Source organism: Mesocricetus auratus, unplaced genomic scaffold (assembly GCF_017639785.1).
Source record: "Mesocricetus auratus isolate SY011 unplaced genomic scaffold, BCM_Maur_2.0 Super-Scaffold_100019, whole genome shotgun sequence".
Lineage (NCBI taxonomy): Eukaryota > Metazoa > Chordata > Mammalia > Rodentia > Cricetidae > Mesocricetus > Mesocricetus auratus.
The window spans coordinates 15,282,303-15,354,391 of record NW_024429200.1 but is presented as its reverse complement, the minus strand read 5'-3'; positions in this window follow the sequence as shown (position 1 = coordinate 15,354,391).

Here is a 72,089-nt window from a genome sequence, read left to right as displayed (position 1 = left end):
AATACCAGCAGAGACAGCTGACCTGAACAAAGGGGAGCTCTTGGACCCCAGAATGATAGCTGGGAGGCCAGCATGGGACTAATCCAGACCCCATGAGTATGAGAGTCAGTGAGGAGACCTGGGTAACCTGTGTGGCCCTTGGCAGTATTTGTCCCTGGCATACAAATGGACTTCATGTGTCCATAACACAAAGAAGGATGCTCTCTCTGCCTGGACTCTTGGGGGGAGGGAAACAGAAACTTCATTTAGTGGCTGGTTAAGTAGTGAGCTGAACTCAAGAAAGCCAGTATCAGAGAGGGAGGACTGATGATCAAAGGGATTAAGACTGGGCTGGTTTAACCCCCAGAAACAGCTGACCAGACAAAGGTTAACTCTTGAATCCCAGGCATCAGCCTGGGAATCCAGCATGGGACTGATCAAGACCCCCTGAATCTGGGTGTCAGTGAGGAGGCCTAGGTAATCTATTGAGCCTTGGACAGCATATCAGTACCCATCCCAAGTATACACACGGACTCTGGACTCCCATAGAACAATGTGAGGTGCACTCTCACCCTGAACTCTTGGGGAAGGGTCTAGGCCCTGCCCTATATGAAATGACAGACTATGGACACCCCCATGGAGGGCCTCACCCTGGGGGAATGAGGGGATAACGAGGGGGGGTGTTGGGGGGAGGGCACGGGAGGAGGGGAGGGAAAGGGAGAGGGACCTCGAACTGACTTGTGAAGCAACCTTGTTTCTTATCTAAATTTAAAATGGAAAATAAAAAATAATAATAATAAAAAAATTGTACAAGTGACCTCATGGTAGGATGGAACATTCTTTGTTTATGTGCCCATTAATGGTATAGCTGAGTCTTTAGGTGGATCAATTTCCAGTTTTCTGAAGAACCACCATATTTATTTCCAAAGTGTCTGTGAAAGTTTGCACCCCTACCAACAATGCAGGAGGGTTTCCCTTGCTCCTTATTCTCTCCAACATAAGTGGTCAGTTATGTTTTGGATTGTAGCCATTCTGACAGTTGTAAGATGAGATTTCAACCTATTTTTGGTTTGAAATTCCTCATGTTGAACACTCCTTTAACTGTTCTGTAGCTATTTGACATTCTTCTGTTGAGAACTCTTTATTTAGATCTGTACTCTATTTTTAATTGTATTATTTTGTTTGTTTATAACTAGTTTCTTGACTTCTTTATATATTTTTGATATTAGTTCTCTGTCAGATGTGGAGTTGGTGAAAATCTTTTCCCATTCTGTACACTGACATTTTGTCCAATTATGGTGTGTTTGGCTTACAGAAGCCTTTCATTTTCATGAGGTACTATTTATTAACTGTTGAACTTAGTGTCTGTGCTATCAGTGTTACTTTTGCACGATAAAATATTACTCAGATGTTTAAAAAATACATCATGGAATTTTCAGGCAAATGCATGGAACTTTAAAAGATGACACTGAATGAGATAATGCAGACCCAAGAATACAAACATAGTATGTACTCACTCATAAGTGGATATTATCTGTAGAGTAAAGGATAATACTAGTGCAATCCACAGACCTGAAGAGGCTACGTAACAAGGGGGGTCTGAGGGGCGGGGGAGACTCATGGATATTTCTGGGAAGGGGAAATCGAATGGATTTTGTGAGTTATCTGCTGGTCAGTGGGATATGGCACAAGCGGGATCTTGTGGAGGAAGGAAGGATGCAAGCAGAGAACATTGAAAGAAACAGCTGGCACTTAAGGCCATTTAAGGGGTAATGTAGAAACCTAGTGCAATTAAAACCGCACTGATTTTGAACTATCCATCTTATGTAACAAGGTAAGGTGTCCAGTGGCAGGATTCAGATGGCCAACCCAGCCACAAAACCTTCACTTTAAAATGTATCCTGCCTGATTGATATATTTGGGAAACAGTGTAGCAGAACTTGTTGGAGTGGCCAACCAATGAGTGGTCCAATTTGAGGCCAATGCCAGAGAGGGAGCCCATGCATGACACTGTCTGAATGGCCAGGAAGATGGATAGTACAAAGATCTAGAATATAGCCAAACACAACTGAGAAAAAAATGTCAATGAAATGATTCCTAATGATATTCTTGTATACTCATAGACAGGAGTCTGGCATAATAATCATCAGAGAGAATCCATCTTATAGTACTTGCACAGTTCACTTTTATGTTATGTGTTCTACTACCCAACCCCATAAACATTTTTACCCTTCTTCTGGAACTGTTTCTATTTCTATAAACTCATTCACACATATGCACACATCTACAAAAGTTAGAACTTTCATAAAATCTTGCTATACCACTCCTGAGAATGTTTCCAAAGCACTCTGCATCCTACCATAAGGATGTTTGCAAATTCACTGCTGCTCAATTGACAATTTCAGGACATGGAATCATTCTAGACATCCCTCAACTGATGAACGCATAATGTGGTATATATACTCAATAGAATTTTGCTTCAGTGAAAAGAGAAATAAAATTTGCAGTAAAATGAATAGAACTTAAGAATACACTTTAAATAACATAATTCAGATACAGAAAGGGCCAATACCACTTATTTTCTCTCGTATGATACATTTCTAAAATGCACAAAGGACAAAACAATGACTGTTTTGATGCTGCTAAATAGAAACGTCAGGTTAGATTCATAGAAACTTATTATTTGTTTGACACGATAGGTCGCAAATCCTCTTTGATTAGCTATAGATAGGATGAATATTTTCAACTTGTCATAATTCTTTTTAAATAAATTTTCATTTAATTTAAACCATCTTATTTTATATACTAATCCCAGTTCGCTCAGCCTCACATCCTCAAATGTCTCCCTCACTCCCATTCCCAATGGAGAGTGAGGCCCATTGGGGAATCATCAAAGTCTGTCACATCATTTGGGGCAGGACCTAGGCCTTGCTCTGTGTATCATAGTGAATGGGTTCCCAAAGTTCATTTGTGTACTAGGGATAAATACTATTTTCACCGCCAGAGCCCCCATAACCTGGTCAGGCCTCCCAACTGATACCCACGTTCGGTGGTCCTAACTACTACTGTATTCAATGGGGGAATTATTCAATTTTAAATATATATTGTCTACTTTATCTGTCTACTTTATCTGTGATTATAACTAAGTTTGTATACCAAGTAAGGTTCAATAAGTTGGAATACTCTGTTGGTGTGTCAGTTTATCTACTTTCTTCTACACAAATAGATACATTTCAGATTTTGGTAGAATTAATACCATAAGTAAAAAACTCATCCTTTACAGTATTTTCATTATATATTTGAAATCATAAAGACAATTATATTTACTTTAATATCCCAGTATCACTGTAAAGATATTGATATATAATAATGCATTTTCGATGCATATTGTTGAAGAAACATTAAATAGAATAAAGAGCAGAACATGATAGTATGGATACAATTATGTCCTTTCCAGTAAATATTGGGGGTGGAGAAACATCAGTGAGCTTGAAAATATTCACAATTTTTTATTTGTTTATTTATTATGTTATACTTCAGGGATTTCTTTATTATTTTTGGAGACTGTGCTATTAATAAAGGGAGATACTGTTGCAAAATATTTATTCTAGGAAAACATAAAATGAAACCATAAAATCCTTTAAACTGAGAAATACTATGTCAAGATAAATAAGAAAAGTTAAGTTCTAGATAACCTCTGCGGGTTTGGTAAGATATGTCTTACTAGGGCTCCTATAGTGTATGTCTGGCGTCTGTCTAGCAGAGTTCTTCAGAAAGGTGGTAGACACTTTAAAAGGTGGAAACTACCTGGAAGAAGTAAGACAGTTGGCACCCTTATCTTTTTCTGCCCACCATGCGGGGGGCAGCCTCTATTACATACTCTAGCTGCTATGATTTTTCTTTCCTAAGTACATAAATTTAGACAACTGTGGACTGAACACACTGAAATCATGAACCAAAAACTAAACCTTTTATCCTTTAACTTGTCTCTTTTAAGCATTTTGTCACATAAGAAATATAACTGAAATACAGGACACAAATAAAGTCTAATATATAAAATGATTTTTTGGAATTCCACTTGCAAATGGCAAAGGAATGGCATGCTTGTTCTTGGGAATAGTGTACTATTGATCTGTGAGGTACTCTCATATATTAAAACCCAGTCTTATAATCCTAGGCTTAGAGATTGCATAATCTATCTTCTCAGGGATTATATTGTAGACAGCAAATGCCTCTATCATGATCTTAGTCTAAAATCATTGGCATGAAAAATATTTTGTAAGTTTTCATTACTACTTATTGAAAGGGGCATGCTATAGCTTAAAAAGATTAGCTAACCAAAAAAAAAAAAAGCTGGGCAGTGGTGGTGCACGCCTTTAATCCCAGCACTCGTGAGGCAGAGGCAGGCGGATCTCTGTGAGTTCAAGGCCAGGCTGGACCGATAGCCTCCAAAACAATACAGAGAAACCCTGTCTCGTAAAAACCAAAAAAAAAAAAAAAGATTAGCTAATAGAGAGTCAAGGAGAAAATGAAATGTAATATCTCAGAAATGATGTGTTTTTAACTTTTGCAGTGAACACATATTTTTAATATTAATGATCAATTAAAAGCCTTGTTATTATTCTGTTGCAGTTTTTCTATTCTGAAACATAAAATTGAAACACATTATTCTGAAAATCAAGAAAGTACCATATTTTATTCTATAGTGTATGAATATATGAACAAAATATAGAAATACCTTTGATGTTACATGGTATGGAAGATAAAGTTCAACTTCCCAAAATATGTACACCAGAGCTTGTGATCAAATGCTTTTGCTTTCTCAGTGATAACTGAAGATAATTAGTGAGCAGAGATATGAGCCACCCATCTCTTTGGGCTGACGTTGACATCCCCAGGAATAGGCTAAAGTCTCCCCAGGGTGTTCAGACTCACAGTTTGAGAAACATTGTCCCAGTTAGACAGAAGATAAGATAATTACAAGAACAATTTTCAATCTCTAGGTGATTTGGAAAACAGGAGTAGACTGCAAGTTATATTATCATCTTAAGTGACAAAATATAATTACTGCCTGGGAGGACTTTGTTCTGGGAGCCTGCAGGCTTTACAATATGATAGTGCAATGAATCACCCAGCTTGCTTTCCATCTCTGCCCCTGTCTCTTGGTCTACCCTTTGTGAGCAGACTGAAGCTGAGAAATCATGTTTCTTACTATAATTTCTGGCAGGAGTCATAGTAATGAAGTCTCACATCAACACACCCAAGTGGTAAATATCTTAAAAATTTGTGTTCTACACTTGCAGGAATATTTTGTATATTGTTGATAAATATCCTCTTAAAAAAGGTACTTCCTCAGAACTATAATCTGCTCATAAAACTATCTTACCACAGTACTCCTTAGATATTCAATAATTAATTTATAATTAATAATGCTAAATATTTTGACACAGAACTTCAAATTTAGTTTTGATTACTTAAGCTGAAATCTGCCGAATCAGTTTAGCCTATCATATATTCTACAATTCGTGTCATGTAAATTCATCATGGGTATTGGTAAATGTATGAAATCATGTTTTGTAAGGAACTACAGAATACTTCTAAAAAGGAGGAGCAACCAGTGGTATTTTGGACCATATCATATACCTGAAACTATGGTAGCCAGTATAGTTCAAGGACACACATTTACTTCAGGGTGGACTGAGAACCATTGCTTCAGGCTATGTATCTGCTCATATTATTCAATGACAACTCTGTGGCATGTGAAATCAAACTGCATTCTGTTGGCAGCTTTCTCTCTTAGGAACTCCTTGAAACTTCAGGAACACTAGATCTTTAATATGGCTGGCCCAGTGAATACAAACTAACACACCACATTATTTAGATAGCTTGTAGTAGTTTAATATCAGTACAAATTACAAACTCCTAGGTTAGAGCAATACCAGTACAAATTACAAACTCCTAGGTTAGAGCAATCTAACTTGCTTTCCTGAATTTATATATGGGGTCCCAGGAGTCTCAGTTCTGCTAGTCCAAAGACCATACATTAAAAGCAAAGATCTAAATTGCCACACTGTGCCCAGAACACTTTTGTTTAAATTTTTAAGAAGTATTTTGGATACTTTGTTCCTTTTGTAAAAAAAGAGAGCTTTTTCTCATAGTATTTATCCTGATTATGTTCTTTTCTACCCTCAACTCTTCTTAGCCACTCGCTACTTCCCCTACCATCTGGATTCACCACCTCTCTGTCTCTCATTAGAAAAAAAACAGGCTTCTAAGTTGTCTCTGTTAGGGTTTCTATTGCTATAACATGATGACATGACCATGGCAACTCTTATAAAGGAAAACACTTAATTATGTGGTATATAGTTCTAGAGTTTTAGTTAATTATCTTCATTGCAGGAAGCAAAACAGCAGGCAGGGAGACATGGTGCTGAAGAAGGATCTGAGACTTATTACATCTTGACCCACAGGAAGTGGTATGAGAACCTTCTCAGGAGAACTCAAAGTCAGCCCCCACAGTGATACATTCTTCCAACAAGGTCACACCTACCTCAACAAGGCCACATCTCCCAATAGTGCCACTTCCTATGGGCTTATGGGGACCAATTTTATTCAAAATAAAATAGGATACAGCAGAACAAAAACTAACATATTGTTATAGGTCAAAACAAACAAGCAGAATGAAATAGACTAAGAAAAGTCACAAGAAACAGAACAGAACAGAGACATGCTTATTTGCATACTGAAGAATCCTATATAAGCAATCTATATGGTAAATAGAGTGAGTGTAATAAAAATAAGATTAAAAAATTTTTTAAAAAGCTCCAACCGTATAGTATAAACACTCAGCTCTAAGTGGGTAGTCTCCATGAAATTCATTCCCTATGGCTCAGGGAACTTGAAGAGAAAGCACAAAAGAAGATCCAGAGGATGGAAGGCGCCAAGGAAACAGGGTTCTGTAAATCAATAGGATTGATAGATATATAAATTCATAAAAATTGAAGCAGCAAGTAGAGGCTACATGGGTTTGCACCAGATAGGGTCCTAGAGCTGAAAGAAGAAGTGGACACGTGGCTCTCACCCTAAAGGAGAAGGTGTCTGTAATTAATAACCTCATGAAAGTGAAAACTTAGTTTCCTCCAAGGGAGTCTCTTTGGGGAAGCAGTACTCTTACAGGTAGGGTGTATTCCCTATAGTAAATGGCCAGTAGAAAACAAGCTCAATGGCATCTTTGGAGGTTCCTTGATTAAAATTTTACAAGGGATAAATAGTTCATCCAATAGTGGTGTGAGGCTGCTATATAAGTGGATAGGGGTTGGAAAATCTCCTGTCTCTTATGCAACTTTTCAAAGGGATCTATATTTATCAGCAACTATTCCATTTCCCATGTTCTGAGAGGGTGTTTACTTCTTGAGATGTAGCATTTTGTAGTATTCAAACTTGCTTCTTTAAGGCATGCATTGGAAAAATAAGTAATTTTTCCTCACCAATTGGAAGTTTTATTGCTGATAGCATAATTAGATTAAATTATTAATGACATTTAATTTTATTTGATGAATGCTTATGTGGCATATGACTTAGTGAATGAAGATCCAAAGACCAAAGAAAATCCTCATTTTTGTGGACAATTATGTACCTGTCTAACCATAGGAAAAAGCTATTATGATTTTGTGATAATGAATTGAATATTAGGTTAGTATAACCTCCACTATTGTGTGAGTATGTCATTTCTCCCCTTGATCCTGTTTTCAACAACTAGTCTCCATTTGATGGCACTACGTTGGAAGGCTCTGAAAACTCTAATGGGTGATATCTAGCCTGAGGAAGTAGATCCTTCAAGAAGAGTCTATTTCCTGACCTTTCCATTTTTCCTTTTATTTCCTGTGCACCAAGAAATTTTAAAAATGTCTGTGCCACATGCTGCAGATGCCATGTCCAAGAACATTTCTAAAGAGTTGTTCATTGAAGTCCCTGAACGTAAGCCCAAACAAAACCTTCCAAGCATAAGTTCTCATGTGAGTTTCTTTTCTGTCAGATACAACAGAAATAACTAACATGGAATGTGATTATTGACGTGACTTCTGGAATACTTGGTTCTTATCCATTTGAAAGCAGAATTTAGAATACAGGAGAGATGAAAGTTAGAAACAGTATAGAATACTGGAGTATATATTGATTGCTTGTTCTAGTGCAAACTCAGAAGACCATTTTGTCTATATAAATACAATATATAAGGACAGGGCACATGAGGTTTCAGGTAAAATTAAGTTCTCTACTCTGAGTTACCATAGAGGCCATTCAAGTGACATAATATCTACATAGAATCTATGTCCTCTTACATGTAGTGAACATAAAAATAAGTGGGCTAATTAGGCAGAAAAACACTGCAGGACTTTATAGTATACAGACTGTAACTTGATTATTATTGGCTGATTTAAGTCAGATTTGAAATGTGAATCAGGAGAAATTATCAGGACAAAAAGGGTTTGAAAATTTGAAAAGTGCACATAGTAAGATCAAGTTAAGAACTGCTGACAAGGGCAAAATGGTATGATTTTTGTAGAGATCCTATCATTCCATAGTTACCAAGAACTTTGTAGTAAGATCAGAGGAAAGATACTTCGAAGACATCTCAGACAAGGTCAGATTTCACTCAACCCAGTGTTAAGGGTGTAAAATTGTAATCTCCTCTGGTACCTTTGAAGAATGCTACAGCTGCTAAGATTTTTGGAATCATTTAGAGATCTCTATGATGAGCTAATCATAAACCTTTAGGAGGTGGGTCTCATACTTAGATTTGAATATGAAAAGAATTACCTAAACTCATGAGTTGAGTTGAATACTTACTTCACCATTTGGTAGATTGCTCATTCTTTGGAAGATAGTGTCTAGATGGAGGAGGTAGGTCCCTGGAGGGGACTTTATTAGTGTCTTAGAGTCTTATCCCAGGAAACTTGTCTCTTTTCTTCATTTCCACCACAAATGTTAGAAAAATCTCTGCTATACATTTCTGTCATCATCCTGTTCTGCTCTGGTACGCTTAGCCAAGAAGGCATGCACTAAAAACCCTGAAACAATGTGAAACAATGGGTGGGAGTTTGGGAGGTTGGTGGGGGCTCCGAGGAAGAGGGGAGGGACAAGGAGTTGGGATTGTTATGTGAAGCAACCTTGTTTCTAATTTAAATAAAAACACTAAAAAATTCAGTGTGTTTATGTGATATGTGGTGAGAAATACTTTTCTACTATATATAACATCACAATCCTTATTAACCTAATTATTTATAACTTCTACATTGTTCTTGATTCTTACTTTGTTCTAATCTCTAATGTTAAGTAGCATTAAAATGCTATTGCTTGAATAAGTCCTTGAGAAACCTGAAGTCTATTAGATTATTAAGTATAAAAATGTAGCTAAAGCCTTCAGTTGCCTAGAATATAATGACACAAGGTAATACATAAGCACAATGGGATTTTATTGAATTGCAAAGAAAAATGAAATAATTAAATTAGTAAGGAACAGATTGAATTGGAAGATATTATATTGATTGTCATAATCCAGACTTGTAAGAACAAATAACATATGTTTTGTCTAAAGCATAGATCCTAGCTTTGAATTTCTCTGTTTAATTTGTGATGAGAAACAACAGAGATGAGCATTTTTTTCATAATATCTTTGTTCTCTTCCATTTTCATCTGTGTGTGTGTGTGTGTGTGTGTGTATTTCTGTGTGTCTGTGTATGGTAGTCCTGTATTTGGGCATGTTTTGTGTAAGTATGGCTACACTGGCATCTGTGTATATATTCGTAAGTCCACACACATTTAGAGGTGCAAGGTTAATGCTGCAAGTCAGTCATAGTTCATCTTACCCTGATGTTAGTTCTGCATCTGAAATCTTGCCCTCACTCTTGTGTTACAAACCTTTTAGCCAATAAGTTACACCTGAATCATTTTGAAAAGCATCTTCAGTGATTTTCATTTCTAGTTGTCTTAGTTAAAGGTTCTATTGTTGCAATGAAATACCATGACCCAAAAGCAAGTTGGAGAGGAAAAGGTTTATTTGGTTTATATTTACATATTATTATTATTGAAGGAATACAGGACAGGAACTCAAACAAGACAGGGAGCTGATGAAGAGACCATGGAGGGGTGCTGCATCTGTCTTGCTCAACCTACTTTCTTACAGAACCCAGGACCATTAGTTTAGGGATATGGTAGCACCTAAAATGGGTTGGATCTTCTCCCATTGATCACTAATTGAGAAAATGCCTTATAGACCTTATTAGAATAATATATTATGGAGGCATTTTCTTAACAAGGCTTCCCTCTTCTCAGATGAATTTAGCTTATGACAAGTGGACATAAAACCACCCAGCACACTAGTCCAATATCCTGTGTCTTGGATTGTGTGTCACATGTGTGGGATCACATTTCTGTTAACACTCTTTTCTTTACCCCAAGTTAGAACTTTCTAGTAAGAAAAATTGCATGAGGCTGTGTATCCAGAAGTGAAGTGGAGATTTCTATTGTCTAGAGGTAGACACTTCAGGCAGATGAACAGGCAAGAAAGATTTTCCCTCATCTGCAAACAAAGTTCCTGAGATGTGGCCTCTTCACTGTCACAAGTGGGTGTTTCAGTGCAGACTGAGTATCCTTGGGGAAAGTTTCCCAGAGATTCTTAAGAATCCCTGAAGTGCCACTTTTAAACTGAGGTAAAATAAATTGCTGTAAATTATGTACTGGAATGAATTCTGACAGGTAACAACTTAAGATAAAGAACAAGTCCAGCATTTTATAATGACTACCCAGTATTTCATTTTACTCAGTCTCCAGCTGACTCAGTTTTAGTTTTCAATCTTTAAATGATTGTTACCAATATTTGCTTATTTGTAAATAAATAAATAAGAGACTAGCATCACTGTGGTAAAATATTCTGGGGAATATTTCCTCAGGGTCAGCACACAGATGCTATGATTTAGAGGCTACAATCAACCTGTAAACAAACTTGACAATATGTAAGGGTCTCCTACATGGTAATGGCTTTAATGTATGAAGGAATACTAAAGAGCAGACAAGGATTAGCACTGTGTGACAGGACCATGAGGAAAGCTAGGAGAGACAATTAATTAAGGGGAAGATTCAATCGCAGTGAGGATTCCAGTGTATTAGAGATGCCAATTCTGTTGAGTGCTGTAGGCTGATCTTTCTGTACTCTGTGAATATCTGTTGCTCTGCTTCATTGATAAATAAAGCTGATTTGGTCAATATACAAGGAGAATAATGTTGGTTGGGAAAGAGAGATGGAGACAAAGAATGGGGAGAGTCAAGAGACTTCACCCAGCCATGGAAGAAGCAAGAATATAAAATATGAGGTAATAAACTACAAACAATGTTGCAAAGCATAGGTAAGAAATATGGGTAATTCAAATGTAAGAACTAGATAATAATAATATGCCTGAGCCATCAGCCAAACATTTATAATTAACATAAGCCTCTGAATGATTGTTTTAAAAGTGGCTGAAGAATTAGGTGGGACAAAAAAAAAACCCTCCATTTACAGTGGAATGATCACCAAGAGAGCAGCAGCTGTGGAGCTGGGTATGACTGAGCTCACTAAACAAGCTGTGCATTGCAGATGGAAAGATGGAGAAATGGAGTTGCCTAAGCACTCAGGAAACGAGAAGATTCAAAGTGAGTTGCAGACATTGGACATAGGTTTTCACATTGTTGTAGTTTAGCTTTTTTAATCCTATTGTTACTATCCTCTGTTTTATCCATTTTGGAATATGGAAGTATATGACTGACTTTGAATTTTAGAAATACCACAGCTAAGTAACTCTTGATTTTTAAAGATGAATTGGACTTACTAATTGTTAAAAATTTCAAAGACTGCAGAACATTTAAAGTCGTGCTGTGCTTTCTATTGTGATGTTAACATGAGACCTTGAAGACAAATAAAGTTTCTGGTTTAACAGTGTATGTCAAGATAAGAAGAGGTGAAGTTACGATGTGTAGTCTTGGTTATCAAGTTAACATACTTAAGAAGAGGGAATTTCAGGTGAGAAATTGCATTTATTTAGTTGGTCTGTGGGTACATTTTCTAGATTGCTAATTGATGTAGGAGGGTCCTGCCCACACGCTCTGTAATAGGCTATGCATTTGAAAAAATCAAGGAGATAAATTAGGGGAGTTTGGACTAAATGAAGTAATTGTATTGTAATCTCAAAACTGAAAGAAATAATTAAAAGAAAGAAGGAAAAGTAGCTGAATGTACAGTAGGAAAGAAGCCAGTAAATAGTGTTCCTCCATGGCCTCTGCTTCAGCTTCTTGCCTCAAGATTTCTTCTTTGAGTTCCTGTCCTATCTTCCCAAATAAACTCTAGTTCTCTACCCTGGTTTGTACCTTTTTACAGAAAGGTAAAAGCAAACTAGAACATATAACATGATCATATAACAGACGACCTTTGAGTCTGACTTCCCCTTTTGAGAATGACACACTTGTTCTCCTTCCTTGCTGATTTATAAGTAATTTGATTTTTCTCACATCTGGCTGAATTCTATTTTACAGAAGCATATCATTTATTTAACCATCTCTATGTGTACCAATAATGTATTTTATATTTGGACAATTATAAATGAAGATACTGAAATAGTTTTTATATAGCTTTGGTGGTATAAAACTTCACATGTCTGCTTGAATCAAATTCTGGTGTTGGGATTCTTGATCAGGCAGTAAAAATATGCTTCATTTTGAAAAAAACTAACTTGTTTTAGGAAAATATTGTATTATAATATACTACCAAAAACAATGTGCAGGAGTACTGGTTGTTTAATATATTCACTATTATATGTTGGAGCTAGAATTTATTACTATTTTACTATTTTTAGTGGCTTTGTTACTTTACATAAGAAATGTACTTTTAAGGAAATAAGATTACAATGGTTGTTCACCTTTGCTTCCTTTTAGAAGGCCCTAGGTTTTGCTATTATATCTGGTAATTGTATCTGCTTAATCCTTGTGAGTGTGGGTGGACTTATAATCATCTAGGAGTCAAAATTCTCTGTGTTTTTATTTCTAAAGAAGGTTAACTGAGGATGGAAAATCAACTAGGCACACAAGGATACACACACACACATAATATATATATATATATATATGGAGAGAACAAGCCGAGTACATGCATTTGTGTATCTCTGGTTTTTGGTTGCAGACAATGTGTAACTAGCTGATGTACAACCCTGCCATGTTCTATCCCTGTATTGATGGACAATATTCTTAAACTGTGGATAAGAATAAAGCTTCCCTTCATCAAGTTCCTTTGTCAAATAGCAACGAAAAACATAAAACAATGTCTCTGATCTATTTTGAATTATTTATCAATGTATATCACGGAAGATTTCTATAATAGGTTTTAAGTACAAATGGGGATTCTTCCATTGATGTCAAAAGACTGAGATTAGCTGTTTTTTGGTGAGTGTTCTTGAGATGTTTATTTCTTTTCATAGGAAGAGGCAGTTCATGTACTAAGTTGAATGGATGAACACAGACTTTTCAGAGCATTTTCTTACTATCTTGCTAATGTTGCTGAGTCTTTAATGTATCTCCTCTCAGGTTTTATCCTTATTAGTTTTGCCTCCTTGTTTCTACTTTTACATGGAAGTTTTAGGTGAGCTTATTGGTTTTACTACTAAGTCTAGAGGATGGCCTTTGCTTTCCCTGATTCTCCTTGCTTTACTTTTGTTTTTATTGGTGTCTGTTTGTGATCATGCTATGCTCTTCCTCCTGGATTGAGTCCACATTGTCTTTCTTTTCTACTAGTTTGACATGAAATCTTAGAATATTGGTTTCAGACATTTCCCTTTTCTAATATTAACATATGGTTTTGTAATTTTACTCCTAAGCTTTCCAGATGTTTCCCCAAATTCTGATACTTAAATAGAATAAAATATGTACTAATTTTCCATGTTGTTTTGTGTCGTTATTTAGACATTTTATTTAATTTGAAACTTTTGAGAATTTTCCAGATATCCTTCTGTTACTAATTTCTAGTTAAAGTCCACAGTAGCCTTTGAGCATACAATGTGTTTTTAGAGTATTTTATTAAAGTTTGTTTCATGGCTCAGGATATAGTTTATGTTAGTAATCATTTGGTATGTACGTGAATGAAATGCTCCAGGGTTGTCATAAGAGTTTTTGCTACATGTCAGTAAAAGGAAGCTGTTCACTGAGGATGATTAGATCTTACCCATCGCTACTTATGTCCTGTTGTTGTCTTCTATTGATTAGTGAGAGAATTGTGCTGGACTCTGGCATTGGGACAGGTGCAGTTGGAACTTTTATATGAGTTTTGCTGGGGAAAATTAGAAATTATGATAGATTTTGAGCACTACAGACATACTGAAGTTTGCATATTTTAAAATGAAAACTGACTGCTGGAAAATAGATTGAAAAGTAGTCAGAGATGAATCAAAGAATGAATTATTTCAGTTATCCAGGTAAAGAATTTATTTTGTAAATCAGGGTGCAGCAGCAGAAGTGAGAAAAATTTCTTAGATTTGTGTTTTTTTTGGAAATAGAAACTGGTTCAAAATGAAATCGGATATAAGATTTGAGAGAAAGGAAATTAAGAAGAGATAAAAGGTTTAGTATTTGAATAAAGGATAGACTAGTTATAATAGATATGGGGACATTTGGGGAAAATAGATTTAAGGACTTACAAGGAGCTCAACTATGTGAATGGTAAGTGTGAAAAACCAACCAAAGTATTATTAAAGTGCTTGAGTCCAAAAGTGATGGGGGAAAGCAGAGACTGAGATATATATTTGAAGACTGTCGAAATATGGGGGAATTCTGTGACTGAATGCAGTTAAAAAGCAAAGAGAATCATGACAAGCTCTGACTTCTTTCTGCATTATGTGATCACAGAGTGATTCAAGGTAAAGAAAAAGACAGGATGATGGAAGGAAATTCCAGGGACTCACAGTATCTTGGAAAGGTAAAGCAGAATACTTTATATAGAAAATGATATACTTCCTCCCATGTCCCTTGTAATATTTACTCAGTAAGCATTTGGAAAAGTATTCATTTAGTATTTAATAAATGATGTCACTGGTAGCTTCAACAAGACTAGAATTTTATGTTCACTGAATTGTGGGGACAAGAATGTAGTTTCAAGTGAGTTGATATAGGAACTAAATAAAACTGCGGACATAATTAATATGGTTATAATATAGAAGAGATGTGTTTTGTGGGGAGTTGCTAAATTATTTTTAATTGGGTCAAATATTGTATATCAGCAGAGTGAGGAAAACATATCATAGATGCAAAGATGAATGATTTTTAGGAGATAAACAAGAATTGTCAGAGTCATCCCAGAGGAAGCACTCAGTGAGTACACGTCTCTGTCTGCTGGAAAAGAGGGCCTTTGGCAAGTTCATAGTCAGCAAAAGAAGAGAAGGTAGATGAAAGAGGGTATGTATGTATAGTGATGGGAATTATATTGCTTGGATTTCTCTCAGTTATGATATATAATTTTTTTTCACTAAGTGGGCACAGTGGCACCTGTATTAAAAGAGAAGTAGATGAATGAAATATTTATTTAGAAGAGGAGAAAAATGACTATCTTAGGATGTTTTTTTATGTAAGTATGAAGCATTCCAGTTAATTTAAAGTTGAGGTTTTAAATATCCATGAGTGGCATTTTACTATCAATGACAACAAGGCAGAGGAGGTAGAGAATTTAATTTCATCAATGTTAACTAGTAATGCATTTAGAATCATCAATAATGCTGAGAAAATAAGCAAGAGGCAATCACAAAAGCTAAACATGAATCTTAGCCTACACAAGAAGGGTTATCATATCAGTGTTGCATGTCTGTGGTAATTTTGTGCAATCAATGTATTATGGATTATAGTTTTGGTGGAAAGAAAAGTGGGTTGGGGGGACTCAGCTTGGACTGAAAAGAAAGGAGGGATAATTCGAGCCTGGTGGTGCTGAAACGGTAAGTGTAGCTTTCTGTGAGTGATAGCATTTACAGCACAGTTACAGAAGTGATTATTATGAGAGAACACAGTGAAGGCTTATCTGAAACATTGAGAGGACACTATGGAGAATCATCAGTGTCAATTTGGCAGTTATATAGCCATTCTAGTGTCACAAAGGTACCTAGAGAAATTATTTGAACCAACAGACTAACTGGATTAGACAACTGGAATAAGAAAAATATTCATGGAAGTTCTCCAAGATTGGGTCTATCAACAGCCTGCAAGGAAGAGGGGAGCAAATCACAGCACACTTCCCCTCTCGGAGGATTTATACAAGTTAATAGTTGTTGAAAGAGAGACTTTGCATATTAGTGTAGCCTCTGATGAGCTGCTATGCTTTGCTTATAGATTTTTAAATTTAAAAAAAAATGAGATTATATTATAATTGCATCATTTCCACCTTCCCTTTGATCTCTCCAAATAATGTACAAATCATGCCATATACTACCCCTTTCTCCCTTTCAAATTTATGGCATCTGTTTAAGTTAAATATTTTACACACACACACACACACACACACACACACACTCCTAACTATATCCTGTTCAGTCTGCATGTTATTTATCTGTATGTTTTCATACGGACCATTTGGTAATAGATAACTAATTGGCATGCTCTTCCTTCGGGAAGGCTATTTTCACCACTCTCAGCATTCCATACTTGCCTGTTGCATTTGTAGAGTTTAAACCTGTGGTTCTTTCCTCATCCACTTAGCATGTCTCTTATTGCTTGTTCACATATGTTCAATTGATTATGCTTGTGAGAAATGTGCATGAATCATCTGACATTACTCAGAGACAGAACCTCAAAGCAAGGTACTTGGTCTTCAGCTCTGACAATCTTCCTGTCCCATACCCTTACATAGCCTCTCATTCATAATCCACAATGCATGTCAATGATGCTCCCTGGGCCAGATACACACACAAGACATGAGAGTTGGAAGAGGAATTCAAATGAAGGGGATCAGCAGGAGGAGGAGGAGTGGCAAGAGTTGTCAATGATATGTTTAGAATACTGTACATATATTAAAGAAATCACCATAAGAAACTCAGTACAGTAGTATGTAGATAATACATGCTAATAGAAATATCCAATTATAATAAAAGCAAAATAAAGCCTAGCAAGACAATCCAGTATGTCTCACTGTCTACATGTTAGTGGAAATAATAGAGGGGATCATATACATACATACATGCATACATACATGCATGCATGCATACATACATACATACATACATACATACATATCCTCTAGTAAGCTGGAGTAGAACAAAGTAGGATAGCAATGGGAGCACATAAAGAGTAGAGAAGAGTACAGTAACTTCAAGGTTCTCAAGAAGAAATGCTCTCACTATTAAGGATGCTTAAAGGAAGAGTATTAAGGGATATAGACCCGTGTGGAAAATTCAGTCTGTTAAAGTAAGGAGGATCTGGGAACCTAAATGTCTTGTGGTGAGCTCTCCATAAAGAAGTCTTTACCATTAGCCCAGTGATTATGATTCTGCTCAATTTGATATTTTGGAGAAAAGGAACAAGGGTAGAGATTTGGTTTCCAAATGATTAAGAACATTCCTGGATGGGCCTTGATACTAATACAGTGGAAGATCTTAAGAGACAAAATCTATTTTGAGTGCTTTCCCAAGGAAAACGAAATAATGTGCCTGGCAGGGGATACAAAATTTAGATACTTGTATAATCCATGAACACCTACGTTATACTCATTATGTATAAGTTATCCATCTTTTGATTCATATTTTATGTATTTTCTTCTCAAAGGTAGACAGTATCACAATTTATGTTTTATTCATATTTTCTAACTGTGAATAAATGTTTCACCAAAATTTGTAGATAATCTCGAAAAAAAAAACAAAAAAACAATGACATTTCTAATGGATTGTCAATGCTCTCTAAAATATCATATGGAAATATCGTAAATGTAAATCATAGTTGATACATGAGTGTGCAATTATATAGGTGGTTATTAAAAGATAAATAAATCATCTATTTCAGTGGGCTAAGTTAATAACAAACATTATGGCCGTGACGGAACCCAGACAAGTCTCTCATCTGATTAACTAAGAGAGATTTATTTAAAATGTATACTATCAAGTGAAAGCCAGTATCTGAGTTATCCTCACACAGTTGCATGTTGATGAAAAACACAGTTAGGGTCCAAGTTAGTGTATTCCGTACAGTTACCTTCATATTTTACAGTTTATTTCATCATCAGTCATCTACTTTTCCATTCATTAAATATTAAATGTAAAGCAGCTCATTTATGGCGCACTTTTCCTGCAAAGCAAGGCATGGAACTTTATTTACCACATTGTTAAATCAGCTTTATTTGCAGCATTGAAGCTCTAGACACCCACAGGAAAAGTCATCACAGTGCTCAACAGAAAGAGGGAAAACTCCAAAACTGATTTCAAGTTCTCCAAGCATGAAAGTCAAGAAAGATTTTTTTTGCACTTGCAAACATGGCATTCTCTTAATGTAAAATGACTATATCAAAGTCCCTAAATAATGAAGATACTGAAAGTAAGCAGGACAGGATAAACAATATATTGGATTGTTCTTCATTATCTATTATTATCATGTCCCATTTATAATATGAATTTCCAAAACACATAGACAAATGGAATGAGAGTTTGTGTAAATTTTGACATACTCAATACCTCAGGACAACATGCAGTATTTTAATTATCCATGTATTTTAATCATTTAGAGTTTTAATTTCTTTAGAGTAGCTTTTATATTAACTGGTCATGAGTTTTTTAGTAGTTTGGGTACTTTGAACATAGTCCTTTGTTTAACCAGATACAAAAAAATACACTTACATTAGGCTTGGATGCGTTGGGTTTGGTGTTCTAGTCTAACAATTGCCTTACATCTCAATTATTTCCTACACCGTATTGTCTTCCCTTTGCTAATCTAATCATCTCCTGGCATGCCCATTATCTTTTATAATGATTGTGAGTAGCAAAGGGGTTCATTGTATACAATCTTCACTATTTCTCTTGGACTTGGAACCAGCTCTCTCTGGTTGCTTCATTTTAATAGCTTAAAGGAGGCAATTAGAAAGTTTTAGTGCCACATCTAATATATGGTTGCTATGACAATTGAGAAAGCAAGCTAAAGGGTCTGGAAATGATCCCTTGTGCACAGTGGCAATTGTTTTCTTTGAGAGGAAAACAAAAATTACAAATATCTGCAACACAGGGAAGCAATATTTTAGGGAAAGATGTACCTGCAGCTTTAGCACCACCTGTCTCTCCCTACAAAATATAAAGAAAGAAAATACAGATTTCTTTCATTGAAATCATGCCATTACCACAAACTTCCACTTGTCACACCTGAGATCACACAAATTTCTAGGGCACAATAATTGTTTTATTTATAAAAGTACTTATTTGAATAACGTTTTATATTGTTATATTTATCATCACACTCTGTGACTCTAAATTGGGGAGTCTAGACTTCCTTTTCAGTTCCATCATATAGTACAAGTCTGTTTATAAAAATTAAATTATCTTCAATGAAATAAAATACAATCCCACTGCCAGAGAGTCTAGGAAACAGAACCGTCATCGAGCAACTGATGGAAACAGAGGCAGATACCCACAGACAAACACTGAACTGAACTCCTGGAATCCAGGGTCAGAAAGAGAGAACTGATGGGCAAAGGAGTTAAGAGTGGGCTGGTTTAACCCACAGAAACAGCTGACTTGAACAAGGGGTAGCTCTTGAACTCCATATTGATGGCTGTGTGGAAAGCATGGGACTGACCCAGATCCCCTGAATGTGGCTGTCACTGAGGAGGCATAGATAATCTATGGTGCCTTGGGTAGTATTTAAACCGTGGAGTACAAATAGACTTTGAGTGCCCATGCCACAGTTGGGAGGCTTTCTCAGCCATGACTCTTGGGGAAGGGCCTTGGCCCTGCCCTGGATGAAATGACAGTTACTGGAGATCCAACATGGAGTGCCTTATCCTCGTTGGGTTCAGAGTGGAGATTGAGTGGGGGACTGAATGACCTGGTGGGGATGGCGGGGGGAAGAGGGGAGGGAGAGGGAGCTGGGATTGACATGTGAAACAAGATTGTTTCTAACCTAAATAAAAAAAATAGTTAAAAATTTTTACGTTTGTGAAGAAAGGGCTGATTAATATATAAATACAATTGTATTGTGATTGCTATTTTAATCTCTCTCACTCTATCTTTTCTTTTCATTCCTTCTATTTTTTACTCTTTTATTGTTCAAAGAAGAACTACTTGTCTTCCACAGAGTGGCTTAGGAGAGCTCTTCCTTTAGTGGATGTTAAATCTCCAGGAACGTAAAATGCCAATTTATTAAGTAACCTGGATGGTTACTGCACCTTATAAACTCCCTGACAATTTCTACTGGAGAACAAAGGCTATAAGGAATACTAAAAGATACACTTTTCTGAGTTTTAATCATTTGTGAAAATGAGAAAAAAAATTTCTACTTGAGTACTCAAAACAGGAGAACAGAGTACTTGGTAACGGGATATCTTATTCCCTAAAACAATATTAGAACAATATGTCAAAGTTATTGTGATGATTACTTCACCTAGAACTCTTACTATAGAAATTCTTGCCCACACAGCATGGAGCCTATAGCTGGGACACTGGTTGGGTACCCAAGAACCTAAGTCCTATTTTTTTTCTAGTTTCAACAGTGAGTAGCAATCTTGGACATCTGGTGAATATTAGCCCCATAAAAAGTGTTTTTCTGAAAAAAACATGTACTTGATTTATGTGTAAAACTTAATTGAAAAATTATTCTCTTTACAAATTATGTTTTTATTTTTATCTATCATCCATCTATCTATTATCTATCTGTTTTACATCTGAATGATATTTTCCCCTCCTGATTCCTTCCCCCACCTCCCTTTCTCCCCAATTTACTCCTCTGTTTCTGTTCAGAAAGAGGTAGGCCTCCAATGGGTATCAAAGCATGGCATGTCAAGTTGCAGCAAGACTAAGCACCTCCCCTTGTATTAAGGCTAGGCAAGGCAATCCAGTATGAGGAATATGTTGCCAAGAGTCAGCCAAAGAGTTAGGATCATTATTAGGAGTTCTATAACTTGGCCATGCTACACACCTGTACCTTGTTTGTAGAGAGCTTAGGTTGGTCCCATACATGCTCTCTGACTGTTGTTTCAGTCTCCAGTAAATTGATTTGTATGTCTTCTTGTGGGGTCTTAAACCTTCCGGATCCTTCAGTCCTTTCTCTATTCAGCAGGATTCCCTTAGCTTGCTGTATGTTTGATTATGAGTCTCTGCATCTGTTTCCATCAGTTACTGGATGAAGCCTCTCAGATGAAAATTGGGGTAGTCATCAATTTGATCACATGAGATGTCCAGTTCTGACTGTGTATCCACTATTGCTATGAGTCTTAGCTGGAGTCATCCTTGTATATTCGTGGGAGTTTCCCTTGCATCACTTTTTCACGTGACCCAGAAATGATCCCCGCATTCCCCCATCTCTTTTAGTACTCTTCCCCTCAATCCACTCCCAACTCAGTACTTCATGTGTTTTATTTTCATGATTTCATGTACTTTTCCTCTTCCTGATATGATCTTCTCTAGCATCCTTCCTGAAGTATCTCTAAGACAATCTGTAGTCATCTCCTTCACTGGTGAAATTGATGGAGTATCATTAGCATCGTCTGTGTGCCATCTTTCTTTTTTATTTCAAGCTTGCTTCACATGTCAATTCCAGCTCTCTCTCCCTCACTTCCTCCCCTGCCCCTCACCAGCTTCCCCAGGCTCCCATCTGATACCATCTCCATTCTACAGGGAGGGTGAGACCCTCCATAGGGGATCCCCAGAGTCTGCCATTTTGTTCAGAGCAGGGCCCAGGTCCTTCCCCAAGAGATCAGGCTGAGACAGCATCCTTTACTGTGGGAAGGGCACCCAAAGTCCATCTGTATGACTGGGACAAACACGAATCCACCACCCAAGGCCTGACAGATTTTCCAGGCCTCCTCAATGACACTAACATTCAGGAGGTCTGGGTCAGTCCCATGCTTTTCTCCCAGCCATCAGTCTGGAGTCCAAGAGCTCCCTCTTGTTCAGGTCAGCTGTTTCTGTGGGTTTCACAAGCCTTGTCTTGACCCCATTGCTCATCATTTCTCCCTCTCTGTCACTGGGTTCCAGGAGATCAGTTCAATGTTTAGATGTGGGTGTCTGCCTTTGCTTCTATAAGTCACTGGATGAAGGCTCCAGGATGGCATATAAGGAAGTCATCAAAGTCACTTTCAGGGATGGACATTTAAGGCAGTCTCTCCAGTATTGCTTAGTTGGACAGTTGGTGTCATCCTTGTAGATCTCTGGAAATCTCACTAGTGCCAGGTCTCTCCCCAATCCTATAATGACTCCCTCTCTTCCAGTATCTTGTATCCAAATACAGTGAAGAACTGGGACAGATCCTCACTAACATACTATATTGTTCAAGAGACCTCAGCTCTCTGGGTAGCATGAGATTCTTGCTATATCTCACAAGCTCTGGATAGTGAGTTTTGACCCAGTTTTAGTCCACTAGCAAGTATACTATTTCCTATAACAAATGGATTTGAAGAAATGCTTAAACAAGTTAAAATAATGTACCCTGGAAAAATAATTTTATTCCAGTAATTTCTAAATTCTGTTCCATAATCTCTGAAAACATGTTAAGATTTTTCAACAGATTTTTAAGAAACATAAAACTACCATGTCTAAATATAATGAAAATTCATCCTACAATGGATTACATAAGATTCAGATACATATTGATTTGCTAAACAACAAAATACTTGGATTGTATTTTCACTGAATGAGCAGTGAAAATTCATATCTGAACTCTATAAATTACAAATTGATTCAGATGGCTTCGGTCTGGCTCTCACATATAATATATGTGTGGAAGGTGTTCATTGGTCCATGCAGAGTGGGAAACTGTAATCTGCTTCTATTAGATCCTGAATAGTTAAGTCACATATATCCAATATGAAGATTGGATTTTAGTAAACTACCATCAAACAGATTCTTTTAAAAAATGCAGTGATCTCTTCTAATTCATAATAGCTCATTGGAAAACACTGCAAACTCTATAATTTTGGTGGAGGGTGAAAAATTATAAGGCAGAGACACATTATTTAAAAAAGAGAACTGATCACTTCGAACTTTAGTCATTATTCTTAACACTTGATGCCTCTTACAGCAACAAATAACATGACAGGTGTGTATGATTTGTAGAACATTTGTTGCTTAAAAAAACAAGGTAATAACCATCATTTGATTGATGTAGTGACTGTGAGACAAAAATCAGTCTATGTCTGTGTAAACCATGTGAAATAAAAACTTAAAAAATTGGTTCTTTGGTTCTTAAATTCATTTGCTACTGCTATTTATATGATACAGCTATTCAGTGAGTAAATCTTTTGAGATTATGAAATTATAAATCATCACCGATGATAGTTGGGAGCTTGAGAGATATGATTGCCAACTCAAGAAAATATTTCCTTTGTGTTTGTTTTTGTGTGAATGAAAGGATTGAAATGATAGGTACAACAAAAAATGCCCTGCACAACTGCCAGTGTTTTAATCTCTAAAACCAGTTGCTGTCATACATGGAAAAATTACTTGGAAAGATGCAGTTAAATAAACCTTGATGTTAGATGAGTTATCTGTGTAAGCCCAGTGAAATCCCTTGTAAATGAATAATATCTATGGGGGAATCCCTCAGAAAAAAATTAGAGGACCAAGTAATGTAATTGATAGCATTTGTTGAATATGAAAGAGCATCATGAATCAAGGACCAGAGACAGTTTCCAGGAACATCAAAAATCAAGGACACTGCCTCTCTCCTGGAGCTTCCAAAAGGAACACAGTGACCAATTTTGCTTCCTTGATTTTGAGCTAATTTTCACATGTGAGATATGATAAGATTTCAATTTTCCACTTTTTTGTGGAGATCTGATCTTTTCAGTTCAATATGGCTATTTCTCCTTTCCCAGGTATAACCTTTTGGCAGCTTTGCCAAAACTATGTTTCTGTAAGTTTATATCCATATATGCCATGTATGTCCTGTTCCACTAGCTTGTAAGACTGTCTTATATATTGATGCCATATTCATTTGTTTACTATAGCTTTGTTATTATATTTATGCTATCACATGGTAATACCAAAGTAGCATTCCTCCAATACGTCAAATCAAACTCAAAGATTCCAGCTTTATTTCTTTCTCATAATTTTAAGGTCATACATAATTTTTTCTATTCATGTGAAAAATGTCATTAGGAAGTTAGTAGGGATTCTATTGGATCTGTGTATTCCTTCATGTATTACATGTACACTAGAATGGAAGGTACCATGCACTGAAGATATGTGAGCCAGAGAACACTAATTGGATCCTACCTGAAATCCTCCTCCCCAAGGACTAGTTTTTATGGTAAAAGAAGTGTCATGCAAGCTTCCAAAGGAGTAAGGTAAATGATGGGGGAAATCCTGTGTATATGTCAATAAAGCACTGTTGGCCAATAGGGAACCAAGATAGGTGGGACTAGGAATCCAGGAGGACTCTGGGTAGGAGAAACACAGGAGAAACCCAGGAAGTCAAGATGTAATGCCATGGGATAGGAAGCCCAGAAAGTTCTCCGGTAAGAGAAATGCTTAGATTAGCAATTATGGGATAAATACTTAAGTCAGAGCTAGCCAGTAAGAAACAAGCAAGGCCAACAGCTTCATAATTAATACAGCATCTTGTGTGTTATTTGGGGACTACCACACGGCAGAGCCCAGGCAACTGGCGGGTGCAGAGCCCAGGCGACTGGCGGGTGCAGAGCCCAGGCGACTGGCGGGTGCAGAGCCCAGGCGACTGGCGGGTGCAGAGCCCAGGCGACTGGTGGGTGATAAACCAAAGCTGCTAGCAAGGAAAGTTTTCTTTTTACAGGTAACCAACACTTCTAACCAGTTATGAAAGCCCTCTAAACAAGAGTGAAATCAGGCCTGGTAATGGAATCCTAGCCTACTACTCAAGATTAGTGAAATCATGCATCTTTGGAAGAGAATGTATAACTCCCAATTTTCTAACAAACATAATCCACAACTACATCCTAAATCTTTATACTTATACCCACAGATATGTATAGTTCTCATACCTCATCAAGGACAATTCTCTTTGCAACAGACGAGACCATAGAAAACTGCAATTGATCAAAATGCAGAGTTGTAGAGTCTAGCTCCAACCAATAGGTCTACAGTATAACTCTTTTTTTTCATTATATTTTTTATTTAAATTAGAAGTATTTGTGTCTTATATCAATCCCAGCTCCCTCTCCCTCTCTTCCTCCCCTACTTACTTCAAACCTCCCAAGCCCCCACCCAATACCTACTCTGCTTCCCAAGGAGGGTGAGGAACTCCTTGGGGGATCTCTAGAGTCTGTCATTTCATCCAGTGCAGGGTATAGACCCACCCCATGTGCCCAGGCTGAGAGAAGTTCCCTCCATGTGAAATAGGCTCCTAAAGTTCATTCCTACTCCATGGTAAACATTGATGTACTACCCAAGGACCCAGAGATTGCAGAGGCCTCCTCACTGACACTACATCAGGAGATCGGGATCAGTACCCTGCTGGTCTCTCAGCCATCAATCTGGGGTACAAGAGTTCCCCCTTGTTCAGGTCAGCTGTTTCTGAGGGTTTCACCAGCCCAGTCTTGACCACTTTTCTCATCACTCCTGTCATTGGGATCCAGGAGTTCAGTTCGTGTTTAGCTGTGAGTATCTGTCTCTGCTTCCATCAGTCATTGGAAGGTTCTAGGATGGCATATAAGGTAGTCATCAACCTCATTATCAGGGAGGGGCATTTAAGGTAGTCTCTCCAGTATTGCTTAGTTTGCCAGTTGGTGTCATCCTTGTAGATCTCTGGAAATCTCACTAGTGCCAGGTCTCTCCTCAAACCTATAATGAATCCTTCTATTATGATATCTCTCAACCTATCTCTCCTCTCTTCTTCCCCGACTCAATTTTCCTGCTCCCTCATGTCTTCAGTACAACTCTTGTACCTAAATTTCAGGGATCATTCTGGAAGAGGGATCAAGAAAATTGGAAGAGTCAAAGGAAAAGGGAGCTTGCTATGAGATTGCACCTTATAGAAATGTTAGAATCCACACTGATGGATAGTCACTAACATGGCTGCCTAAACACAAGCTGAAGAAGGACAACACCAATAGACATGTGGAAAGGGGAAAACTCATGGCATCAGCCTGAGAAACACAGGCAACTGTGGAATGCTGAGAGTGGGGAGAAAGTTTTTCCCAGGAAACCGCTGTTGGCTACCTAATGCCAAGTGGTCAGTACTGAAAACATGTACAAAGTACAAAGAAGTACAATTATATTGATTGAGCAGTTGTGTAGTTTCTATCATATATTTAGGGGTATATACATACATACATACATACATACATACATATATACACACATACATATATAATAAACACAAATTTTCATAGGTAACAACAATTAAAGTAATAGTAAACATGAATTTGAAAGAGAGCAAAGGAAGAATATACGGGATGATTTTGAGGGAGGAAAGGGAAGGGGGAAATTATTTTAAATTAATGCTTTTTATTTTATTTTCCTAAAAGTGGACCAAATAGCATGCTGTTGTAATTTCAGTTTAAATCCAAAATGAATATTGTCATTATTTTGGTATGTTCTGTTGTAGCAAACCTGAGAAACAAAACAATATTTGCATTAAAATAGGAAACTCATGAATATGAACATAACTGATTGAGAATGTACATAAATTCATAAATTGTAATTATACTATACAGGGTGGATATCCCAACAATAGAAATAGAAGCAAGAAGTTGTCAAAATTTGGAAATTTTGCTTATACACATACAAAAGAGTTATATAGAAGAATTGATGTTTTATTCTCCTCCAAAGCAAATCTCAATGTGACAGGATTATCTATTCTTCCTACCCTCAAAGCAAATTATGTATCTATTGCTTTATAATTCAAGGTTAATGCACTAAAATATCATTGGTGTTTATAGTCATCACTACTAAAATTTTACTGCAATTGGTTAAAATAAATGACATTTAACCAAGTGGAAAATTTCAGACAGACATGAAGATTTTAACAGATTAAGTAAAAGGGGGCGAAAAAGCAAAAAGGAAAGCTTAGATATATCTCTGTGAAACTAAAAACAGAATCAAACGAATTAAATCTTGAGACCTTAAATTATTTACAGCATTGAACTTAGAAATTCTATATGTACTTTGAAATATTGTAAATTGGAAAATATGTCTGGTTGTTTAAAATAGTTGTGAATAAATGGGTGACTTGTGCTTTTTTGTATACAAAGTCTATCTTCAATCTTTTAAAGTTTTGATGTCTATTGAAATATTCAAGGTCCTACATGGAAAAATTATTTCATGTTTTTTAGTGATTTACTTATTTTTACTTCATGTGTGTGCATGCTTTTGCCTTTGTTAATATAGGTGTACCATGTGTATTTTTATATGTGGTGCCTATGAGGGCAGGAGAGGGCATCAGATAGCCTGAAACTGGAATTAGAGCTGGTTGTAAGCCACTGGGTGTGGGAAGGTAACCAAACATTGGTTCTCTAAAAAACTCTTCTTACTTTTGTCAAAATTTGGAAATTTTCCTTATATTCATATAAAGTGAAGGAGCTCAAAGGGTTATAAGGAAGAATTGATGTTTATTTTCCTTTAAAGCAAATCTCAATGCTACAGGATTATGAGTTTTATCTTGTCCAAATAAACACTTATTAAATATACTCTCAGCTTATATTTAAAGGCATAAATTTAAGAATTGTTTCACAGCACATTTTACCATATTCACTATTTATAATATTTTGGGTGTAAGTGCGTGCATGTATGTGTGTGTGCTTGTCTCCTTCACAAAATAGAGTCACCTGGCAAAAGGGATCTACAATTGTAGAATTGCCTCTATCAGATTTTTTGTGGGCATGCGTCATTTTCTTGACTCTTCGTTTTTGTGGTAGAGTTTAGAACACTGTGGGTTGTGCCACCTCTGCATTGGTGGTCCCGGGTTATATAAGAAAGCAAGCTGTGCAATCCATGAAAAGCAAGTGAGTAAGAAGCATCCCTCTATGCTTCTACTTCAGTTTCTGCCTCTAGGTCCTGCCTTGAATTCTTTCCCTCAGTTTGTGCAATGATGGACAATTTCCTGGAAAATTGCCTTGGGTCAGTGTTTTATTACAACAGAAAGCAAACTAGAATAGCAGGAACATGTGTATATTTATATGTATGAGTTCAGGAGTGTTAAGAATTGATGCCGTTCTTCTGCTGTAAGATAGAACTCAGGTCATCAGGCTTAGCAGCAAGTGCCTTTTTAGTCTGAGCTAACTCACCATCCCACCATCTCATTTCTTGAATCTTCCAATGCTTTCACATCTTTATTATTTTCATAATTTAGTAATATGTAGAAAGTCAATAATATAATTTGCTAATAATTTTGTATATGTTGAGAATAAAATACCATATTTAAAAATCATCATGAAGAGATTTTACAAATATGAAAGGATGCAAATTTACTCAGAATAGAATTATTGGCATAATTTTAGAAAGAAATGTAGCTAAAAGTCTGGTAGTATAAGTTAAGACAAATTTTTTCATTATTTTTAAATGTTTGAAAAAATAAAATTTTATTAAATTATCATGTAAGTTATTGTACTAATTTAATATAGACTGATGTTCATTCAAATTTTTAGATATATTAAGAATTCACTTTTTCATATAAAATCTAACTATAATTCAAGTTGCAAGAGTCAATGTCTAGTCCATAAAATAATGTTCAATGAATTGTAAATTTAATTACTAATTTAAAAATTATACTAATGATGTATATACATTGAACATTGTTGTAGTTGTGGGTTCATGAAGACATTTTCATACCTGTATATCATGGATGTTGGGTATATTCACTCCTATTTTACTTCATTGTGCTTGTCCCTATTTTCTCCTTCAGTAGTAATCTTTGACAAATGAGAAAAATAAAAAAAATGGTTTCCTTCTGTAACCATTTTTTCAGTTCTTTGTAATTTTCTCAGGCAAGGTTGGCTATTTGATTTTAAAAAGATCCTCACTTTCTATTTCTCTCATCTGCTGCCAATTTCCTTCTCATCCTGCGTCAGGATTGTCAGCCCCGAAATAATGACATGGAGAATTCTTATTAATTATGAAAGCTTGGCTTTAGCCTACCCTTAAAACTTGAATTAACCCATTTATATTACCCTACCTTTTGCCATGTGGCTCCTTACCTCTCCACAGTATAATACCTCCCACTTCCTGTGTCTGGCTGGTGAATTCTACTTCTCTTTTTCTGAGTTCCTATATCTGCCTGGAAGTCCTGCCTATCTTTTCCTGCCTAGCTATTTGTCATTGAACTCTTTATTAAAGCCATCAGAAGGTGACTAGCAGAGATATATCTTCACAGTGTACAAAAAAATTATCCCACATCATCATCCAGGCATAATTTTGTAATTCTTTACCAAATATTCACAGGGGACACACTTTTCCAGTATTTGAAAGAAAATATGTTCATCACATTCATACTACTAAATAATCATTGAGCTTTCTTATGCAACATTCCTTTTCTTTCAGCACTTCCAAGATACTTTTCTGTTGTCTTTGAAACTTTGTCTTTGTAGTCCTTTTTTTTCCTTTTTAAGTAAGTTTTCTTTATGTTTCACTCTCACACTTTTTTTTTATCATTTTTGATGACCAATTTAATTAAAATATGGGAAATGTTCACTTCTTTTAATGTGGTGATTAACATCTTTAATAAATTCCACATTATCTCAGTCATTGTTTGTACACACATGACTCAGTGACATTACTTTTCTACCCTCTAGTGACAACATTTTTTATTGACTGTGACAAAGTTCACTACTCATGCAGTTCCTAGCCAAAACCCATTTCCGTAAGCACTTTCACTTGAAGACAACAACTCCTAAAGCCCTAATTTGTACACCTATTTTGAAGCTAGGAATTGCCAAATGAAAGTTTTGAGCATGAACTGCAAAGCCCATTTCCGGTACCCTTGACTCTTGGGAGTTCCACTGTTGGTCCTGTCATAGTCAGAAGATAGTGTTTCAGAGCACCTCTCCATGTCTTCTGGTGCTTGTGTATGTTTCCCATTCCTTCTTCCATATGTTCCTTGAACTTTAAAAGATGGTGCAAATGTCTGGCTTAATGCTACAAAGTTAGTCATCATTTAGTCCTAGCACTTTGAGCAGTTATGGGCCTATGCAACCATAGTCATTTGTCACATCAGCCGCGCAGCCTGTTTCCGAGAACATGCGGAGGGTATCGGGGACAGACAACACAGAGACTCATTCAATGATGTAAGGAAAACTTTAAGCAGGCCCCAAAAAGGTTCAAGAAAACTTCCCAAGAAAGGCCTCCCTCCAGAGAAGCTTCTGCTCTCTCCTCTACCCTGGCTGGTTCTGCTCTGACACCAAAAACTGATCTGGGCGTGTCAGAAGAGGCGGTTAGTCTTTGGGCAAGGTCTAGGTCAGGGCGGTTCCTGTGGGCAAGCCTTTTCCAGGAACTTATTGCCCCGGGCATTGTATTGTTTTTAGTAAACATTTTTTTAGTAAACATTGTCTTACAGCTACCTACTCCCATGCCAAAGGGGAAGTGGGTCTCTGCTCAAGGTCTGGTGTCCCCACAGTCATTCAAAGAAGAGAGAGGTTTCTTTGATCAAAGCTATGAGTACCTGTAGATATACACAGAAAGGTATAGGTACCTGGCTTCATCAAATTTAGGTAACCAATGGTACTTTATTCTCCACATATAAAACTGTTCCCATCAACAGTAAATCATGAATCAAGAAGCCTTCATCACACTGGCTATTGATGGATTCCGGGAGACAGGCGTTTTACCGTCTTCAGTTGTACTTCAGGAGACAATTACAAATTTGTGGTCAAAGAGGTTACATGATTAAACCCAATGGGTCACAAGAAAACACACAACAAAAGCAATTCAAAATTCACAAGGCCAGCTAATCAAGTTAACAGAACAAAAAGGTGAAGAACATAGGCTGAGAAGACACTAAGTGGTTAAAAACACTTAGTGTTTAAGTATTACTGGAGTTCAGATGCCCAGAACCCATATGAAAGCTGGAAAAGAGCACAGAGGCTCATCTGTAATCCCAGTCCTTGGAAGTCAGAGATGGGGAGTCTCCAGAGCCAGCTGATTGCTAGCTAGAGTAAGTTCAGTGAATTTCCTGTTCAATGAGAAACATTGCCTCGCTCAGTCCACAAAGGAGAGAGTGCTGGAGTAAACCTCCGGCTTCTACATATACTTCAACACACATGCATGCACATATGGGCCCACATATGTGTGTATATGAACACACACACACACAAACACACACACACACACACAATGAATTCAAACCAAAGGCCCGTATCACTAGAACTTTGAATGTTTAAAGAAGAAATAAAGAAGACTCCAGAAAAAGGAAAGATCTCCCATGATTTCGAATAGGTAGGATCAACTTAGTAAAAATGGCAATCTTACTGAAAGCAATAGACAGATTTAATGCAATCCCCATTAAAATCCAAGCACAATTCATCACAGTCCTTGAAAGAATGATTCTCATTGTTATATGGAAAAACAAAAGACCCAGACTCAAAACCACCCTGTTCAACAAGGCAACATTCAGAGGTAACACTATCCCTGACTTCAAGTTGTATTATGGAACTATAGTCCTGAAAACAGCTTGGTATTGGCACAAAAATACCAATGGATTTTAATTGAACTCCCCAACATTAACCCATACATATATGAACACCTGATCTTTGACAAAGAAGATAAAATTATGCAATGGAAAATAGGAAGCATCTTCAATAAATGATGCTGGCATAACTGGATATTGGCATGCACAAGACTGCAGATAGATCCATGTCTATCGCCATGTATAAAACTTAAGTCCAAATGGATCAAAGACCTCAACATAAATCCAGCCACACTGAAACTGTTAGACGAGAAGGTGGGAGGTACCCTTGAACAAATTGGTACAGGAGACTGCTTCCAGAACATATCTCCAGTAGCGAAGATACCAAGATCGACAATTAATAAATGGGACCTCCTGAAACTGAGTAGCTTCAGTAAGGCAAATGACACAGTCAGCAAGACAAAAAGGCATCCCACAGATTGGGAAAAGATATCCACTAATCCCACATCTGACAGAGGGCTGATCTCCAAAATTTACGAAGAACTAAAGAAGCAAGTCTCCAAAACACCAAACAATCCAATTTTAAAAAAGGGGTACAGAACTAAATAGAGAATTCTCAATGGAGGAGTCTAAAATGGCTGAGAGACATTTGAGAAAGTGCTCAACATTCCTAACGATCCAGGAAATGCAACTGAAAACAATTCTGAGATACCATCTTACTCCTGTCAGAACGGCTAAAATCAAAAACTCCAATGACAGTTTATGCTGGAGAGGATGTAGAGAAAGGGGAACACTCCTACACTACTGGTGGGAGTGCCAACTTTTACAGCCACTTTGGAAATCAGTATGGAGATTCCTCAAGAAAATGGGAATAAACCTACCACAAGACCCAGCAACTCCACTCTTAGGCATATATCCAAAAGATGCACATTCATACAACAAGGACATCTGTTCCATTATGTTCATAGCAACATTATTTGTAATAGCCAAAACCTGGAAGCAACCTAAATGCCCCTCAACTGAAGAGTGGATAGAGAAAATGTGGTACATTTACACAATGGAGTACTACTCAGTAGAAAAAAAAAAACAATGGAATCTTGAAATTTGCAGGCAAATGGATGGCACTAGAAGAAACCATCCTGAGTGAGGTAACCCAGACTCAAAAAGACAAACATGGTATGTACTCACTCAAATATAGATTTTACACATGAATCAGTGGAATTCCAGCATACAATCCCATTGCCACTGTTTCTGGGAAACAGAACCTTCATCCAGTGACTGATGAAATCAGAGGCAGATACCCACAGACAAACACAGACCTGAACTCCTGGAATTCAGTGACAGAAAGGGAGAACTGATAAGCAAAGGGGTTAAGACTGGACTGATTTAACCAACAGAGACAGTTGACCTGGGAGCTCTTGGACCCCAGACTGTTGGCTGAGTGGACAGCATTGGACTGATTCAGATCCGCTGAATGTAGGTGTCAGTGAAGAGGCCTACTTTGGGTAGTAGATCAGTATTTATCCGTGGTACACAAATGGACTTTGGCTGTCCTTCCCACAATGAGTGATGCTCTCTCAGTCTGGACTCTTGGGGGAGTGCGTAGGCCCTGCCATGGATGAAATGACAGACTCTGAAGGTCCTCCATGGTGGACCTCACTGTCCCTGGGGATCAGAGTGGAGATTGGGTGGGGGACTGAGGTACCTGTTGGGGGGATAGGAGGAGGGGAGGGGGAGGGAGTTGGGACTGACATGTGAAGAAAGCTTGTTTCTAACTTAAGTAAAAAAAAGGAAGAAATAAATTAGTAAAGGTGAACCAGACAGTAAGCAAAGCCAAGCTGTGCTCTACACTCATATTTAGTTAGAATGAATCTAATTTAGGCTTTCCTATTCTCTGCTCTATTATTCAGTGTAATTCCAAAGTTATTCATTTCCCTATGATTATCACAAATTACTTTTTATGCAATTTCATATTTGAGTACTAAGCATACTTATTGGTTTTAGTGAAAACCACATAGAAGGCCTTTCTCATGGATAATACTTAAGTGTTCAGGAAATAAATGTAGTTGACTGTGTAACTCCATATTAGTAACCTATAATCAAACTTTGTCCAGTTCAGCTATGTAACAGTTATCCTACATGAATCAAGTTTGTTTTTATGCTTCCATTTTAAAATGAAACACTATTTTTATTCAAGGAAAATGAGTGTTGCATTTAGCTCCTGGGCCCCTTATTTTAGGGAAAGTATACAGTGAAGGTTTGTTACCAGAGGAAAGAGTTTCTGGTTATTTTTGTATGCTTCTTTTTCTTTCTTTAGTAATAGCTGCTGCTGTATTTTCATGTTGTTTGTATGTTTTCCAAAAGCTGATTTATCCCAAAATCAGTGAGTTGTTTCCTTTTTTTATTTAAAAAGTGACATTATTGTGGAATGGAGACATATGTGCCATGCTGTAGGTTGAGATCAGAGTACAAATTTTCAGAGTCAGTTCTCTCCTTTTGCCTTTATTTTAGTTCCTGGAATTGAACTCTGGTTGCCAGTCTTGTATGTTGAGTTCTTTGGTTTTATAAGCTATGTTGCAAGTCGCTTGAGTCATTTTCCCAATTTCATTTTACATATTATCTAAAGTTATAAATTCTTCCTATTTAGCTACTGGCAATTTTGGGAAATGTTGCTCTTGCAAAGCTTTAATTATAAAATCATAGATTATTTTATAAAATAATATCTAAATTTGAAGCATTTTCTTGAGTTTGCTTAACATATTTTCCAAGTATAGTATCATTTTTAGATGGGACATTTAGCTGCAAAATCCCTGCCTAGCAATAAGCATTTGTCTTGTCATGTACTATCTGAATGCAGTCCAATTGTAATATCACTCTAGTATCATGTTAGTAATAATCACACATGTGACTTTTCAGATTTGTAACTTATATAGATTAATCTATATATACATTGCCTCATCAATATTGTAAATGTTCTCCCTGCAAATGAGAACTCTTTTATTTTACCAGCTGCACTGATACATTGATTAGCACTGGGAAGTTCTTCTGCCAGATATCTGATATAGAATATCAAGGATAAAGATGTAAGAGGTCATACTTCCAATATCTCCTATTAAATTAGATTTAATAAGTGATATTTTATCAAATAGCCTCAACTCCTTCCCTTGCATTTATTATAGACCATTATCTTTTTAAGAACACAACTACATTGTAATATTTGTATCTTTCTTTCTACCCATGTATAGAACCAGAAGTTATCTGAGTACTTCTTGAAACTTGCCTAGGTTTCCAAACATTACTAATGAGTAGTTATGCACAGTGAAATATCTTTCTTTTTTCTTTATTTCTTCAATTACCACAGTGATGTTATAGAATAACATAAAGAATCTGAAGATTATGGAAGCTATAGTTTCAGCTGAACAAGAATGCCACTTAAAAAGACACAGATAAAGGAATGGAAGACAATGTTTGTACAAGGCAAAGAAAGAATGGGAAACACACTTAAGATTTATTCTAAGCACAGTGAGTCACAAGCATTAGGCTACAGAGCAAAAACTGTGTATATCTAAAAATATGTGCAAGTACAGGAACAGGAGTGAGAATAAAGAGTAGATAAAGTGGTCCAATATGTGGTTTAATCAACAGAGATGATAAGACAGAACATGTTGTGGTTCCAGAGGATTGGAGTCAAGAGTTGCAGATGGCTGGAACAGAAACTCAGAGCTCACATCTCTAACTGCAAACACGAATCAGAGAGGGTTAACTTGAAATGGTGGGAGTCTTTTGAAACCTAAAAGCCTAACTCAGTGTCACACTTCTTCCCACAGAATCATGCATTCTAATCCTCCCCAAAAAGACAGAAAATGGGACCATGTTTTCAAATGCCTGAGATTTACAGGGGATATTAATTCAAGTAACCACACCATGTTTAGATTCAGGTTCCTAGTGCACCTTTGAAAGGCTCCTCTCTTTGATTCAGTTTCCTGAAAGTACACTGAAATATGGATTTGTAAGGCATAGATAACAGATATGGACACATTTATTCTAATGGCAAATGAATAAGGGGAGATACAAACATGGGTAAGAAGGAGCTCACTGACACTAAGGAACCACCAAACACCACACTACATGTAGGCAGGGGCAGACACACACACACACACACACACACACACACACACAGAGGCACACACAAACTCCTTATCATCCTGATTCAGTGGAAAAAATACAAAGGACACCTGGTTTAACTCTACTGATATTCATATGCTTTCAGTCCATTCCTACTCTCTAACCAATCCTGTACCCCAAAGTTCAACTAATCAGTTACTTGGGAGCATATATTGGAATAGATACCAACTTGCACTACTGTAACAATTTTCCTGTTTGATGAGGACAATGGGCACTGGGGAGGGGGGTATCCCCTCAAATTCCATTTACCATTTAAAAGTTATTTCCTTAGGTTTGACTTATACCAGTGTCCCTCTTCAGAATACTACTACCACTAACTGCCAGTACCAACCGACCATACTTGAAGAGAACTAAGACCTGAGAGATTAATTATGTCTAAAGGGTTATCTGTATTCAACAGCTGGTGTGTGTTCCTGCATGTGCATGTGTGCATGGGCGTGTGTGTGTGTGTGTGTCTGTGTGTCTGTGTGTATGTGTGTATGTATGTATGTGTATACGTGTGTACATGGTAAATGGTAAATCCCAGCTTCCTTGTGTTGTGTGCATCTGCCTTCAAGGTAACTGACACTCCTAAGTTACACATATATTGAAACTGAGCCTTTGCCCTGAAATGGCACAATTACTTCCTTTTTCCCTTTTTCTACTTCCTCATGACATAAGTGTTTGTGAGCAGACATTCCTCATAATGGTGATCCTAGATACCTAGTTATCATAGTGAGGATCTTTTATATCACATATGTTTGCAATGTGATTTATACAGATTCTGCCTTTCCAGGGAATGGGGATCCATTTATTCTTCTGCAAGTTCAGGAGAATTCATCTAAGTGCCACTGAGGAACCAGGAATTTTTTACTTACTATTTGTGACCTTCACAATGTTTTCTAATATAAATAGAAGTGAGTCAAAAATATAAAACATACGTTCAATTTTAATGTTTGTGAGAATGATATGAATATGTCCCGAAAACGAAGGAAAAACAAGCAAGTGAAGTCAATTTAATAATAGGGTATATAAAGCAGATTTATAGTAGATATTATGATTAAGTGTAAAATTTAATGAGTCATGTCCTCCCCCTTCCTTTTTTTTCCTTTAAATACACTGAAGTCTCAGAACTCTGTAATGTCACACATTCCTGTAGTGACACAAATTTGGCCCATTAAATTCGAGGACCATGACTGTAACTGATGGATGCATTAGGCTCTCCCTCACATTACAAATTCAGGAAGGAAGCTAGAGATTACTGAGCAAGAATCTTTGTTGACAGAGATTATAAGAAATAGGATGCAGAGTGGGGTCTACTCAGAATGCTAATTACCTGAGTTTGACTGCTAGTACCCACCCACATGGCAGCCCACAGTGTCTGTGTCTCCAGTCACAGATCTTACACTGTCTTATACCCTTCACAAACACTGTGTGCACATTGTATAAACATAAACATGGAAGAAAAATATCAATTGGCATAAAAAAGGGGAGAGGTAGGGAGATTTTTCTAAAACTTGACTCGTAGACTATTTTCATTTTGCTTCTGATTAGTTTAAGCAGGACCTCTGCCCTTTTTCATGCCAGTTTTCCAGGGTTACCTTGTAAAATAACATGAACTGATGGCGTACCTAACAGTTACGTTTCAAAGTTCTAGGTCTTCAGAGTTCATTTTCTTTGACTTAGGCACACTGCCTTCCAAGTATTCATGGACACTTGCTTGGTCCTCTGTAGATTATGTCAGCATCCTAATCTCTTTTTGTAAATTCACCAGCTAGACTGTGTTAAAGCTCCTTCAAGACAGCCTTGTTTGTTCTTTGAAGATTCCGTGTTTAAGTGCAGTAGCCTTTGTGGGTGTTATGGGTGAAGAGTTCTACATGTGGTCTTTAGAATTATGTGATTCAGCACATCTGAGTATAAAAAGAAAAAAAAAACAGAGAAGAGTCTTGATAAGCATCTTCTCCATGGAAAGCACTGAATCACCTCTGGAAGGCATTACTTTTCAATTCTGCTTTTGGTGTTGCTGAAAATTAAACATGCTAAAACATTTTTATGTTTCAAAGGGTAAATGTAAAAGTAGATTATAATTTTAGATTCTGTATTTAAAATGTACCATGATGACAAACATGTATGACTGAAGGACAGCCATGATGTTTTTATAAAGCAGTGCAAAAAATTGCCTTCAATGTACAGTTAAATTTGTGGACCTAAATTGCAATGTTAAGGGAAAAACACTGAAGCTAAGGTCTACTGCCAGTGTAAGAAACAAAGTAAGAACAGGAAACAGTGTTTGGGGTAAACATGAGGAATATCTTTAAACATGAGTAGCATTTCATGGGCATGAACCACTCATCAGAACAAGTTTCCAGAGAACAAGTGACTTTAAGTCAGAAATGTTTTCTGTGGCTGTGCTATGTGTGTATTTATTTAATAAGAAGGCAAGGAGAATATTCCCTGGCTTTTTGCTACTGTTTCAAGTAATGGTGATGAACCAAAATGAAATCATAGCTTATGCCCAATACTCTCATTGAACATCATCAAATGTATTTTTTAGACTCAAAATATAATGCTTTTTTTATTGTATTACAGTGGCAGCTTTTAGAAACATATTTATTGAGAAATAATATTCATACCCTGAACCATTTCTCCACTTAAATTGTGCAAGTCAATGAGAGTGACAGTTACATATGCCCATTAAACCACTAAGCTGAGTACAGATTACATCAAGAGCTCTCAAAAGATTTCTTGTGCCTTTTTGATGTTCATCATCCTATGGCTTCAGGCTTCATGGTGGAACCGGCTGGTTGTTTATCATTTTAGATGAGTTTGTACTTTATATATAAATGAGATCAGACAGAATCTGTCCTTTTGTGTCTGCCTTCTTTCAGTAAGAATAAAGACAGAGGTTCATCCACTTCTTAAGATGAATCTTCCTTTTAAAACTATAGAGGTCAGTAAGGAGGCCTCGGCAATCCATGGGGCCTTAGATAGTAGATCAGTAGTTAGCCCTGGTGTACAAATGAACTTTGGGAGCTCATTCCACATGGAGGGATGCTCTCTCAGCCTGCACATATGGGGGAGGGCCTAGCCCTGCCTGGGATGGTATGACAGACTTTGAAGATTACCGATGGAGGGCCTCACCCTCCCTGGGGAGTGGAGGAGTTATTGCTTGGAGGGATAGAGGGGTTGGTCAGGGGTGGGGAAGGAGAGGAGGGTGAGGTAGCTGGAATTGACAGGTCAAGCAAGTTTGTTTCTAATTTAAATAAAATTTAAAAAATTAAGAAAAAAACCTGGAATTCAAATGTTAAGGGGCTCTTAGATGTTCATACTTTTATCTATTATTAATAAGACACACATGTAAGTCTTTATTTGGACATACAACTTAATTTCTCTTGGTAAACATATAGAAAATCTGAGCATTGTAGAAACTTTATTTTTTTAGCTTTACCAACAATGCAATTTCTAAAAAGTTTTCTGTGAGTGATTTGTCACACATTTCCACCTTTCAGAAGTATTCTAGCTCAAACACTTACATTTTTCATTGAATCCTATACTCATAATTAAACTATAATTGTATCCTTTTGTTGTTCATTTATTTGTAAATTTTACTTATATATTCTGGATGTTAACCTCATGCGACCTATACGCTTCAAATGCTTATTCCATTTAATATACTTCCTTATTACTTTCTTAATAAGGAGCCCATAAACAGTTACTTTTTCAATTTTGGAAATGTTACGTTATGATTTTTTTAGTAGTGTCTTGATTCTTTTGTGAATTAGTATTTCATAGCACTGGTGTGTGTCTCTTGCGGGCATGTCATACTGCTATGAACACAATGGCTTTATAGTAAGTGTTTATAATGACAACCGTATGCCTTTTCTTTTGATCAAGAATAGTTTCATCATTCTGTAACATGTGTGTTTTCATGAAAATTTGAGAATCAGCTTCTCTGCCACACGGTCACTGGAACTGCATGAATCTGGAGCTTATTTTGTGAGCATGATCTGCCCTCTCATCCATATGCACGGATTATTGTTTCTTTTAAATCATGTTTTCTTTAATTTCTTTCAGTGATGTCCTATGTTTAGTAATAAGTGTTTTGTCCTTCATGGTTAAATAAATTTCTAACCATTTTACTATTTTGATATGAAGTGAAATTGCTTTGTTAACTTGTCCATTTCTTGTGTCCTCTTTGCTGCTGTATAGCAACACAAATGAAAAGCCTACAGGTTTTCACCCCAAAGAGAAAACACATTCGGAAGAAGACAAAATAGCAATTACACTAAACTAGATGTTAAGAAAGACCTTTCCTTTACACTTTGGACTTTTCTTACATCCAAGTTAATAGGAAAAGTATAGTCATTATGCTGAGGAGGACAGCTGATTCTGACTACAAAGGAGAAACTGGACAAGTTCTTCACTATAAAAATTAGAATGAGTATATGGCATTATAGGGGCACCCCACACATATCTCTTAAGATTATCCTTAAGATACACATTGACCTATTACAGTTTTCTAACAATGACTTTCATTTCACTAGCAATTTTATATTGACTTCATCAGATATTTAAAATGAGTTGTATCCTACTTAATTTTCAAATACATGATAAAATGATTCTCATATATCCGGTACCATTCTTGAGGGAAGTTATCTAGTCTTTGAATTTTTCTAGTGATATTTGGTTTTAAATTATATCTTTATACATATGGAATCACAGTAATTTATAATTAAGGCAGAGGCATTTAAGTTCAAAAGCAACTTGGGCTGAATAACACTTTTGAGAATATCTGAGACCCTGTGTAATATTTGAGAAACCATATGCTTGTTTATTTCCTGTTTCAGTGGTGTTAAAATATTGTGATGAAAGAAACTCAAGGAAAGACATATTTTAGCTAACAGTTCTGGGTTATGGTCTATTACTATGGGAGTACAAACAGCAGGGCCTTGAAGGAGTTGGTCAGTAACACAGAGCAATGGATGCATACCTGCTAGTACTGAGTTTGCTTTCACCACATATATAGTTCAGAATCTCCTTACAGGTAATATTCCTCCCAACATTTATGATGGGTTCCATGCAATTGATTAACATAATCAGGATTCTACCCAACAGGAATGCTCAAAGACATCTCTCCTGATAAATACTAGATTTTGTACAGTTTATTATGAACACTAATTATTATAGACTGCATTTAAAAGAAAAAAACAAAAAAACCCTAAATTTGTAAATCTGTGTCTCTTCAATCCCATTCCCTCTCTGCTTCTCTTTGCTTATATTATCAAGTTAACATAGATAATTCTTACTTCTGGAATTTTTTTCATTAATTTCAGGTATATTTAGAAATATTTACCCAAAATCTGGTTACACCTCCCTAAAAATACCAAATATCCCAGATCTAAGAAGGGCAGACTTAGTTAACACTTGGATGGGAGAAATATTATCCAATATTCTAATATTTAGGGAGTTATTACAAAGCCTACTGAAGAAAATTTAATAATGTGTGGCCAAATAGAATAGTGTCACTGAATTTTGTTTATGTTATACCATATATTTATTGCAGCCTCTATCAAGTACAGGAAGTAACTGCCTGCATTCTGCCACTGATGAGACAGTGCTTCAGGCATACTAGCATAATCATTTAACTTGGTAAGAACCTTTGTTGTTTTTTACTCAAATACTAAGCCTGAGGTTACTGTTTTTATGCACAATCAGAATTTCTGTTGGTAGAGAAAAACAGAGTTTGAATTCAGTTAATAAATTTTATGAGCCAAGAAGTGAACAAATAATGCTGAAAATGTATAGGTTGTGAAATTTAAGCCCACCAAGACAGTGACTTTGGCACAGGACTGGTGGATAAGTTCATTTTTATCTTTCAGATTCTTGCCAATTTTAACATTATTTTCAGTTGTTCATTAGTTCCATAAAAATATTTCATGTCAAATGTATCTAACTGAACAAACAGAATATCATGCTATGTTTTGTGTTAGTAAAGTCTTAAGATGATATTTATTTGTAATATATTTATATATGTGAAACATTAGGTTATTGCCCACAAACTTTAATTTTCCTGAATTCTAGTCTTATGCATAGCATTGTCTGAGGTTTTAAAGGATATTCACTTTTAGGTTATTATACTCCTTTGTAATACAATAGATCAGATCTACTTTATGTTTATGCCATAGAGTTGGGAGCCATTTCATCTGGCTGAAAATTCCACAGTAACAAGCTCTCCTACACAACACCTTGCATTTTTACAGTTATTTTCTAGAGTTGAATATAAGAAAAAGGTGAAGTGAGTGAAGACTCATCATTCAGTATTTATTTCACTCCTGGAGTTTAGGGTCTTTTCTTCTCCTGAAAACCTTTACTGGAGAAATTCTCTGAGGAGCTTATCAACACTAATCTATTTAATTATTATTCTGCCAAGAGGAATTTGCATTTAACAGAGGTTAAAGCTGTAGCAAGAGTAAAGATTTTTGCACTTTTAAATTGGTTGGAAAAGAGCTCTTTTGAAAAGAAAAAAGTGGATGATGCTTTTTAAGAGATTAGAAAATCCCTTCATAGTAACTAACCAATTAAAGCAGACCATTACACTAAATCAGCTATCTTGATTTTATTCTTGCCTAAAACACAAAACTCAAAGTTGGACAAAGAGAAATAAAGTAGGTATTTTTCATTTGTCTATGAAGGGTCTTAAATTGACAATATGATTACAATTTCTAGGCTGCTACTTTATTTGCAGTAGGTGGACAGTGCTATCTGAATATGTCAACTTGGGGCGCACTATGTCAGATAAATAAAAACTAGCTTAGAAGACAGTGTTGAAATAGTATTGCACTGGCAATCAAATCAAATTTGACTTTATTCAGCAAGAGTTTGACAAATATAAACATATTCTTTTGAATTATTTGAATTTAGACTTCTGATATTGATCAGAAGGTGAAAACTTGATAAAAGTGATAGATTCAATTGTTAGTGTTCTACTTACTGGACATCACAGAAGCTGCAGGTTTGCTAATGGCTGGGTTTCAAAACTGCACACTAAAATGTGGGGATTTATAAATTCGTGGGTTGTATGCCACCCAAGTATGCAATTATATGAAAAGTACACCTAAGACAATGTTTATATTTTTCCATGGGAAATGAGAGTCCAAAGAATAAAACAGGTAATAAATAAATAAAACATTTTTCTTATTCTTTGTGTCTTTCCAGATGATAGTAAATATTTGGCTGGTGGCAGAAAATGTACTATCATAAAATTTGTACTAATCTATGTTATGATATTCATATTAGTATTCATTATTTTTCTTGCATTTTTCTAGAGGAGTTTTTTTCTATTTTTATAAACCACCTATTAAACTAGAATGCATAAAAGTAAAAGTATTATCATATAATCAAAGAAAATCTGGACATATACTCTGTCCAAGACAACCACAGATACAGAATTCTAAAATCATTACAAAATACCTCCCGGCAGTGCATGTCAGTTAGCACCAGTATCTGTATAGAGTATTCTGGTATGAAGATGGCAGAATCCAATTGCACATTTTTCTCAATTGAACAGGCATCACTCAAATGGTGATATGAAAGCCAGCAACCAAACTAGACTACAGATGAGCAGTGGGATCTGCCATCAGTCAAACAGCATGTCCAGAAAAGAACAGCCCTCATCATCCTAAACCCTTACCCACTCTGTAGCTGGATTGGGCAAAAGTGACTCCAGTTAACACCCTGTGGAGCTTTGCTGACAACTTGAATCTTCAAGCTTGGTCATAGTAGCAATGGCATTCAGTGAAAGCCTGGCCTAAACTAGAAGCCTGTCTATATCTGCTGTAACTTCTTCCTTTCAATTATTCCATCCAAGTGTGATAACCTTTTACCCAAGGAAGTCCAAAGATGGTATGGAAGGCAAGTAAGCCATGTTCAGATGCCAAGCTGTTTGGTAGTGTTAACAAACACTGCCTCTTACCTTAATTTGCATGACCTGGAACACAATGAAATTCCAAGACAGAAAGCACAAAAATCAAAAAGAGTGGGGTCTCATTCAAGTATAGCCTTATAAAATGTGATCTTTCTTCAATCTATTACAAATAAAATGTTCATGAAAAAGTGAAGAGTCTATGTTCTTCTCAAGTCTTAAATCTGTCTTGAAACTACCATCCTTCAATATTTGAGGCAACATGAGCTATTGAGTGCTGACACTGAGTGCTGTGTGGACTGACCAGGTATTGATAGCAATTGGTGACACCCCCTCAAGAAGCTCACAAGAATAAAGTGGCTCTGTGCTCAGTCCTTTCCCCCAAAACTTGAGGGAGAAGGTGATGCACACAGGTGATAACATAAGACCTGGAGACAGGTACCTGAGTTCTTGCCCTGCAGTATCTAGACTGCAGGTGACACTCCTAGGGAGGTCCTTTGTTGCTTGATCCATATACCCTCTAAGTTAGTTCTTCCTGTTAAAAATGTTTGTCTTTTCAAATGCAAGAGAAAGCATGGATAGATTATTAAGTAAGAAATGCTTAAAATTAAAGGTTAAGTAGCACAAAACTAAGTCACTCTTAAGTCAAAAAAGGGCAGTGTTCAATGATGTACAGTAAAACACATTGATGTGCAGGAGATCAACAGTGCTCAAACCTTAGCATTTGTGGTCTTTGGTGGTTGTTTTCTTACTGACAAGTTGTCTATATTTGCCAAGAGAAATTGCCCAGAGAGTATTGTCAGCTTCTTAAGACGCTGTAGGGATGCTGTCCACATCACGACATTAGCCTTAGATTCAATGTGTGACAAGACGGGAACTCAGCTAAGAAAACATGTATTCATAGAGCATGCTTAGAGACAAGTTTTGCAATTTCTCTAAAAATAAAGCAAATGAATAATTAGGAGATTGGCTTAGGATGGAAATACTTTTCCTTGTTGCTGTAAATGGTTGACTGATCATTTTGCTAATAAATGATTGTCATCATAATAGTTAACATTCTAGGAAGGAAAAGCATTCTGTTGGCAGAATTATAGTGGACAGAAATTAAATGGGAAAGTTTCACAGCACACATGCTCCTGATGCTTGTTGATGTGTAGAGTATGATATATAACTTGTTCTGGCTATAATTGATCATATTTATATATTATGTTATATTACATACAGAATTTATATTCATTTGAGACTAATCCCTAAACTAGCATTTGAAAGTAATTCTTTTGGATGAATTACATGGCATGCCATGCCTTGGACAAAATGGCATACAATAGTCAGCAAGTTTCAGCTATAGTATATTAAAACAAACTTTTAGTGTGCTTTCTCTGGAGCATGTGGGAGACTGAAGAAATCCTCAAGAATCAGTCTTTGCCTTCCAGCTTATTTGAGGTTTAAGGTAAAATCCTTGTTTTTTGCTACCCATTAAGTCCAGACAAAATAACCTGTGAGTTTCCCAGGACTCTCATGTTTCATCCCTGTCCCATTATCTGTAGAAGTGTTCTGATTTCACAGTTGCACTACAATAGTGTTAGAGCGTCTACACTCAGAACTTCACACTTGTGAGACAAGAACATTACCCACTAAGAGATATTCCTAGCCCCAGCACTGATATGCTTCTTCTGCATTATTTTACTAATTCATATTAAGAAAAACTTTGATTTATCAGAGTCTTAGTTCCTTCAGCTGTAATGTATGAACTCAGTGTTAGGGTACTCCTTTTTTGAAGATCAAATAATATACTAGATGAGGAAAACACTTTTTAACTTGTTATCAGTTTATTGAACAAATTTTTATTTCAGCGGCTTAGCCCCGTTTTGTTTTTATGTTGATAAAAACCTCTCTTTCATAATGGATACCTTCAAAGCTGTGATCTTCATCCATGAGCTTGAAACAAATTCTACAATATGAATGGTTTAACCTAATGAATAATCTTTGTGATGTCAACAAGTCAAAAAATGGAAAAAAATCCACAGATTACCACCATGCAATGGAAAGTTAGATTCACTCCCTTTCCCTCTTACGGCATCTCTTTCACCAAGTGAAAGTGTGAAAAAGAATTCTGTTTAGGAAAAATAAATGGACTGTGTGGCACAGAGTTTCTATGAGCAGCATTGTTTTCTTAATCATGTGTGGGAAAGACAAGTTCTGTGGAACAGTGAAAAGCTGATGAATAGAGCTCAGGAGACATTGCATGCCAGTGTGAGTATAACACTAATCTTCTGGAAAGCTGAGGTTGGTACTCTTTTACCTGGAACAGTAAGATGTTCCCAGAGACCCAACTTGCTGTCTAAGTAATACACAATGATGCCCAGGACCTCTTTCAACCAGCCCTGATTTTTGCATGGTACTGATTCACTACCTTATTTTATCCACAACAGACTATTTTATTTCTCCTTAATTCCTCCAAACTGTGCCTATGGAAAAACAAGTTTGTCTCCTACATCTTGATAGCTATCTCAGTTCTGCCTATCCTTCCAGGTATATCTTGATTTATAAAGTAAGAATCCATGAAATTCGAAGCCTAACAGCTAGAACTCAAATCTCAGTTGCTCTGGTTATAAGACACTCAGTGTGTTGTTTCCTGGGGCCTCAGTTTACTCAGTTATTAAGTATAAATAACAGAAACATTATATACAGTTAATTTGTATAGCAAAAAAAGTTATAGAGAAAATTGAAAACACAGAAAAACTTCTTAGACCTACACAAAATTGATTACTAAGCATTAAAAGCCTTAAAAAGCAACACTTGCTGACAGAAGTAAGAGAAGGAATTTTCCACTTATTGATCAGACATATTGATCCATTACATGGTGCCAAGCTTTTAATCTTTAAATAAAGTTATCCACTTTTCTATGCAATGAAGAGACAACAGAAGACCTTGACCAACCAGCTAATATCCCACAGAGGTAAAAAAAGGTTGAGATCTCAGAGCCCTCTGACTCCAGCAATTGTTTTTTTGTTTGTAGGTCAGCCTCTGTTCATATATTTGCTTGGACTTGGTTACTAATGGCCCAGTCTTAATGATTTCAAAGCAATTGATGAGGTAGTTTGAATGCAAGGTATCTTCCTCAGTCTCAGATATTTGCACTTGAGCTCCAATAACTGGCACGATTTTAAAAGGTTTGAAACCTTTAGCATGTGGATATTGGCAAGAAGAAATAGATGGAAGGTGCCCAGATCATGTGGCTTTTAAGCCTCGACTCTCCTAGCTACCTGAATCTTTTCTCTTCTTCTGGATATATTTAGATGTAAGAACAAAGCCTCTTGCTCTTGCTGCCTAGCCTTCCCTGTCATGATGGTCTGTTCCCTAAACTATGAATCAGAATAATTGCCTGCAATCTTAATTAGTTTCTTTTCAGATATATTGTCACAGTTACAGGTAAACTAACGAATACAACTTCTTCCAATGTGCTGTCCAGAAGAAGCAGACTCTTGGGAGAGATCTTTGTAAACAAGCTAAAGTTTATCATTAAATGTAGTACTAAAACAAGGTACTGAATTAGGTTTATTGCTTGAATTTTGATAGATATAGCTTGACATATGTGGAGAAAGTGGGAATAGAAAATGGTTATTGGAAGAGAATGGGATGAAGATTTGTTCAAGAACATGGACATTTCTAATCTGAGATGGGACCTGAAGTTAAAAAAAAACAATAGCAATGTGATAAACAAAAGAATCTCTAAAATAAAATTAAATAAACAAAAATAAAGAAGTTCAACTCTGTCAAACACATAGACTGACCAAATTTGAGGTACAGTATCTTTGGAATTTTTGTTCTGGAGTAAAGAGAAGGGAAGTGGAGATTGAGACCTAATACCTCAATAGAAGGGACACTGGGAGAACCATGTGTGCACCTCCGTTGTGGGACAGCACAAGACTTTAGATTCTTGGGTTCAGATCATCACATGCAGCTATAGAGACCCAATGTTAGTAAAAATAACAAACCATTAGGTCTCTATATACTTAACATTCTCTTTACATGGCTATAGCGACAGTCCTTTAATATTATGTCCATAATAGTTACAGACAGGGTGGAAACTTTTAGTCTCACACTTTGCTCTGCAGCATCAACCAGAGAGCAAAGCAAAGGAGGAGATTTCTTTAAGCTGCTGTGCTTTTGGAATTCTCTTATGCACCAGTGAGATCCTGGCTCCTATAGCCTAAGGGAACAACTTTTGTAAACTTGTACCAAACTACTCTCATAAATATCCTCTACATTACATACACATATACAAGGGTTAGCACTTTCTACTAAAGCTTATAAATTATCTAAGGAAATTTGATAGCCAAAGTCTTCATCCGAGTCCCAGAATGGCTGATAGAATGACATTGCAATGTGATTGGTTTCATTCATGTCCCCATGAGGTTAATTTAATAATGCCCAAATCAGTACTCTGGAAAGGAATTCATAGGTTTTTCTCTAGCAGCAAGGGAAATGGTATGACATACATTAAAAACTCCTACTCCTGGGAATTTTTGGGAAAGGAAGGTGCAGAATTGGTACCTACTGCAGATGAAATTCAAAGCTCAGAAGCACAGAAGTGGGAGCAAGTCCAGGACCCCTCACCACTGTGGGCACATATAATGTTAACATAGTTATTTTAAAAACAGTGGCTAGGTCCACTACAAATATAAAAGTGTTGTTAATTGTTCTTTTCTTTAATTGATTGTTATGGGTAGAATCCAGGTTTGTATTGGGTACCCACTCTACTGCTGAAATACACCCCCAAACTCTTGTGTGCTGTTTTAGCAAAGAATCTATATACCATTTTCACTTTAACAGCTCCTAAACATCTTCTGTGAAATGACTATTTACCTTAAATAAAATGCATTAAACTTGTGACATTATTTATACTAGCATAACCGCTTACTGCGTTTGTAATAGCTCTCCAGAGATAGTTATAAACATGCAGGAGATTAATTTTGGCGTCTACTGTTTTTCACACATGTCAAAATAAGTTACACCAGTGGAAATATTGCATATTTTAGCTGATTATACTTTTCAATATCATGCATCATCTTCAGTGAATACTAATTGCTAGTAACTGTCATTTGATTGAAGCAGTAAAAAGGTGGATCTTTTCTATCTCCAGCAATTAATTCACATTGGACTTGGTCTAAATCATATAACCTAAGTGTTCGATTATAAGACAGTGATTAATTGAATTTTAGTATATCCATATGATCTGATAATATGAAGTCATTAGGTTGGTGTTTGGGAGAATCTGTAGTAAAGATGGAAATGGCAATCTTAAGCTTGCTATTAACACATAGAGAATTAAATCACCATGCTGCAGTGGCCCTCCCCAATGTGGCCCTGCCTTACTAAATTTCTCACCTGTCAAATTTATTTCCATCCATTGAAACACATCACCCATCGTGGATTTTTGATTCACTATGTGACATTGTCATGGTCATAACTTCGCATCACCAGATGCATCATGGCAGCTTCTACTTCACAGTTTTAAAGGAATGGCGGTTTATTACCATTTCCTGCTGTAGAATAATTCTTCTGTACACTGTGTGAATATATGCTGCTATTATTGGTTTTAAAAGCAAGCTGACTGATCAACAGCTGAACAGGATAAAGTTAGGTAGGAAAGCCAAACTGAGAGTGGTGGGAAGTAGAAGGGTGGGGTCAGAGGAGATGCCTGACAGCCACTGAGAAAACAGAATGTATAGAAAATGAGGTACCAAGCCATGACCGATGTGGCAAAACATAGATAAGAAGTATGGGTTAATTTAAATTTAAGAGTCAGCTTGTTAGCCTGAACTTTTGTCCAAGCATTTGTTATTTATATTAAATCTCTGGAAGAGTTATTTGGGAAATAGAGGCTGGATATTTGGGAACAGGTGGTCAGGACAGGAAAACTCCACCTACACTACAATTCCCTAGTCACTTGTTTTCTTCAATGTCTCTTAGTTATTTTGTTCATTGTTTCTCAATGGTTGGCGCTGTCTTATTTTTATCACATTTCTCTACACTTTCCACTAGAATACAAACTCCTTGAGAGCAGTTGTTTGCTTGTTTTGTTTACTGTTCAATTCTCAGAACCTTGAAAACTACCTGATACTCAATAAAAGTCAGATGTGGATTTATTTATTGATGAAACAAATAAATAAACCAAAATTTAAAAAATCTTGTGAGTAAAATACATAGTGTAGGAATCTAAAACCAGAAAGTAAAAAGTGTATTGTGCATGTATATGCAAATTGATATGCATGTATTTTGTGTGTGTGTGTTTTGTGTGTGTGAATGCTTACCTATTTACTTACATGGAGGCCAGAAATTAATATTGTGTGTCTTCACTGATTGTTCTTCAATTTATACATTGAGGCTGAGTCTTTCATGTGAACAAATACAGTTAGCTACAAAACTTGGGTATAAAACTATGGTACTTTATCAACAAATAACCTCTTTTTTCTTGTATTCCTTATATCCTGCTTATTTTCTCTTTGAAACAAATGTAAATCTCCCCAATAGACTCATGTGTAACAGTTTGGTGATCTTCTTTGGAAACTACACTGAACAGCTTGTTAGTACATTTCTTAAAAACAAGACAAAACAAAAAAAAACAAGCACATTTGGTCATAAATAAGAAATTTGCTCTTATATTTATTTGCACTTAGGAAATACAGATACATGAAATATGATGACACTGGGGCACTGGGGGAGCATAGCCAACTCAAACACTTATTTAGTTGTGAGTCCTAGAATATTTACCTTAAAGAGCAAGTGAGTTCTCCACTTAAGACTAGAAAGCATCATATTCATACAACAAGAACATATATTCAACTATGCTAATGACAGCATTGTTTGTAATATTTAGAACCTGGAAGCAACCTAGATGCCTTCAACCAAAGAATGGATAAAGAAAATGTGGTACAATTACACATTGAAGTACTACTCAGCAGAAAACAAAACAAAATACAAAAACAATGAAATCTGGAAAAGGAGAAAGGAATAACATCTCCTGAGTAAATTGGAAGCATAGTGGGAGCAAGAAGTAGGGTAGGAAAAAGAGGAGGAAAGAAGTAGGGCAGGAGAACATGAGGGATCAGGAATATAAAGTTGGGGGAAGGATACAGAAGGAGAGAAGAAAAGAGGTACCTTAATAGAAGGAGCCTTTTTAGGTTTAAAGAGAAATCTGGCACAAGGGAAATGTCCAGGGATATACAAGGATGACCCAACTAAGAATCTAAGAAATAGTGGAGATGCTGCCTTAAATGCTCTTCCCCTATAATGAGAATGGTGACTAGTTTAAATGACATTTTAGAGCCCTCATCCAGTAGCACAATGGAAGCAGAAGCTGACATCCACAGCTAAGCAATGAGCCGAACTCATGGAATCCAGTTTTACAAAGGGAGGAGTGATGAGCAAAGGGAACCAGCATTGGACCGAACCAGGCGCCCTGAACATGGGTGACAGTCTATGGGACCTCTGGCAGTGGAACCAGTATTTATTCCTAGTGCACCAATGAGCCTTGGGAGCCTATTCTCCATGTCCTTCCCCAAATGATGTGACAGACTTTGAAGATCCCTTATTAGAGGCCTCATACTCCCTGGGGACTGAGTGGATGGGGGTTGGTGAGGGGCCATGGGAGGATGGGAGGGAGAGGGAACTGGGGTTGGTATGTAAAATACAATTGTCTAGCATCTAGACCAGCTTCTACAGATTTGAAAAGCTGGGGAATTATTGCCATGCCCCCCATCAAGATGGTCATGGTGTGCAGCCCTCTGGCATACAACTCCCCAAATAAAATGCCTTCTTTTATAAGTTGCCTTGGCCACAGTGTTTCTTTACAGCAGTAAAATATAATGAACACAGAAGTTGGTACCCGTGGGCTATTTCTATGACAGGCCTGATCCCACTCTAGTTTGGAGGCATATGGGAGACTTTGGGAATGTGGGCTAGAAAAGTGAACAAATGCTATGTGAGAATTCTAGTAGGAGCTAGGAAAACAATTCTGCTGAAAGCAATGCTGACTGTGGAGGCCCAGTTCAAGAGTTTCCAGAGGGGGGCAATATTGTCAAGTGGGCTAGAGACCATGCCTGTGGAATTTGGGGGGAAAATGTGACTGCTTTCTGCCATTGTCTAAAATTGTGCCTGAGAATAAACTGAAAAATATTGGGCTAATCTTAACAAGGGAGACTTCAAGACAGCCTAATATCGACTCTGTTACATAGCTATTCATCACACTCATGTGTTTGTACAACAGAAAAGAACAACTAGGGCAAAAAGAAATACCAAATACAGAATTTAATAGGTATCCAGGAATTTAATGTTAGAGCCAAGGCTTGTCCTGATAAAAAGAGGAAATGGACTCTTATCCAAAATGGAAGATAAGGAGGGGTGTGCTCAGATTTATAGCTTCCCCAATCTGTACAAAGAGAAGGCCCAAGGAATGCCCTGTTCCTATAAATCAACCACAAAGGAAGAATTCTAGGAAAATAATCCATCCTTTTTCATCCCAGCTTTAATGGCTGAATGATTTCCTTGGCTAGTAGAGATGTTGTTTTGAGCTCTTTTTCAATTCAAATTTCAATCAAATTTCTTTCTATGGTTCTGAGTCTTATAAGGAATCTTGGAACTGAAATCAAATAGAAATTACAGGATAATCTGCTTGTGTTGAGACAACTAGTTTAATTACATGTGTAAAATCCTTAACTATGTACATGAAGCATTTGATAAATTAGGCACAAGCATTTTAGGGTTGGAGGAATGTTACTCTGTTTCTGCCTTCATTACTAGAGACCCAGTCTTCATAATTTTTTAAAACTGAGTTTTATACTGTCTTTTTCCCATGTGCAAGCATAATATAGGTACTGCAGCACTTTAGGTTGTAAGAAGTGAATGGTCTGAAGAGTTTCAGCCCATGCCTTACACTGGAGAAACTGTCATTACTATAATAGATATAAGAATATTATACTTTCATTAATTTAGGAATCTCATCATCTATACATAGCAATAGAAAATGATAATATATGTGAGGCAATGAATGAGTATTTAGTTTATGATAGCATTTTCATAATTGATTTATAAGACTAGGTTCTTACTATTAAAATATAGTCATTGAATTTTACTTGGAGAATCACACATGCGTTAGCAATTCTGGAAGAGTGATGAGAATATCATTTTCAGTATAGACTTCCTCTCCCATCTCTAGTGAGGTCAAATTATCTGGTGTTCATGTATCTTTAGTTTCATGATTTCCTTTATGTTCAGGAAGATGGTTATATTTGTCTATTGCCCAATGACATGTAGCAAACATTTTTTTTCTGTGTATGCATTTCAGCTTTCCCTTTATGCTTTTGTAATGGAACTTTGAGGTAATAGAGGTACCCAATGAAATAACATAACAAATGCAGGGCAATTAGAGGGAATACACATATAAATTCAGAATTATTAGAAAAGATTTTATTCTACCTTGGGTGACCTTACAAGAATAACGCCTTAAAGAAAAGAATCAGGGGTTTAGAATTATAGTAAAAGGAAATGTTAAGGAAATTGTTTGTGATTTAGGGGATCAATATTTCTAATGACATAAATAGAAAGTGTTCTAAAGATTTTCAGAGCAATGACAACGTGTTTCTTAGTCTTTGACATTATGTGGGAAATGCCAGTAAAAAGTGATTTCCATTTTTTAACATTCACTGACTGGATTTTATTTTGTTCTATCCAAGTCTATCCATGGCCTAGTCATGAGGGGTTTTGTTTGTGTTTGAACTGTACATCAAACACTTGATATGTTATACTCTGAAGTCCCATAAACCCCTGAATGTCAGTCATACTTAGCAAACCATTTAAGTTCCATCTGTGCTCTCTTCCTCTAGTATTTATCCTTCCCTCTCCCTCTTCTCTCAGAGGAAAATCTGACCCTTCCTCTGCTAGAGTTCATTTCATCCAACTGTTCTCACAGTAATCATTCTCACCTTTAATCCACAAATATGTCCTCAAGGCTCACACACAAGTATTCACAAGATGTTGCCCTCATTTCCTCTCCACTATTGAAAAAGTTTGCTAAGAATTACAAAGCTACAAAGGCTGATAATTCTCTTTCATTTTAAAGTAGCCACTCTGCTCACATTGATAGATTTATTATTTAACAATCTAGAAAATGAAATTTCAGTCATTTACCTAGAGATAGCCTGCCCTTTCATTTAAATATTAAATGAGATAATGGCATCATTCTTCTCACACTTCCACAGAGTACACTGTCTTTATCTTCACTATCACCTTTCTGTATTTCTATTTGCTCCTGGTGAAATATATGGTTTCACCTTGACCCTTAACAGACTAGAAATGATTTTTACATGTGATACGACCCGCTTTGGTAAACCATTGTCATTAATTATTGCTACTACTGCTATTTTTAATTGTTACTGTTTTGCAATATTTTAGATTAAAACCAGGTCTTTCATATTCATGTCACATTCTCTCCACATTGAAATACTTTTAGCAACAGGTCTAGAAATTTACTCAATGCCAAAAGGTTTTCCAATAAGTGATATTTAAAAGGTCAAATTAAATTAACATGTGAAATATCCTGTTTCCTATTTCACTAAACTAAGCCAACAACATGACTAGAGAGATGGCCCAACAGCTAAGAATGCTTGTTGCCTTCCCGTTTCCATGTTCCTACATGGTGGCTCACAACCATCTGTGATCCCCTTTCCAGATGATATGACACTCTCTTCAGGCCTCCACAGACAATACACACATGGGATGCTCAGATTTGCATCCTGGAAAAACATCGATACCCATAAAATAAAGATAAGTAAGTCTTAAAGTAAAAATAAACTGAGCACTTATTTTCCCTTGAATAACCCACAACTGAAAATTTGAACGTCTTTGAATGACCCTTTTAGATTCAACTAAAATAGCCCAGTCACTTTTATTTCTCTGTCCAAATTAACCGTACAGCTTCTTCCACCCTTCCATAGCATTTTCAGTGCATACCTCCTATTCTATTTTTTTCAATCAATCAAATTTATGAATTGAGCGTTACTGTGATGTGTTTTAATTTCTCCATTATCTTTTCCACATATTTGAGTCTGCAATGGACTCATTTGTAGGAGGAAGCCATGTGATGCCATTAGCCATGTGACTTACTAGAGGCACATACAGATGAGGTAATAAAAGAGCGGTTTACCACACCGCTAACCACACCCATTTTAGGCATGACTAAAGATGTATATGGACGGACATAAAGACGTATACGGACATAGGCAGTGAACTTTTGGGCATGACTAGGGGCATGAACAACGGAAGTCTTGGTCTCTTTTTCCGGCTTTTGGCATCAAGTTTGACGGCGGGAAACTACTCAGCTCATCTGGGTTACTTGTTTGGTCTCTTGTGAGTAATTTCTACAATAAATACTTAGTTTTACTTTCAGTAAGTGTGCCGTTTATCGTTGCAGCATCACTCATTATATGTATTCTATCTTTATTCATTGGCTGAGACCATAATCAACTGTGTTGTATTCAGGAGATGAGGTCTTTGGGGGGCAGAGGAGGCAATCAGGTGTGGAAAATGTCAAGGAAACATTCTTATGGTACTGTTAAGGATTTCGGTGTGCTTCCAAGGACATAAAGTAATTATACCTATGGCACAAGTGATGCTATAGTACACAGGTAAGTATCTATATGACAAGGGGCTATCTATTGTAGTCTGAATGAAAATGTTACCTGAGACTAAGATATTTGAACACTCAGTTCCCACTAGGTGGTGCTGTTTGGGGGAAGTTATGGTATTTTAGAGGTGCAGATCTTTGCTTGAGGACTCAATCACTGAGGATTGACTTTGAGTTTTTATAGTATTGCTCCACTTCGGTTTTGTCCCTTCTGCCTCATGCTTACCTCTTTACTCCTGTCCATGCCTGCATTTTTCCACCATGCTTCCCAGCTAGGCTGAACTCTTCCCATTAGAACTCTACACCAATATGTCCCCTTTCTTCCTTAAATTATCTCGGTCATGATATTTTCTTACAGCAACATAAAACTGACTAATAAGTCATCCCTCACCATAGTCTCAACTTCAAACGTCTAGAACTGTGAGCAATAAATATCTGTGTTTAAGAGACCAGACTACAGGACTTGCAAAAAGCAGCCCCAGGGGAAAAATGCTGTGTTTTTGTCACTTACCCAATCAGGTTTTATTTCTTTTCTTATTTTTTTAAAGGTTGCTTCATGTGTCAATCCCAGCTCCCTCTCCCTCCCATGCTCTTAGCCCCTTTCCCCCCACCAAACTCCTAGTCCCCCACCCAATTCCCAATCAATTCCTCAGGGAGGGTAAGGCCCTCCATGGGGGATATACAAAATCTATCATTTCACTCAGGTAAGGGCCAAGGCCCTCCCCCGAATCCAGGCAGAGAGAGCATCCCTCATTTTGGGATGGGCACACAAAGTCCATTTGTAAGCCATAAATGCTGATCTACTACCCAAGGCCTCATAGGTTGCCTAAGCCTCCTTGCTGACATCTACATTCAGGGGGTCTGGATCAGTCCCATGCTGGCCTCCCAGTCATCAGTCTGGGGTCCAACAGCTCTGCCTAATTCAGGTCAACATTTTCTGTGGGTTAAACAAGCCCAGTCTTGACCCCTTTGCTCATCAGTCCTCCCTCTCTGTCACTGGGTTCCCGGGGTTAAGTTCAGTATTTAGCTGTGGATGTCTGCCTCTGCTTCCATCAGTCATTGGTTGAAGTTTCTAGGATGCCATATAAAGAAGTAGTCAAACTCATTATAGGGGAAGGGCATTTAATGTAGTCTCTCCACTATTGCTTAGTTTGCTAGTTGGTGTCATCCTTGTAGATATCTGGAAATCTCACTAATGCCATATCTCTCCTCAAACCTGTAATGACTCCCTCCCTCTATTATGGTATCTCTCATCCTGCTCTCCTCTATTCTTCCCCTGACTCAAACTTCCTGCCCCCCATGTCCTCCTCCCCCTCCTCTTCTACCCCTCTCTTTTTCCCAGCTCCCCCTCCTCTCCCCCCATGCTCTCAATCGGCTCAGATCTTGCCTCATTCCCCTTCTCTAGGGTACCATGCATATCTCTCTTAGGGTCCTCCCTGTTTCTCAGACTCTCTGGCAGTGGGATTGCATACTGACACTCCCCTGATCCATGTCTAAAATCCATATATGAGTGAGCACATACCATGTTTATCTTTTGTGACTGGCTTACCTCACTCAGGATGGTTTCTTCTAATTCTGTCCATTTGCCTGCAAATTTCAAGATTCCATTGTTTTTCTGCTGAATAGTACTCCATTATGTAAACGTACCACATTTTCTCTATCCACTCTTCAGTTGAGGGGCATCTAGATTGCTTCCATTTTCTGGCTATTATAAATAATGCTGCTATGAATACAGTGGAACAGAAGTCCTTATTGTATGAATGGGCATCTTTTGGGTATATACCTAAGAGTGGAATTGCTGGGTCTTGTGATAGACTGATCCCCATTTTTCTGAGGAATCTCCATACTGATTTCCAAAGTGGCTGTACAAGTCAGCACTCCCACCAGTAGTGGAAGAGTGTCCCCTGTCTTCACATCCTCTCCAGCATAAACTGTCATTGGTGTTTTGATTTTAGCTATTCTGACAGGAGTCAGGTTTTATTTCTAAGTATATTTAATCATTTTAAATGATATATAGTTCTGAGAAGAGTTCTTAAGTCTTAGCTCTGGAAAGTCACATAAAAGCTCAACTTCAGGCAATTTTCTCAGCTATAAATGCTGAAAATAAGCTCTCATGCATATAGCACTTTGCTCCAGCAGCTGTAAAAGCCCGGTGGGTTCCGAAACCCTAAAAGCTGGTCAAAAATCTGAGATAGTACCAGGAATAACTGGGAGAGTCAAGACAGTACAAAGAATTAAAGTAGTTTTCACCAGAATAAAAAATAGTAACTGCTTCAGGAGCACTTGCCAGGCTGAAGAAACCCTGGAATCTAGCTGTCAGTCAATACCCTGCACAGACCATTGCATAGTGCTCCCAAAAATCCATTAGGCTTCTGTTTAGGTGTTTGTCTTCCCTTCTGACTGCCATGGGTTGCTGTTTGCCTCGAATTCGGAATATTTGCGTGGATACCTATAAATGTACTCATCCTTTTAATTTATGTAAGTCTTTTTGTACTCAATTCTTTAAAATTTTTGGTTTTCTCCTATTCAATGAGAACCACAGGGTCCAGCAACTAAACATTTTGTAAAAAAAAATAAAAGTGGTGCAGAAAAGATAGTTTTCAGTTTTGACTTTATTCTAAGCCTTTCTCTTTTTCTCCTTTCTTTACAAATATACATTGTTTTACTACATTCAAGGGGTTATAATCTAATCTACCAAAGTACCTATACTATGAATGGTTTATCTGGATATTTCCACATTTGACATTTTCTCAGATTTATATAATAAACAATTTGTGTGGTATAATCACAGTGAATTCTGTAGCAAAATACAGATATGAGTGTAATCCTTTTTTCTGTGCTGTTTTTTACAAACAGCATTTTCCAAAGTGCTAAACAATGTAGAAACTTGGTAATCTCCTATTCAAAGACATAGATTACTTCCTGTCTTGGTTATGTCCTGTTGCTCCGATTTAAAACTATTTACATAAGTAACTGAAGGGGGACATGGTTGAAGGATAGAGCATTCAAGGGTATCATTCATCATGGTCATTGGAAGTCGAAGTAACAGGAGCTTGAAATAGCTGAACATTTCACATACGCAATCACAAAGCTGATAGCAATGATGTCTTATGTTTAGCTTTCTTTCCTATTTTATTTAGTTTGGTATCTCATCCCAGTGAATTGTTCCTCCCAAAGTGACCAGGTATTTTTTTCCAATTCACCTAATCAGAATGGTCAGTTAACCTAATCCACAGGCCCCTCAGAGGCTTGTCTCCAGGGTAATTCTGAATCTTATAAAAGTGATTGAGACTAGTTATCAAAATTCCTTTATCCTTAATCTTTCTTTTTAATTAATTAATCAACTAATTTTATTTTTTCTCATATATTAACTCCTGGCCTCAGTTTCCCTCTTCCTCTTATCCTCCTAGTCTCTTTCCCTTATCTACTCTCCTCTATATCCAATCTTCATCCTTTCCCTTCAGAAAAGAGCACTCTCCTCAATCTTGATTCTGATAAGATATGAGATATGAGTCATTCATACACATTTAGACTTAGGCATGTATGATAATATGATTTAAAATACAAACAAATAAAGCATATCCTGCAGATCCATCCTAAAATGGTGCATCTGCTATCTTGTACACTAAGACACTCACTTTGGGAGCACTTGGCATCTATGTGACTATTCCAGCTGCTGAGGCTTCTATGGTCTGACAAATCTAACCTTCAGGTTGTAGAGGCTGGAGTGCTAGCTCTTAGTGACATATTCAGTGTTTCACTTATACATTTATCTGTTTACATCACATGACAAACCTAATCCACAACCACCCAGTTGACCACAAATTTCATAAATACATTGATTGTGAGGTTTTTTTTACAAAGTGCTGTTCTATTCCATCAAATCTTTGTACAAATTATTTCTTAGCAATAACTTGTGCAGACCAATAAACATAAGCATGTGTCTGCTCTTCTCTCTATCCATAATAAATTCACTTTATTTGGTATGATTGAAGGGTTTACTTTCACCACTTTGGAGTAACTTCATTATAATTAATAAGATATGAGTAATATTTGGTGTCAGATTTCTGGGAAAGAAATCACATATGTAATAATCTATTTTCTTTAATTACTACTTCTAATGTAGTAGTAAAAAATGAGGCAAATACTAAGGGTTACAGGATAAATGACAGAAAGAACATTGGTCTTTGGTATAAATAACCAACCTTAGTAATACTCTGCTTCTTGACCTGGTATTTCTGTTATTTGCTGTTTAAAAATCATAGCTTTGAAACTGTCTTAATGTCAGTTCCCATGGCAGCCAAACATAAACTATTTATTGATCACATCATGATTTAGGTACAAAGGTATCTAGAATAAACTAGAAAGGAAACAATAATGAGCAGGCAAAGTAATTAAAAATAAAGACAGAGAAGCTATTATAACAACTTACCAGGCTGTACTCTGAATGAGAATAGAGTGATCTCTTGCCAGATTAAAAAATCAAGTGACAACATAGAAAATCTGTGAGAATTACCTAAGTATCTAATACCCAAGGTCACAAATAGTCACAAAATTTTTGATAATAATGAAACTGAGCAGAATATTTAGAAGACACGCATGCAATTCCCCTTTTCTATAGAATAATAAAGTGGTGGAGGTATAATAAATAAACTAGTGGCAAGCCACTTGCAACACTGGGGACTTAATCTTACCCTGAATTTACAAATTATAATATGATAGCTTATTTGTACTATGTGGTAAGGTCATAATAACTAAATAGAATCAGGGCTTGTTTTGTGTGAAGCACTGTTCTAAAGATTTCACCAACTCATTTGATTTCTTGTTCTCTGTAGACCATAATTATTAATCCCTTCCCAGATTTCAGATAAGCAAAAAGATACCAAAACATTGAATAGTATTCTTTTGTTGCAGTAAATTAGGTAGAAATTTGAGATTAAACTGAACATATTCATAATGCTGAAATTGTTTCTTTATCTCTGTGTTGCATTTTGAGGTTGATTTACATGGCATCTGTGTTGCATTTGAGAATCATTAGCCAAATTAGTTTACTAAAATTATAACTTTTAGGGTTCTCTCAGGGGATGGGACCAGCCATTCCGATTGTAGATTAAATGGGTTTATCTGGACTACAGGATTCCCTTTATTGAGTTGTGAATAAGTTGGGTTTCCTGTAATGGAAATGAAAGAGAGATGTGGCAGGTGAATATTTTTATTTCAAATGAAGACACAGTAGAGATAAATTCTTTATTGAAAAGAATGCCCTTATTGGGCAGGATTTCAGATGAAATGTTAATAAGTTAATAGGTTAATAACTGATCAATGGCAAAAATATTCTGTTGACAGAGAAAATATAGGGCAAACCGTCTTTTCTGAACTTCCGTTTCTACCTCATTGAACCATGGATCGTATCTTTCATCATACCAGTGCTAACTTGATAGATACAGCTTCCTATTATTGTAAAGCTGGGTAATGTAAGCCATCTTATTCGGTATTGTTCTGAGAAATCTACGTCTTCTCTCCCATCTAAACCTTACAATAAATTTTGGTGGTTTCTAAAATTAGTTCTGTTTTTTATTTTTAATGATATTGCATTTTCTTGCATACAGTAAGTTGTGCAGAGTTGTTACCTCAACAGCATTGAGTCTTTTAAGCCACATAAAATAAAATGAAACCAATATCTTAAATTGATGGTAAAGACATAGATAGCTAAAGGAATCCTCAGGTACCAGTTGTGGAAAAAAAGCAGAATGATGTTTTAGAAGCTAAGTAGTAGTTTGTTTCTAAGTTGAATATATCATTGCACATAATCGACTAAAATTTTTTCTAGTTACTCTTCATACTAAGAGTGCATTTGCATCAACGTATACAGATAAATAAATGGAATAATCAAAGTCATATGGCAGATGTTAATTACTGATGTATATCAAATGACTTTGTAAAAATCCTTCAAATAAAATAATGATGCCAGATGCTTCCCCTGATATGTGCTGTCATTTACCTTTTAAGAATTTGCCCAAGTGTTAAAATTGTCTTCCGGATGATAGAAAAATGACTGTTTTCAATGAGGTCATTTTAATCTTGCTTATAAAGTATAAGACACTCCCTACATGACTTGGTCAGATTTCACAATGAAAAGTGAGCATGCTTTACTATTGTCATCATAAATTCCATGTACTGTCTTAAGCTGGAAAATACAGAAGGAAAGTAGACATTGTATATATTGGAAAGAAGCAAAGAAATAGCCATTATTTTAACACAAAACTTTTATAGTATACACTTGGGAAATTAATGACAGTAAGAATCATAAGGAAATTAAACATGTTCTCTTTAAAATTTAATAAGAATAGTCAACATTGCCACCCACACCAGAATTATACAGTAGAGCATCAGATATCTGGTATAAAAGGAAAAAATGAACAAAAGTCATGCTAAGAAAAATGGACAATAAGGAAACTAACTGTATAGTTTCATTTAGGTTTCCTGTTTTGGAAAGGCCAGTATTCTAATTGTTCCATTAATATTTAGGGTGTGTACACATGCTCTAACATATTTTTGTCTTATGGCTTTAGTAAAAAAGTGAGGAAACATGCCTTTACAGACACTGCTTTGCATTGGCCTTCATATTACCTGCCTTGATTTAGCTGTCAAAAGAAGGGGAGAAATGGAAATCCACGTTAGCTGTTCTGTGGTACCATGTTTGTGTCACTCATCTCAGTGTAATAATAGAAAGCGATGCTGTACAAGACTGAAAGCCCAAGAGTGAACGAATTGTCATATCCTCAAATTAAAATTAATTCCATCGTATTGTAAATGTGGACTCTGTACTAATTCCAGTGAGGGAATCTGGTCTTAGCAACAACCTCAAGTCTCATTTTAACATTGTCCAAAGGGTGCTGATAGTCTCTCTCCTGAGTAAAGGAAACTTTCATTAGCTAAATAAAAGCAATCTACAGGATATTTATCTCTCCATTGCTTCATTAAAAGGACCTCCCAAGAGGAAGGAAGAATTATTTTCACACAATCACAGTGAAACTTAATGGAATTTTAAATAAATAATGGTATGATGTTTACATGTAATAAACTCTTGCCATTTGCAGACTTTCTGATCTGGATATACAAAGATGAACTAAACCAGTGATGGGAATCATGAGGTATAATTATTCTATTACTATTTCTTACACTATTTATGGTAGGAAAGGTTAGTGACTGCTGCTGGCATTCTAGTAGCAGAAAGTTAATGATTCTCTTGTCTTTTAGTAGAGTTAGAGTGTGGTTCATGTGCAAAACATACCCCAAGGCTATGCATTAAATGCTTGGCTCATTTATCTCTTATCAGTTAGGTAAATGAGATGCAGAAGTGGTGCCTAGTTTCTAAATAACTTTTATACACTACTCAAAGGCTTAAAGGACCCCAAAATGCTTTCTTTGTTAATGAAATTTCACTCATATAATCTGTTCCTGAGTTTGGAAGACTCATTTTTTTAAAGCCTTCAGGCATGTTGGAATCCACACCTCAAAATCTTATTGGTTATTTCCTTTGTACTGAATATTTATGTCTTTATTTGATAACAAGGTCAAAACATACATAAAATGGTTGTTAATATAAGAAGTATGTAATTGAAAATAAATATTTTTCTTAATTATCCTACCATTTGGAAACTCTGAAATTATATGAAAAGATTTTCTGAAAGAAAACTTTACAGACTAAATATGCTTATTTTGCTCCAAACAATATGAGAATGTGTACTTGTTCAGCATAAATTTAGAAAGCTACAACTAATAAGATGTTTATAAAAATTATTAAAAACATAACATCTAGTGAATAGTTATGTCAGGTAACCAGTTAGACAGTAGCAAACTTGGCAATTGTTAGGTGTTGGAGAAATTTTGGATACAGAAAACATACCTAAACAGAATAAAAGAAAGTTGCAGGAAGCCAAAGACCAACCACAAATTAAATGGAGAGAAACTCAAAACTATTCCATTAAAATTGAGAATAAGACAAAGCTGTCCACTCTCTCCATATCTATTCAACATAGTACTGGAAGTTCTAGCTAGAGCACTAAAAAAGTAAAAGGGTACCAAGGGGATACAAATTGGAAGGGAAGAAGTCAAACTTTCACTATTTCCAGATGATATGACAATACACATAAATGACCCCAAAAATTCTACCATGGAAGTCCTACAGCTGATAAACACCTTCAGTAATATTGCTGGATACAATAATAACTAAGTAAAAAACACCCAGTAGCCAATATAACTAGAAAGAAAGCAACGAAATACCACTCATTATAATGGCCAAAATACCTTGTGGTAACTCCAAACAAATAAGTGAAAGACTTATATGACAAGAAATTTAAGTTTTGTTTTTTTTTATTTTTTTATTAATATTTTTTTTATTTTCCATTTTAAATTTAGATAAGAAACAAGGTTGCTTCACAAGTCAGTACGAGGTCCCTCTCCCTTTCCCTCCCCTCCTCCCGTGCCCTCCTCCCCATCCCCCCCCCGTTATCCCCTCATTCCCCCAGGGAGGGTGAGGCCCTCCATGGGGGTGTCCATAGTCTGTCATTTCATATAGGGCAGGGCCTAGACCCTTCCCCAAGAGTTCAGGGTGAGAGTGCACCTCACATTGTTCTATGGGAGTCCAGAGACCGTGTGTATACTTGGGATGGGTACTGGTCTCTGAGATACCATCTTACATCTGTCATAATGACTTAAATCAATACACTGATGTCAGTCTATGTTGGAGAGGATGTGGAGTATGGTGAACACTACTGGTGGGAGTTCAAACGGGTACAGCCACCTTGGAAATTCGTGTGGTGTTTTCTCATAAAATTGGGAATCAATCTGCTTCAAGACCCAGCACATATACCCAAAGGATGCTCAATCATACCGCAAAGACTCTTCCATAACTATGTTCATAGAATCATTATTAGTAATATTCAGAACCTGGAAACAACCTAGATTTCCCTCAACTGAAGAATGGATAAAGAATATGTGATATATCTGCAGAATGGAGTATTAATAGACTGTATAAAAACAATTATATAGTGGAGAGACTACATTAAATGCCCCTCCTTGATGGTAAGGTTGAGGACTACCTTATACGCCATCCTAGAACCTTCATCCAGTGACTGATGGAAGCAGAGACAGATACCCACAGCAAAACACTGAACTGAACTCCTGGAACTTAATGACAGAGATGGAGGAATGATGAGCAAAGGGGTCAAGACCATGATGGTGAAACACACAAAGACAGCTGACTGGATAAGGGGGAGCTCTTGAATCCCAGGCTGATGCCTGAGAGGCCAACAGGGGACTGATCCAGACATGTGTCTCTCTTAGGGTGGTCCTCTTTGTTATAAAGATTCTCTGGAGCAGTGGATTGTGTGACACATGGTTCAACTTGGGAAGAGAAAATAGGATGAAATCTCTTGAGTAAACTGGATGCAGGTGTTATAAAAGGGGAGGAGGTGGGGGATGAGAGCAGGAGGAAACAGGTTGTTTTATTGGGGGGAAGGGATTGAGTAGTAGAGCACTGAAAGTGGTATTTTGATAGGGGGGAGGCATTATGGGATCAAGGAGAAACCTGGTGCTAGGGAAATTCCCAGGAATCCTAGGAAAGTGGAGAGGATACCTGAAATGGCCTTCCCCTGTAGTCAGATTGGTGGCTACCCTGTCATCATAGAACCTTCATCTAGTAACTAATGAAAGTAGATGCAGTCCAGTTGAAGAGAGGGAGGGGAGATAATATGAGCAAATGGGGTTAAGAGTATGATGGGGAAACCCAGACTCAGCTGATCCAAACTATTGGGAGCTCATGGACTCTAGACTGACAGCTGGGGAACCAGCATGGGATCAGACTAGGCTCTGTGTATGTAAGCAATAGTTGTGTCGCATTGTTAGTTTACAAGACCACTGGCAGTAGGACCAGGGCCTATCCATGGTGCTTGAGCTAGCATTTGGATCCCATTCCATGTGGTGAAATGTCTTGTACAGCCTTGAAGTAGCAGGGCTGGGTTTGATCCTGCCTCAAATGAACATGCCAGGTCTTGTTGATTATCCATGAGAGACTTTACCCTTTCTGAGGAGTGGATAAGGCATGGGTTGGGGGAAGTTGGGGCAAGCAGGAGACGGGAGGGTGGGAGAACTATGGTTGGTATATAAAATGGGTAAAAAAAAATTTAAAAAAGAATGGGTACTTCTCTCATCAACAGTAGTTTGTAAGTACAGGAAATGAAGTGTAGGACTTAGATTACTGATTCAAAGAATGGGCTGGATGGGAACATGATTCTCCAAATTGTCTGAAAGATCACAAGATTGCTATGGAGTCAGATGTCTTCTGGTAGAGAAGAGATATGCTACAATTATCATTTCCATTGGTGAGGTTTTTAGAGCCTAGGGATATAAGTCGATAGAATGCTTGTACAGCAGCATACTGGGTGTAACATTCAAAGCTGCATAAATTGAATGTGGTAGTTCTAATCTATAATTCAGGAAATGGGAGATGCAGGAAGAAGAATCATAAGTTCAAGGTCTTTCTTTGTTTTATAGACATCTAAAGATCAACCTGAGAACATGAGACACTATCTTAGGTAACAAGTAAATAAATGAGTAGTTCACCTCAATATGCCAGCGAAAAATCTGAACAGCCAAATATCTTTGCCAGAAACTAAGAAACATTACAAGCCTGCCTCAAACAAAATGATAAGGTGTGCATAATTGTTAAATGGTCATTATCTCCTCTCACCAGTTGAGAATGCCCCTCTGTTTTGTTTTATTTTTCCCTCACTCCATGGGCATATGTTCTCCAATACTGTCCCCTTTAGGTTATGCTGTTATATACTGTATCTACTGTGACTCCAGTCTACAGTGTTCACAAGGACAACAGATAATAGACACAGAGCAAATCTAGCTGACTCTCTACTTTTTTCTCATACATCACTCTTAACAGCATGGCACAAAATGAGTGTCATTGAGTCAAATGCATCTGTGCCATATAATCTGTGATTTTCAAAGTCGAATGAAGTTAATCCACAGAAATATAGAAAACAAAATCTCTTGTTCTTTCTTACTTTCTTACTGCTTGTTGTCAAATTGAGATCTCCTGTTCATCTAAAAAATGTCTCATGTAAGTGTCATTAGTAGATTCTTCTCTGAGGCCATGAAGTCACTAGTCTGGGATGCTGGCTGAACTTTCAGTGTCAGGCATGATTTTCCTTCTCTTGAGTTGACCTTAAGTACAATTAGACAGCTATTGTTTCCCACCAACCTGTTGGAGCCATTTATTGCATTTCCATGTATTTCTTATTATTCTGGTAATTGCCATGGTTCATACATATTGCTTTTGGGTAGTACTGTTTAATTGTTTTCCTCCCTTAACAGTTTGTCATGGTACCATGCAAATGGAGGTTAGACCACAATAAAGAAGCTAGAAAGAGAAAAGAGACAGAAGTAAAGTAATTCTATTTCAGTTAAAACATATTTAAAAATATTATTTCAGGAGCAGCAGAGCTATCTTAACTCCCAATTATCTATAGTCTAAGGGTAAAGAAAGTAATTAGGAAAATAAACTTTAAAGTAAATGACTAAATTTAAGGAATTGAGTTATACTTTTGCAAAAAATGGAGTACAATTATAAATTTCATACTGAATGGTGGTATAGAGGCTATAATGCTGGAAGATTGCCAGATATTTGATCAAAACCATGCTGTATGTGTCAGTGGGAGTGTCTCATATTTGAGATGGACTTTTGAATTGGACTGGATAAAGCAGACTTTTCTCCACGCACTTGTCTATCCTGTTATGTTTTGAAGACTTTGATTGAATCATAGCTGAGAAGGGAGACTTGGCTCCCTGTCTATCTCCCAGTCAGGTCATTGCTATCCTGTGCCTTCAAACTCACAGGCAGAAATTTGCTACCTCACCCCTCTTGGCCTTGTGTTTTCGGATTCTCCTGGGTGTCTATTTTGCTAACATTAAAGGAAGGACCTTCGGTGATGTTTAATGTGATTGATGAGAAGGAATTAAAAGATCTGGGCTTGGTGGTTTCTGTCTGTAATCCTATCATTGGGGAGGCCTAGGTAGAAGAATTTTCAGGAGTTTTAGTAAACTCTGGACAAGATAGTAAGTTCCCAACCAATCTAGACTAGACTGAGACACTGTTTAATATTGAAACAAATAAAATAAGGTTTCTACTAAGCAAAACTGTTCCATCATTATATTCATCAAAACCAAAGTGTGCTATTTCAAACTGCTGGATGGGATTGTTTTCCCTTGAAGATATACAAATAAAATCTTGAATATGATCAAAAATCAAAGTTCAAAATCATAGGACAGATATTATTAAAATCACACAAATAATTCCTCCTCAATTTAAACATTAAAATCAACCCAAAAAGTATAAAAGTGATGTTTCTGTAAGCATCTAGATTTTTGAAAATATAATCTAGTGGGTAAATAATGGCAGTATTTTGCAAACACACAAGAAAATCAATTCAGGCATAGAAAACACAATGTTATATGTAAAATCAATTTTTATGAATGATTAATTTAACAAAATGTGCTATCTCATTGAGGAATATAAAGAATAAAATGTATTATATCTTAATCAGGAGTCATTCATAATCCTAGTATCTGTCGAAAAATAGAAAAATAATATATTTCAACAACTGGTAAAAATAGTACAGTCACACTGCTATGTTAGTTTCAGAATTCAGAATAAAAAATACCACAATGTGAAATATTTAAATTTATTCTAATGTTTTAAAATCCTGCAGGCTTCATTATGTAGCTATTACAAAGTAATTTTTGTTCATATTACTGTGACCATGTCACCTTAGGCCTTCCAAGGCTGTTACCTGCCAAGAAACAAATTAAGCATTTATTTGAGGGTCACTAAGGCATCATTATGGGAGTAATCGCTCAGTATAGATTCTTGTCATTATTTCATTTATTACCCTGCCTCTTACAAGCTTTATAGAATCATGGATTTTTAATAAGTCTTGTACTATGTGGCCACAAGTTCAGCAGTATTCATGGAATTTGTATCAGTGCTATCTAATTTGGAAAGCTTGCTGTTTACAAAAAGCTGTGCTCTCCCTAAAAGCCTATAAAGTACTTAGAGAGATGCTGTGAAATTAGGAATTTAATGCCCAACATAAATTATTAATCATGTGGACTCTTTGTCTTTTCTGTGACTTAATTATGTCTCTTTCATTCTTCATCATTTTCTAATTTCCTGCATCAGGACAATTGTGTAGTTCTGTGGCTGAACTACAGTGAAATCTGTATGATCTTTTTACCTAGTACACTTATGCCATTCATATTCTTCAGGTGTCCTCATGCCCTCTGTGGTGGAACAACAGTGAAATCTGTATGCTCTTGTTAGTATACTTATGCCATTCAAATTCTTCTGATGTCCTCATGCCCTCAAAAGTATACCTCACCAACCCCATCCCTTACTACCAAAGGCAGACAGATGTGAATGCCTGTTTTCTTAGGACAGGGGCAAAGTACGGAAGAGTATTAATAATTCCCAATCATTGAAATCTATCTGTTAAGGTCCCAGGGCAGTTTGCCACATTTCTTGCCTCAAGAAACACCAGAGATTCAGGAATAGCCCAATGGTTAAGAACATACACTTCTCTTGCAGAGGAATCAAGTTCTGTTCCCAGAACCCAATTTTTTACTCACTCCTGCTTGTAACTCCACTCCAGAATATTTGACAACCTCTTCTGGGCTTTGTATACACTTATACTCACATGTGTACTTATACCCACACGATATACATATACATCTCTATTAGGATAAATTAGAAACAAATCTTTAAAAATTAAAGTCAACACTGCTCCCACCCCACCACCACAGAAAAACAACTAAAAATTAAAAACAATACACTAGGCACAGTTTTGTGATCATGAATTTAGAGATTTTTGTGAGATAGACACTAAGTTTACTGCAGAACTGTAACCACACAATATGTTCTGAATGTTTGTTTTTATTTTCACATTTCTGAAAAGGAATCTCACTGATGTTGCTTTCCCAGAAGAGACTGATATTATATAACTAACTGTTATGTTAGGAGTATCTTATTATGTGATAGTCAGGTATCTTTTCATATAGCTATAAACAAAGGAGATTTTTCTAAGATATTTGCAATAGTCCTTGGAAAATAGTGTCATTTTATATAAATGTTATAATGAATAAAAATGATGTTTTAAGGATTTCCTCCAAATTTCTTGCAGCAAAGGTCTAGCCATAATTTACAAGAATTTTAATAATGAATAGAATAATGCATTTATCATCAGCATTCTGTGTCTTACAGAACAAGGAAACTATTGCTGTCCTTTTGAACATCACACACTGCAGTGAACACTGGTAACTTTGCTCACAAAACCAGGATTTCATTTGAAAGTAGAAAACTGAACATACCTGCATTCAAAATTTCAATCAAATAATATATTTGATTGTCATACCTGTCTACTTCCTTCATCTTCACTTTCCCTACTATATGGCACCTGGGAAGCCATGAAAAACGCTTCAGACAATGACATTTATGCAGTATTAAACTGTAATTTTTATTGTAGGAGACTTTGAAACCATCTTGCTATATATTACATTTAAATTTCTCTCTGTGTGCCACAGTGACCAGAAATATTTGGGAAAATAGCTTCATTGTCATCCTAGGTCTCAAAATGGCAATAAGTTAGAGTGGGCACCTCCATGGTCTTCAAAGTAACATATAATATTGATGCAAAATTGATATTTATTGTTTATGTTATTAATGAAAAATTTCTGTAGGACGATCTTAAGTCAGTCCACTGACACAGCAAACCAAAACAAGCTGAAGTAAGAATTAAAAGTCTAGGTTTAAAGAGTAAAATGCTCCTGGATAGTCTTCAGGCTCCCAGAGAGAAGAAGCAGAAGAAACTGAAAAACATTTGGCCTTTCCTTAGCAGACGATTTAAATACCCTGTAGGTGTGATCTTAATCAACTTTGGGAGAGGAGCTACCATTTTTCAGGCTTCCTGAGACTAGGCAGGGTATGGAGTGTGTGTGTGTGTGTGTGTGTGTGTGTGTGTGTGTGTGTGTGTGTGTGTGTGTGTGTGTGTGTGGGCAGGAAGAGGGGTGTGTCTGAGGTAGAGCTCCACCCAAACAATTAAGTTCGTTGTTTTGTGTTTTAATCTGAAATTCAACTGATGCATGAATTAATGTTTACATTGGAGAAATACTTACAAATGTGACATCTGTGTAATTATTTTGAAACCAGTTGACAAGAGGTGAATATATGTTGGTGGAATGTTGGAAAAATAAGCATGTGACACACAATGGTGAACATTGGCAAGGTTGTTTCACCAGTTCCTCTAAAGGTAGATCAATCAGCAATGGTCTTATGCTGTGCTTGAACAAGTTGGAACATGCAGTGTGTTGCATGTTGCTGAATTTTGGGCAGTGTCTAAAGAAAGAATGAGATGAGAAAAATAAATCACTAGTCATAATTATCAATTACAAATTTGGGCACTAAAAGTTGTGTGAAATTCAACCTTGCTGCACAGATCAAGTTAATGAACGTTAACAGTTAACAAAATTTAAGGTATTGCAGGAAGTGATATTTACCATGTCAATCTAACTGGACAAAATGACTCAGCAAATTGAACTCAAAGGTATAGATTCCAACTGTATTTGTATTCTATTGCTACCACTACTGTAAAAAAAATCATAAACCCAATGGCTTAAGGAATAGATGCTAGTTGTAAAAAATTGTGGTGGGTGGTAGAAAATGGATCAAACTAAAATTAAGGTATTAGGAATTTGTTTTTGAAGATTCATTCTGAATATCTAATCTTGACTTTACCAGCCTTTAAAAACTGCCCACGTTTCTTGTTTAAGTGTTCATTTCCTTCTTCAGTGTTAACTATGGCCAGGCCAGCTAGGTGGTAGTCATATTATCCTGGTTTGTTTTGTATCTTCTCATTTTGTCATCACTGTATTTCTTGCCTTCTTTTTATATATACAGAAGCCTGTGGTTACTGAGAATCCACCTGCATTGTTCTGGTAAATTTTCTGTCACCAATCTAGAACTCAAACACAGCTTCAAAGATTTCTTTCTGTGTATGGGTAGCATAGAGAAAGTACACCATTCTTGGCTCATCCACTCATGATGGGAGTATCTTTGTCATTGTTACACATGTCACAGTTTATTCTCTTTTACCTGATGATCTCTGCATACTTCACATTCAAAATCTACTCAACACATTCTAATACCTTCAAAAGTCTCAGACCATTATGGATTCAACACAATATCCAAAAATCTCATGAAAAAATGTATCAGCTCAAAGTATGTGACCTCTCAATCTAATTTATCCAACACCGAAATGGTTATAATCTAATTCTTTTTTGTTTCTTATGGAACAAGTTATATTCTCCTAAAAAGTAATGGTAAAATGGTAAGAGATTAGTGGGCATACATATTTTTAAAATATTTTATTCATTTTACATACTAACTACAGTTCACCCTCCCTTTCCTTCTCCTGCTCCAATCCCATCTAGCCCCAA